This window comes from Culex quinquefasciatus, chromosome 1 (assembly GCF_015732765.1).
Source record: "Culex quinquefasciatus strain JHB chromosome 1, VPISU_Cqui_1.0_pri_paternal, whole genome shotgun sequence".
Classification (NCBI taxonomy): Eukaryota; Metazoa; Arthropoda; class Insecta; order Diptera; family Culicidae; genus Culex; species Culex quinquefasciatus.
In genome coordinates this window covers 35,103,013-35,153,545 of record NC_051861.1, presented here as the reverse complement: position 1 = coordinate 35,153,545, position 50,533 = coordinate 35,103,013, and the positions used below count along the sequence as shown (strand labels likewise).

At 36.8% G+C, this 50,533-nt stretch overlaps 1 protein-coding gene across 1 annotated transcript; it reads left to right on the top strand.

The window, feature by feature from the left end:
• Positions 1 to 1,429: 1,429 nt before the first annotated feature.
• Positions 1,430 to 50,209, top strand: LOC6039168 (SH3 domain-containing kinase-binding protein 1). Its single transcript, XM_038251469.1, is given in 10 exon segments — positions 1,430 to 1,890; positions 8,931 to 9,498; positions 39,281 to 39,482; positions 39,580 to 39,691; positions 44,977 to 45,448; positions 45,569 to 45,639; positions 45,642 to 45,913; positions 45,915 to 46,644; positions 46,646 to 47,207; positions 47,210 to 50,209. Coding segments are annotated over 9 exon segments (2,517 nt in total). The 5' UTR covers positions 1,430 to 1,890; positions 8,931 to 9,482; the 3' UTR covers positions 47,290 to 50,209.
• The last annotated feature ends 324 nt before the right edge of the window (positions 50,210 to 50,533 follow it).

Genomic DNA, 50,533 nt, shown 5'->3' with positions numbered 1-50,533 from the left:
TGTTTAGCTTTAAAAAAAGAAATACAAAGATTACTTACAAAAATGTGTTTATCTGATTTTTTTTGTATTACTTAAAATTATATTGTAATTATTTTTGTCAACTGCAATAAAATAATCTGATATATTATAAGTTTTTAAAAACATTCAAATTTTAATGTTTTTTTTTCAAATTTCTGACGAATTAATTTCTTGATAAATTGATTTGATCGAAATTTGAACTCAAATCTATTTTACAAAAAAAAACACTTTTGGCGTTGTTATGCACCTCCACTCATATATTTTATAAAATATTCGAAAATTATTTCAAAACACACCAAACTTGAACATTGTAAAAAAGGTATACTTTGAATAGTTTTCAATTCAATTTTTATAAATTTCTAAATACGAAGAATAAGTATTTAGAAATTTATAAAAAAAAATATATTTTTGCTCCCAAATTTCTTTACTTATTAAAATTGCTTTGAAAATATTTGCAGCAATCTTTATTTTAAGTATGATTAATTTCCTTTTTTAAGTTTTTTTAAATTAAACTTTGTTCAGAAAAATACATAATTTTAAGGCTACTCACTTTTTTATTTGAAAATCAATTTCAATCAAGTTGCTCAAAATAGAAAAAAGTCAATTGGAAGAACAAAGTAAAACTGATTAAATTTAATATTTAGTGTCTTTTTCAACATTAATAGACAATAATACAAGTTTTTCATATATTTCACATTCAATAATAAGATTTACATCAAAACATAATGTTTTTTTTTTTTTGAAAATGAAACAAAAACATTTTAATAATATAAATACTGAAGCATAATCAAAATAATACGTTGACTTCGAAATATGTAATTGCTAAAGCAAAAAAAAAACTTAATGTTCCTAATTAAAGATTTGATCTCAAGCCTATATTCTAAATTTCGATACTCAACTTATTTATCCAATTTTTCATGAACAGCATCAAGGGCCAGTCAAAGAACTATTTTGAAAAGCCTTCGCGGGCCGGATGAAATGGCTCCACGGGCCGGATCCGGCCCGCGGGCCGGACGTTGGGCAGGCCTGGTTAACGCGATGATCAACGTGTGCACGGTAACTTTAACGATTAACGGACGCGTTAATGTTAATAAACGTTTAACAGCACTGGTCATTGGCACGCTCGGGAGACTGGTCTAAGTTTGCTAAATTGATCTGGCAGTATATGTTTTGAGCTTGGCAACACTAATAAGTTTTTGGACGTAAAGGCAAATGCTCGTTTGGATACGTCAAACTCGTGTCTGTTTGCATATCGCACCAAAATGAGTAAAAATTACTCGAAATTTTAATACATAACAAAAATCACTCCCAAACTGTACCCCTCGGCCTGCTTATACCCAACCCACCCTCTCAGAGGGCCCCCACCGCACGCGTGGAACTGTCAAAACTACGCCACTGTTGGCGTGACTGCGGGTGTCATCGCCAGCCCAAGCAAGCAAGCAAAACGGGGAAGAAAAAGAAAATCCTCTTTCCAGCCAGCGCAGAGAGTTCGTTCGTCATCCGCCTTGCTCGGTGGCACCCGTCAGGATTTCTAGTGATATCATCATCATCAATTCGCTTTCGTCGTTTCGGGGTGAGGCCTGCTGTGTCCCGCAAAGTGTGCGGCATCCGGTCCGCGAAAGTGTCCTCACGCCGCGAGCGCTTGCGTCGTCGGTAATTGTGTTCCGGGGCGGCGGTGAAATTCGACTCCCGTTCCGAGTATACGGCGGTGAAAGTGCGTCCCCGTCAAGGGAAGAAAAAGTGGTTCCTCCCGGATTAATGGCGTGAACAAAGTAAACATTTTATTTTTTTGCTGGGTTGTCCTCGCACACACACACGGATTACGGATCTTGCGGGTTCATCGACGGCACGGAGTACGACAGAGAGAGAGTGGTTAGTATCGGGAAGAGGTGGACGGATTTCAGGAGGTCGTTGTCGTTTTGGTGTTGCTACAAAGGCCTACTGGGTCGGAGCAATTCATTTTCTCAATGGAGTTGTACCGTACGGGGTGCTGTTACCGGTAGCAAAGTGGTTATTCTGCAGATTTATTTTTGTCAAGATTTTTGTTTTTGTTTTTTTTTATTGCAAATTAAAATATTGTATGTTTGTAAATTTCTTACTTAAAATCGAAATAAAAAATCAAAAATTATCATTTAAAAACATGATTCACAGCTAAAAGTCACACCCCACGAAGGCTAAACTTGGTGGAGCACAAATCCAATCCGGAGAAGACTTTTGCACGTAGCAGCTGAGCTGGGTAACGGGGCTCACTATGTGTTTTGTATCTTTAGCTGTTATCAAATGTATACCAAGCCACATGATAAGAGAGTTGCTTCTTGGCGGTGGTGGTGTGTCACCAAGAGCAAATCGTTTGTGCGAGCAAACGGATATTTGATTTTTTTTTTTTTGCTATGAACAGATAAGCCTTTTCTCGGTCAGAAATTGTTAGAAAACCCAGCAATAGTTACAAAATTTATTATGCGGGTTACTACATTTAAAGTATACACTTAAAAAGTACAAAATCGAATTCAAGTCACTCTAAGAAAAAATAAAGATAAGAAAAAATCAAGCTCAAATTTAATGTAGCTGTTGCAATAGTTCCGAATGTCATCAAAACCCCATTCCTTATTGGAATTCAATTTAAGTGTATTTAATACCATGTGTTTAAATAGGAAGAAAGGCCGTAAGAGCAATGTCGTACTGCTCCCTTCAAATGTTACTACAGAATTGATACCTAGCCCTTGAGCTATCGAATTTATAAGGTTGCAGCAGCAGAATTTACTTTGCCAGATCTTAAATCTTAATTCGTTTTTAACCATAACTTTTGCAGTAGTGCTAAACTAAACTTAATTGTTAAAATGGCCTTTTACATCGGGGCATGAGTACATCTTCTATGTCAGAAAAAAAAGTGTAACTAGGGAAATTATACCCTTTCCAATCAAACACCTATCTTTGTCATATGAAGAGTTTGATGCTCGATTTAAGCTCCAAAAAAACTATTTAGGCTATAAACTTGCCAGCAACAGCACCGCCTCGCGTAAGCACGCAAATGTATGCCACTTACTGGCCAAAAAGATCAAATTTAATGCACTGCAAGAATTATAATTTCTATTTAGCGAGACCATTTCTCATCATTTTGTTGACACACACAGTGACACACGCGAGAAACACTCAAACGCTTAATAAATGAGAAGAAAACCAAGCGAGAAGCGAAGGCAAATAAAGAACAAAGGTGCCAGGAAATTTTCTCTATAAATGCTACTTTTCGTGAGTGTTCGCTTAAAATTTCATCAATTTTGGCAGCACTAAGCAGAGCGCTGGATGATAAAAGAACTAAGCTGAAAATAGGAAAATGGGTATGGCCCAATGCACTCGGCTGATTAGAATTCATTTTGCGAATATTTTTTTTAAATGCTTGTAAAAGGAATAGAACAACTTTTAGTAAAAGTGAAAATAACCAGAAATGTTCCCAAAAAGTTGCTCTACTCGTTGGTGTACTTGGTTTTAGTAAATTTCAAGGAACACTCCAGATTATCCAGCATCATTCAAACACGACCGCTTATTAGGCTTAAAATGGGTTTATTTTCCCTGCCCCTGAAAAAGTTTAAATTTACCACTTTTTTGTGTTTTGCCACTTTTTTAGTCTAAATTGCGATAATATTACAGTCATCCCTCATATTCGGAACAATTTACAGATCGGTCAATGTTCAACAAATCATGGAAAATCGATATTTGAACATAATGATTTGCTTTTATCTTCATGTGAAAGCTTTTCTTGCGATCTTTCGATTGATATATAGACCGGCTGTATATTTTTACGTTTTTGCCTTCCTCACCTTACTGAGGAAAGGCTATAAAATCACTCGAAAAATGAACTTCTCAACTAGACCTCCTAGACCCACCTTCATGTATACCTATCGACTCAGAATCAAATTCTGAGCAAATGTCTGTGTGTGTGGTGGGATGTTGATCAAAAAATTGTCACTCGATTATCTCGAGACTGGCTGAACCGATTTTGTCCGTTTTGGCCTCATTCGATCCGTCTTGGGGTCCCATAAGTCGCTATTAAAAATTATGCAGTTTAGTTAAGTACTTCAAAAGTTATGATAAAAAAACAATTTTGACTAAAGTTCGAAAGATTGTAAAAAGGGTGGTTTTTGTAAGAAAACCTGTCATGTTATACATTTTCAGAAAGATATTTGAAAGACCTTTCCAACGCGTCCAAGACATTGAAGATTTGACAACCCTATCAAAAGTTATAAGCACTTAAGTGTTATTTATGCACTTTTTGGAGGCCGGATCTCAGATATGTTGATGAAACCGTTGTCCAGATCTCTAATGCGACATATCGTTGGATAGATAATCAAAAGACCTTTCCAACGCGTCCAAGACATTGAAGATCTGACAGCCCTATCAAAAGTTATAAGCACTTAAGTGTCATTTATGCACTTTTCGGAGGCCGGATCTCAGATATTTTGATGAAAACGTTGTCCGGATCTCTCATGCGTCCTATCGTTGAATAGGTAATCAAAAGACCTTTCCAACGCGTCCAAAACATTGAAGATCTGACCACCCTATCAAAAGTTATAAGCACTTAAGTGTTATTCGTGCACTTTTTGGAGGCCGGATCTCAGATATGTTGATGAAAACGTTGTCCGGATCTCTCATTCGACATATCGTTGGATAGGTAATCAAAAGACCTTTTCAACAAGCACGAATTGGATTGGGGATCTGGCTACCCTATCATAAGGTGTAAGCATTTAAGTGCCCTGCAATATGAAGACTATCCAATCTAGTGGTATGAATAATGAGTCAAATTGATAAAACACTGAAAAACATCGCCCTTTTGTGTCTATTTTGGATAGCACCCTTGAAATGTGAGGAAGGCACCAACCACCCTAGGGTGGATTAAGTTACGTTTTTATCAAGTTTTTAAAGAAAAACATTGACCCTTGAAATCCACAAATTCGGAACACTTTTTTCTTACGATGTAAACAAACTTTTTTTTCTCTCCAGGAGAACTTATTTTTTACAAAATAATGACTTCACACTCTGAAACCAATAAAACTCATGCTTAGTAATGTTTTATGAATGGTCTGATAACTTTTTTGTGAAAATTTAAGTTAAATTCAGGTTTTCTACAATTGTGGGAGGCACAATAACATCCCACAATTACGGAACATGCAATTTGGAGGGAGTGTTTTGCTGCTCTGGACAACATAGTCTTGAAAGGCAGGTTTTTGTCTAAAAAGTACTACTTTATCTAGTGAAATAGCAAGAGAATGTCCAAATAAAGGTCCTAAAAATAGTAGGATCAACAGAAAAGTTGAATTTTGCATCCTATTGACAAATTACCACAAAAGTGTTCCAAATTTGTGGGTGTTCCGAATATGTGGGATAACTGTACATCATAAAATAGGTTAAATTTTAAATCTTCCAAATTTACGCAATTTTTAACTGTGCAGATAAAACCTCATTTTTCTGCTTACTCTTTCAGAGACTGTGTGTCAGCAGCCTTAAATGTCTAGGAAGCAAATTATAGGAAATTTTGTGATCTTTTCGGAAAAAAATCATATTTTCAGAGACATGGTTCTGACTTTTACAGGTAAAAAATGTCGCTTTAAAAAAACAAATTTGGGTGCACGACTTATTTCAACGTCTTTAAAAAATCATGATTTTTCCGAAAAATTGTCCACACTCCCAAATGAGTTTTGACCTTTTTGTGTCATAGCTCAACAAATTTATAAATTATAAAAATTGTTATTTTGCGCTATATTTGTTGTGTGTGCCGAAAGTTCAATTTGAAAATAAGTAATTTTTTAAGAGTGTTGCTCTTGCATAAACACCTGACTCGTGTATCAGAATATGACAAATTGATCAGGTTTTCGAAGTTTTAACTCTTGAAACTCAATCCTATGCTTTTGAAAGTGCCATTATATTTTTTTAATGAAAAATCCTCGCATTTCAGTTATCATTATCATTCTTAAGCAAAAATTACTGAACTTTCGATTGCATACGATTAGGTTTCAGGAGTTGCAACCTTCAAAAACTGGTCGAAATGGTCAAAGTCATCGCTTTTGTAAAAACAGCTTTTTCGTAAAATTTGATAACTCGCTAAAAATGCGTTCAAATCCCTTGTATTTGTACATCAAAATTTGCAACTCTGAGAGCATTGGTACAATTAAAAAAAAATCTTGCAAAGTTACGAAAAAAGCACGTAATTTTAAAATGAAAAACAATATCCTAAATGAAAAAATATATCTTTCTGGGTTACTGCAGATTTGAAAAGTACAATAAATTTCCCATAAAATGACATGCCAAGAATTTAAGAATTTTAGAATTTTAGAATTTTAGAATTTTAGAATTTTAGAATTTTAGAATTTAAGAATTTAAGAATTTAAGAATTTAAGAATTTAAGAATTTAAGAATTTAAGAATTTAAGAATTTAAGAATTTAAGAATTTAAGAATTTAAGAATTTAAGAATTTAAGAATTTAAGAATTTAAGAATTTAAGAATTTAAGAATTTAAGAATTTAAGAATTTAAGAATTTAAGAATTTAAGAATTTAAGAATTTAAGAATTTAAGAATTTAAGAATTTAAGAATTTAAGAATTTAAGAATTTAAGAATTTAAGAATTTAAGAATTTAAGAATTTAAGAATTTAAGAATTTAAGAATTTAAGAGTTTAAGAATTTAAGAATTTAAGAATTTAAGAATTCAAAAATTTAAGAATTTAGGAATTTAAGAATTTAAGAATGTAAGAATTTAAGAATTTAAGAATTTAAGAATTTAAGAATTTAAGAATTTAAGAATTTAAGAGAGGATCGAAGTAGCCATGGACGAGTTTGGACGTAAATTTTTTTCGGTGTCGTGAATTTGACGTTTTCTCCGGTTTTTTTTTTCAAGTTGTTTCTCGCATCTTTTGGCCATTTTTTACAAAATTCCACGACGTTTTCGGATTTTTTCTTCGGATGACTTTATTCTGCAAGAGAATTTTTATATGGCTGAAGACAAAAGTGAAGCTCTCCGTGAACTTTTTCGTATGGCGGAACGGTGAAGATTCCCTTCCGGCAAAGCCAGAAGCTGTTTGCATCCTGCAGAGCCTTTTCCTTCACTTAAACAGCCCCTAAATGGAAGCAGATTCTATTCGATTTGGTTCGTCGACGGAAAACTATCAAGAGCCTAGAGGAGGTGACGATCGCCACGCCGTCAGGCTGTGTCCAATTTCGGTTGCAGGAAAATGAAGATTGAAGCTGCTTATTTAAAATATCCAGATTTTGGTGAGATCTTTCCATAATTTTTTGCTGATTTTTTTTTACATACTTACCAAACCAATATAAATCATATACTATTGAATCAATGAAATACCCTTCCTACCCCTTCTCCATCTTCCATTTTCCCAATCCCCATTTCTCCATTTTCACGAACCCCATTTAAATATAATTATTTGTCAAATTTACACTTACACACCCAACCACTACTATTTCGGAGCGTTTGGTACGGTATGTCCACGCATCCTTCCTCCCCTGTAGATTCTGTGAAATGTGATCCGTTCACAGAATCCTCTTTGCGGTAAACACAACGCAGTAGGCCGTTTTAATTTTTGCAATTCATTTTCGGGTGTTCTCGGATGTACTGCAATTATTAATATTGACAAGAAAAGTGCTTGGGGCGTAATCTAATCACAAGACTTTCCAGCATGCTTTCATCGGACTGGCTGTGTTTGTGTTAGATTAGATTAGATTAGATTAGATTAAGAATTTAAGAATTTAAGAATTTAAGAATTTAAGAATTTAAGAATTTAAGAATTTAAGAGTTTAAGAATTTAAGAATTTAAGAATTTAAGAATTTAAGAATTTAAGAATTTAAGAATTTAAGAATTTAAGAATTTAAGAATTTAAGAATTTAAGAATTTAAGAATTTAAGAATTTAGGAATTTAAGAATTTTTGATTATAAGAATTTCAGAATTTCAGAATCTCAAAATTTCAAAATTTAAGAATTTAAGAATTTAAGAATTGAAGAATTGATGAATTTAAAAATTTAAGAATTTAAGAATTTAGAAATTTAAAAATTAAAAATTTAAAAATTTAAAAATTTAAAAATTTAAAATTTTAAGAATTTAAGAATTTAAGAGTTTAAGAATTTAAGAATTGATTTAATTTATTTAATTATTCATCAGGTTTATTTCAAATTGCTTAAAATAAAACTTTACAAACCCACCCACTATCGCTCCCCTACGGTACCAACTCCACCAACAACAACCAAGAGTGCAACAGCAGCAACAACAACGACGACGACCCAATATCTCTCTTTGCTATGTTCCATGTCGGTTTGCCGTACAGTTGCTGCTGTTGACTGCCAATAGCGCCTTTGTCATCACCGCGCAATCGACGATAATCCACGACCACAACACGAACCGACCTTATCCGCCTGTGTTAGATTCAAGTTAGTCGTCGTCGTCGACGTCGTCTGGTCTTAAGTTGGTACCTTCTTCTATCATCGAGTCGTCTGCGGGTGTAAAAGAGTACACTCACTTCTTGAGGGGGGACTTGTGGTCGTGGCGTGGCACACCGATCCAAAGACCTCGTCAAGACTTGCGCGAGAGAGAACGAGAGAGGTCGGTGGCCAGAAAGTTTAGCTTTTTCGGCAGTCAACGGCAGATCGACGACCACAGCAGAGAGAAAGGTGTCACAACACAACGGACTTTTTTTAATTTGTTTGGTGGAGATCGTGTTTGCGGCCACCGGACCAAAATAATGGGTGACTCTTTGTGCGACTACGCCAGGAAGTGACCTGTTCTCTTCTGATTTCCATTCTGCGTGCCGTTTTCCCCCAATCGCGTAACGTTACTGCATAAAAATCTACATAATTTCGACGAGTTCAACCAAAGCGAGTAATGTAATGATTGTTCCCTCTGCTACCTCTGTTTCAGGGTCTACCCGGTCTACCAGATACAGGTGACAACCGGGCTGGAACACAACAGGCAGGTCTCCGCATAAGTGCAGAAAAAAAAGCTAAGATTCGAAAATGTAAGCAAAGAGCCAAGTGTTCCCCGGTGTGATTCTCCTGGAAGAAACGAAGAAATTAAGTGAAGGCTCAACCCGACTCGACTCGGCACACGACAAACACAAGAAGCGATCGAGAGAGAGAGAGCGAATCCCCCCGAAACACAGAAAAAAGAAAGAATTAATTCACTCTCCGCGGGTGCTCCTCCTCGCAGGGCCAGGGCAGTTCCAGCAAAAGTGTGACACACAAAGAAGAAAACGAGAATTCCTCCGTGAGATGGTGGCGGCAGCGGCCTGAAGAAACAACACAGAAAGAAAGAAACAGTGAAGTTTACTACGCAAAACGTGGGGGGAAACGAACGAACGTGAGGAAGAGAAGGAAAACGCATCGTAGCCCCGACGATCACCTGGAGAAAGAGTACGGAGTGACGGAGACACGAGCAGCAGCACAGACGGTGACTGCAGACTAAAAAAAAAAGATGGAGAAAACTGGAGGTGAGATCTCTCAATTTCCGTAATGAAAAAAAAAGAGGCAGGGGTTGTTGATTGTTGTGACGATCGGGAGATCGAGTTGAGTGGGTGGACCAAAACAAAATCCTTTACCTAAGAAACTCCTTAACCTGACCTTAACAAATTGGAGTCATCAAAACATTCCGTCATTCAAATTCCCTTTCCTTGTTCAAGCGAAGCGTTGCATTCAGGTACTTGAATTGTGTTTGTTGTCTGAATATTGCCTAATTTGCAGTGCGAAACTAAGTTATATGTCTCTATATTGGGCCTACCACCTAAGTTGAGCCAGCCAATCAGGTAGGTCCAAATAGGGAAAAAACAGCTGAAGCTCAGTACATCCATACGGACGCTCAAATCAAGTACGTCCCATATGTAATTTCGTCAATTTTGAGTTAATAACGCAGTTTCAACTTTCAAAATTCATAAGGAATTCAAGTGTCATAAGCTGAAATCAATTGGAAATGCATTCCTCTGCGTTTAGAATCATTATTAGCATGTTTGGGTTTAAAAAATAGTAAACTCCGGATGTAAAAATACCGCGACAATTATTATTATTGTTTTTTTTTTGCTAAAATTGTCTAAATGGCCCGCGAGGTTCAGGACCACTATCCTACACCTTTTTTTTATAGGAAATATTGGCTTAAAATATTTTTATTAAAAAAAATCAAGTACTAACCAAAAGATTGCGGTGCTTAAAAAAAATACTAAATCTTCAGAACATTCACTTTAATTCTAAAAACAAAAACAAACAAAAAACACAAATCTATGATTTTGAAATAGATCAAAAATTTCAACAATTGTTTAAGGGGTTACGTACATGTAAATCGACAAAAAAAGTCAGATGTTGGTGTCAGCACACACTTAATTTTAATTAAAACCTGTTTTCAGGGCATTAAAGTATACATTTTCACCTATTATCAAAACAAATTTGAAGACAAATATCAATTCCGAGATATAGCTATTTGAAGATAGCAGTTTAAAAAAAACGGGTGCCACGATATCTCAACACTGCCTTGACCAAATCGTCTCAAATTTTTTGTGAAGACGCGTTAGAACGGTCCTGTGTGCATGACGAAGGCCGATTTAAAAAATAAAAAAGATAAAAATATTTTTGTGTTTTTCTGGTAAAAAATCGTCAGTTTTTGATTTTTGTATTTTTTAAAAAGCAAAATTTCAAAATCGGACTTCGTCAAGCACACGGGATATGTCTTGAGAGTCTTCACCCTGAATTTCAGCCAATTTGGTCCATATCATCTCGAGATATCGCGGCACCGGTAAATCAACGCGGTGTTTCGAGAAAAAACGCTCAGAAAGTTTAACAGTCCGCTTTGCTCACGGAAAAATGTTGAGCTTAACACAGTTTTATCATGTAATATCTTCATGAAACTTTCAGGAGTGATTGAAAATCATCTTTTTAGTGAATTCAATAAATTTTCTTTAATATGAAAATTTAAGATTTTCTACATGTATTTAACCCCTTAATGAAAAGGTTTAAAAATGCAAATAATTCAGTAGCAAATTGTCATATTTCCAACAAAAACGGACTTGGTTCCAACATTTTTGAGATGCACAAACTTTAAAAAAACGTCATCAAATTAATGTATAATGTTTATTTATGTTTAATAAAAATATCAACCGAAATTCATTTCGTCAGTCTTCAAATGCTTCAAACATTCATTATAACGCTCTTATGAAATGTTAGTTTTGATTTTTTTTTAATATTGTTTTCGAAAAGATTGGGAAATTTCACGATTGTTTCATATTTTAACATTGTAAATCGGGCCATTAGTTGGTAAGATATCGACGTTAGAAAATGGTGGGTTGTTTGGGTCAGACTTAGAAAACATCAATTTTCCTGTTTTTAACCTTTGCATGTCAATATCTCAGCAACTAAGGGTCGTTTCAACAAAGTTCAAAAAAGCAAAATATAAAGAATTTTCTCAGCTTTTCAAAAATATTTTTTTCAAAAGCGGGCAAACATGGGCACTAATTTTGAAAAATGAAAAACTGCGACTATTTTCATAAAAGTCACCTAAAAATGGGTTTAACTTGAAAACGGTGCAAATTTAGCTTAGGCACTATTTGATTGCAAATTCGATTTAAATCAAAAAATGAAATTGAAAATTTTTTGCGACCAATATTTCAATATTTTTTTAATTTTATATTGATTCATAAAATCATAACTCATCAAGTTTTTTAGTGACAAAAAGTGAAATAAAAAATCACAAAAAATTACCGAGTATCATTTTTTTCAGTGTAGTCCATATTCATACCTACAACTTTGCCGAAGACACCAAATCGATCAAAAAATTCCTTCAAAAGATACAGATTTTCGAATTTTTATGTATCTTTTTTGTATGGACAGCTGCCAAATTTGTATGGAATATTATATGAACGAACTAATGATGCAAAATGGCTTCTTTGGGCCGCCATCTTGGAAGTTAAGATAACAAACACTGAGAATCAGTATTATACATATTACTTTGGTAACACGAAGTGTGTTATCCTGGTTAAACTCAAAAGTCCCATGCAAATGCGTAATGCCGATTCTCAGTGTACGGGCGCACTGTTTGATCGACCAAAAGAAAAAAAAAAAGCAAAAAAAGGTAAACAGGAAAATCCAGGCCCCTGTGATGACGGCCATTTTCTTGAAACCAAAACTTCTGACGCTGAAGAGAAGATAAAGAAGAAAACAAAAAAAAACGCATCTGTCAAATTCCTCAAATTGTATCAACAAACCGAACCGCGTGTTTCGATCCACTCTGATTTTTGTTCAAATGACAACATAACAAGAATTTCGGCTAAAAAGAGGACAATTTCAAGTACTCAAAGCCAATCCGTCAGCGAATCTGGATCGAAACAACCGTCATCAGCCTCAGCCAGTGGTGCAGGTCGAGCAGGTTGAGGTTTTACATTTCGGCTTCAAAAAACCATTCAGAGTGCTCCATCTTGAACGAACCACCGTTTTCCGGACCACGACGGACATTTGGTGGTAGCTGCGACACTTCCGTCACCCAATGATTACGCAAGAACACATTTTTTTTCGCCACGCTGCTGCAAACAATTTTCCATTTTAAATAAAATTTGACCGTTTTGACGTTGCTAGATGTAAACAGTACACTCAGAAAAAAGTACTGGCAAAATCCATAAGAACGTCTTATGACCTTTCGACATCAGGATTTTATTCGGATTTCATAAGATTTTCTTATGACTGGGAGGAGAAATTTGACAAAGCCGTCAATTAAGATTTCCATTGAGTTATCGTATGACATTCATAGATGGAATTGTGTACAGAATATATGGCAATGCTCATGGAGATCATATTAACATACAGTGTTTTTTATACCATTTTTTCTGATTTTTAATTGAATGAAAACAAAAGTTTATTTAAATTTTAAATGTGTTTTATTTTTGAACTTCATTTCATTTTTGCTTCGAGGAGATGTTTTCTCCGATCTTGTTCGTGGTCGCCCCACTGTTCCTCCGCTGCTCGTCGTCCTGTTGGTTTCCGATGCCTCCGGTTTAATCGTCTCTTGCTGGTGATTCGGCATGTTCTGCCGGATGGCCAACACCTTCGACATGACCGCGTCATTCAAACTTAAACCCCTTCGACCGCTGCTCGGAACTGTCCTCACCGATGCTATTCTCCGGATCCTTCTGGAGGATGCTGAGGAGGCCGCCGGCGGAACCAACAGCCATTGATGTTACCTAAAATACCAAAACAAAATATTCAACTTCGAATCAAAACCCACGAAACACCCGCCACAGAACTTACCTGAGTCTTGGAGGTCGCGGTAAATAAGAAAATTTATTCGTCCGATCAGAAACTCATAGCAGCGGCGGCAGCTTTGTGATGTATTTACCGGAAAGAATTACGGGGCGATTTGGAGTCGCGAGCGTTCAAAATTGTCTGCTCGATCCGTCCTTTCGCCATCTTGAAATGTAAAAAAAATTCACACTAGCATCTTACGCGAAAACCATTGAAAATTACAGATGAATTCCATAAGAATTTCTTATGAAATCCATAGTCTATCAACAGTGGACCAAATACATAAGTAAAGTTTAGTTATAACCATATGAATTTATAATGACGGTCATAAGATTGTCTATGAAAATCGCGAGAGGCTAGTGGATACTCAAATCAGGCATCACATAAGATGTAGACTTATGAAAATCTTACATTCTTTTTCCTCAGTGTAGGCCTCACCTACTAATACATCAACAGGCGATTTCAGATAGGGGCTACTCACAAACACTAATGCGGGGGCTAGTTTTCAGACAGGGGCTACTCACTAATACTATTGCAAGATTATGGTGATGGGCGAGTAGAGTATCCCTTTACTCTGACACCACCCCCCTGGGAAAATCACTTTTTTCGATTGAGGTTTTGCAGCGCGACTGTGTTTCAAATGTAGGTGGCGCCAAAATGAGGTTACTTGCCTAAAATCGTATTCCTTTCTGCTGCATTGAAGAACAAAATCGCTTGTTTCTCATGATTCCCTGTATCAATCTTAATGAAACTGGTTGCAAAAGACGAGAAAAATTTTTTGCTTTAAAATAATAAACATAATTTTTTGGGCGCGCAAACATTTGTGAACTTTTTCTTTAAAAACATGTTTTGTAACACGAAAAAATTAGTTCCCCGGAATGGAATCAACAGTTATATAGTTGATAACAGATGTGTTAACGTATATTCAACAACTTTTATTGATTTTTTATAGACTTTCTTGCCAAATAGTCCAAATTACTATCTTTTTCTAAATTATCAGTTTTCTCATAGAAAAATCTAACAAATATTGGAAAGTTGTACACCAAATTGTTGGAAATAATTTTTCTCATCGGAATCTAGCATAAAATTTGTAAAAATATTGATTATGAAGGAAAAAATACATTTTTTCAAAAAATCATAGGTTTACGCTATTTGTTCATAGGTGGCGACATGTGTCTTTTAGCTTTGCTGCAAATTTTCTATACAAATTTTCAGCCAATTGGCATTCATAAGCTAAACGGCATGCGACATCTAGTGTTGAGTAGCAGAACAGAGCGAAGGATGTCGATTGAAATTTTTGCCCTTTGAGGTTATGTATGCGAATTCTGTTTTGTTAAATTCCAGCGTTCAAAACAACTTTTGAGCAAAAATTCGATCTGATACTTTGTTAACTTTTGATGCTCTATCATCTTAAACAATTTTTTTTTTCAAAAGTTATTTTTTTCAAAATCTTTTTTATTGCGTTAATTTATAGAGGGCAAAAAGTTTACACTCGTACTACTTGAGTTTTTTCTCAAAAGTTGTTCTAATTTTATGTTTGCATTCCTCCACCCAAAGTTAAAGAACGAGGGGATAGTCCTCACGAAAAGAAACGTGAGGAAAGTGCTATTTTGCGAGAGTAAAGTCCTCTCGCGTGTTCATTCCTTCATTGGAACAGTTCATCCTATTGAGTGGCTTATATGGACAAATGACCGTCACTGAACCATGGTGGCCGATACGGCAAAGGCACGGTCCAATATGCCGAAGGTCTTGGGTTCGAGTCTCGGTACCGGTACTTTTTTTTATAGATGAACTTTTTTTGAAGATGAACCCATGAGTAAAGTACTCTCGGTAATTTCGGGATTTATCCTCTCCGTCCGCACACAGTACCATTTTACTACCGAATCGTGCTCTTTATTCTCTCGTATGCCGATGCCCAGTTATAATATATAACCGAAGAGCGAAAATTTGAATCGTCATTCTTCGATGCTTTGCGCCATCTGACGGAATTATGGAGCTTTTAATCACGAATATTGGGATGGAATCTCCAAGGATATGATAGAACTTGCCATCAGCAACACAATTCACGTGTTTTTTTTTCAGGTATTTATCGTTTGAATTGCGGGAAATTTTAAAATCAAAAACCCAAACAATGATTTGTTATGGGCTACCATTTGACAGCTAGTGCTTTTGTTGTGGGCTCTCATTTGACAACCGTGCTAATGTTTGCTTTGGTCGGAATAGAGTGTTGCCATCCCCCCGGGGCATAACCAAAAATCGTCACGAATTTAACGAATATTTGCACAAAAATAAATCAGCTTGTGCCGATTTTGTCCGCCTTGAATGTTCTAAAGAAAGTTTGATTACATTTGTTTACAATGCAATACGGCCACAATACGGCACAGAGTCGGCCGCAGTGCGTTCCCTTAAGCAGGTATTAGGCTACGACAAACAAACAAACTCGCAAGGAGCGGCCGTGGCTGACTGGTTACGGTGTTCGCTTTGTAAGCGAATGATCCTGGGTTCGATTCCCATCTGCTCCCAACGAGAAAGTATAGGAAATATAAATCTTGAAACTCTGAACATGAACGAAAAACCAAAGTCGCTCGAGTCGGGGTTCGATCCCCCGTCCTTTGGATTGGTAAGCAAAAATGCTAACCACTAGGCCATCGCGACTTGGTGAGCTATGACTGGAATTAGGAATACTGTTACCACCATCAACTATATACGCGCTGGGTCCTTGTCCATTTGACAAGGGTTCGGAAGTTCTAAATAACGTTTGAATCCGATTGATCCAAACGTTCTTCAGGGCGGGGCTTGTCGACAAAGCTGAAGTACCTCGCGCTCGGCTAGCCAGCGTAGAAATGGGTCACCGAAGCTCGGCAGAGCTAACACCTTCCAAATGCCTATGCGAGTTATTTGCATGTATAGAATGTAGATCTAAAAATACATGGAAACAACTCAATTTGTAAGAAGCGACCGCGTGGTCCCGTTTGGTTGGTTGCACACACACACACACACACGACAAACAAACAAACTCGCACTTTTTGACAGTTTGCCTGCATTTGGTTGGAGGAAACGTCCGCCCTCATACGTTTTGTGTTGTTTGCGCGTTTGGCAAACTTTCAAACACGAAAATGTGCGTGTTAGTTTGTTTGCTTGTCATAATCTAATGTCTGTTTAATACCAGCATTGCTGTTCTGCAGGTAGGCTTTTCTGTAGCTCTTACTGGCAAGATTCTTGTAGGTATATATTGACCATTCGCTTTGTTGAGAGCTTGCAGAACTTTATAGTTGCAGAAAAGTTAAGGGATTAAAATGAGACGAAGACCTTGAATTCCGCACCAATATCAGTCAGTTTGGTCTGACAGTTAAATGCTGGATTTTGGTTTGGACCAAGCGGGGGATTGGCAGCCATACTACCGTAAGAGTAGTACGAAAGTGCTCTACTGCAATGTTTCTTCCGCGGAGGCTGCAGGATTCAGTATTTCTTACGAAAGATTTTAGAATACGCTTTTAAAGAAGTCTTGGAGACGTTCTATTTTTGATTGTCCATAGAACTTTATGAATTTTGATAAACAAATGTTTTCGGATTGTTCAGGATATACAAGACAGTAGTATGACTGACACATACCCAACCATTTTGGTGCTTGTAGTTATGCTCCAAATGAATCAAGAATACCGATAAACTGTTGCCCATTTTGTGCTGCCCTTTGTTATCACGTAGATCTTCGATAAGATAACTCTGAACACCCCTGCCTCAAATTCATCACAATTCGCGCACACCAGTATCGTACCCAAGTGTGCAAGTTTTTTTCTTATTTTCCATTAATTAAATCGTCGTTGCATTTTGGAGCATCCGCAGAAGAAATCGAACCTGACGAACCAAATCATTATCGCACATAGCTCAAACTCCTCAAGCTCATCAGCTGCAGATATGATGGAGCAAAAAAAAAACCGTCCGCGGATAATGAATAACCGGTCTCAAGGTGGGGTCCGGGAGGGGAGGTAGATTAAGCAATGAATCATCATTGGTCGCGCGGTGGCGCTGATAACTCCGGTTTTCGTCGCGGCGATGGTGTCATAACGCACGACATCGAATTCGGGGAATAACACCACACCGCGACTTCGCACAGAGTGTGTGTGTGTGACCTACCCTTAAGGGAGAGTTGTAGATCTCTGCGGTCCGCTTCTGAGTCATACCAAGTGTAACCATTTCATGAAGGAATTTTATGGCTCTGGCGTGTGTATGCAAAGGAGTTGGTTGGTTTGGTTTTGCGAAAATGTTTGCGGTTAGATGAGGCGGAACGTGATCGCCGGGGACCACTTTTGGGCGCGCGCGCACACACACACACAGTATAAAGCAAGCAAGTACCACACTCAACTGGTTGTAACTTGAAATCTGATAGCCTTAAGCCACAGTTGTTGCGGGATTGGTGAGGCAAGTCGCACTACCACACTTCAATGATCAGGCTTGAATGAATCATATGGTCATAAAAGTAATTATTTTTGCTCCCCTCAATCGTTGGGATTAGTTTTTAGTCTTCTCCAATAAACACAAGTTTTATTTGTTCAGAAAATGAAATTACCATTTTTAACTAAGCCTTATTATGAAAATGACGGCAGGATGGCCACTCAAGTCGGGAAATCGGGAAAGTCGGGAAAAGTCGGGAATTCGCCAAAATGCACGAAAAAGTCGGGAATTTGAGATTTTTTGTTAGAAAGTCGGGAATCCTTAGCATCCCTGCTTGAAAAATATTTTCTAACTCTTTAAGAATTTTGAAATATGATGTACAACCTTTGAAATTCATTTCACTCAATTCGTCTACAGAAAATTTCGGGTTCCTTTCACTGTTTCGATCTATAAGAGTATGAAATTGCTATTTAAGACCTAAGACAATAAAAAAAACTCAATAAACAGGGTGGCCACTCAAGTCGGGAAATCGGGAAAGTCGGGAAAAAGTCGGGAATTCGCCAAAATCCGCAAAAAATCGGGAAAAAGTCGGGAATTTATGATTTTTTGTCAAAAAGTCGGGAAAAGTCGGGAATTCTGAGCATACTTGTTTGAAAATTAGTTTTTAACTCTTGAATAATTTTGTAATATTTTGTACAATTTTCAAATTGAATTCACTCATTTCTGCTCTAGTAACATACTTTAAATTTAAAGTTCTTTTCACTATTTCAATATATTTGAGTATGGAAAAGCTAATTAAGACATTCAAAATCTTTATGAATATTGGAGTCTTTTTTATGAATCAAATGATCGCTATTAATTTTTGTTCGTAAAACAAGAGGTATTCACTGTATTCACAAGAGGTAAAGTTAATGAAAAACTAATATAAAAATCAGAGGCGACTCGTCCACCTGTTCAACCTGTTCTTTGAACAGGTAGCCGATTTCAAGCGGATATTTTTTTATTTATGTGCCGTGGTGCTTTTTAAATCAGCAACATACAATTACAATTTTTGTTTGAATATACGTTAACAAAATCAACGCCCTATGTTCAGCAGCGCTGCATGCACCGAAAAAGCTTTGGCCCGCCACCCTTTACTCTTTTACCTCTCTTTACAACCCACCAATACCAAAGCGAGCCAGCCTAGCGGGCCACGCGCAAATGCTCGTCGTCGTTTTCATTTTCATTGAAGGTAAAAACTCATTTTTTTTCGAAAAATCATAGGTTTACGCTATTTGTTCATAGATGGCGACATGTGTCTTTTAGCTTTGCTGCAAATTCTCTATCAAACGAAAGGTAACTTCTAACTTTAAACAACAACAAGCCGATAAAGCCAAAAAGAAAAAGAGTTTAGTTTTGACGATTACATAAGCCTATAGTTATGATTTCTTTTGTCACATTGCTTGAATATTAAATATTTAATCCAACTACAGATAGTTTTAGGCTATAGTTTTTTATTTTAAGTAAATATTTTTAAATTTAAACTTAATTCATTCAGTCATTTCAAACATTGTTTCCTAATGTTTGATTCCCTTAATCTTTTGTGTGATTATGGGTACCACTACTATAGATGAAACTTGATTTTCAGTTTTGCGGAAAACTTAACATCGAAAAAATCCAAACGTTTTTCGTTCTGAATGAAAAAAAAATGAAAAACTTTTTTACGCTCTGAATATATTTCTAAATCTTGAAATTGCAAACAAGGCAATTTTAATTAAGGTTTTTTACCCTCAGATATGTTCAGTTTATCAATGAATTTACGAAAATATTGTTTTGCTGAATTTTAACGTCTTTTTCCGTTTTGTGATCTCAAAATTCAAAACTCGTAAAAAATCAAAAAACCTTTATTCAATAATAAATTTATTAACAAACGTTATACAATGTTTTCTAAATAGCAAGTAAATGACTGCATGTTTTTCAAATGACGGAACAAATTAAATAAAAAAAAATTATTGGCTTGATGAAATTAAAAGAATTTCCTTGAGTTATTACAAATAAGTTTAAAGAACTTTTTTAGAAACATTCGTATAAAATTAGTGATGAAATATTTAATTGACAAAAAGTTTAAACATTTTAATTCTGACACTTCAATATATTTCAAAGGATACATGGTAAATAGTAGTTTATGCAACAAGTTGCAAAAAGAGGATCTTTTCAGCACGAGTAGTACATTTATCCAACGAGGTTCACCGAGTTGGATAAATACGAAGAGTGCTGAAAAAAACAAGTTTTGCAACGAGTTCCATACAACATTTTTTGCAATTCCGAAAAACACCCATTGAGTGAAATTTTAAGTTAAATTTTCATGTATTTTGTCAATAAATCGTTTTATTCAAAAAAAATTTGAAAAGTGTTACTTTTCGAAACAAGTGCTGAAAAGTTCAACTTTTCAGCACCTATTTCAGTGCTGAAAAGTAGAACTTTTCAGCATTTATTTTGAAAAGTGTTGCTATTCGATTCTTTTATTTTTGGTACATAAAAGTAGGCTATTTCTTCGTTCAAGAATGTCAGGAAAAGTAAGTAGTTTCACGACGGAATTGCAAAAAATATATTTCAAACTTATTCATAGATATTTATCAAATGTAAAGATATGTAAAGATTTGATTATAAATTTAATCATAATAATGGAATTTAAAATTTTGTTGTCTTTAATTGTTTCGTCATCATCATTTTCATTGCCAGTTGAAACGAAGTTTCAAACAACTTTATTTTTGATAATTTAAAAATAAACATTGAATTAATAGGTATTGTTAAGCTTTCGGTTATTTTTCAAAGACTAATTTGTTTATGTTTTTACCCTGAATCAAAATGATGGTTCCGTTTTTGAAGTGAAGTTTTATGGAATTTATAATTGAAATTCATGTTTTTTTCATTAAAAATGTCAATATTTTATTTTATTTTGTCCGATGGTTTATATTGAGTTTTTGTGAAATGTTTTTGATTTGAAATCATTCTTCAGATAAGAAATACATATTTTTTGAGGTTCTGGAAAAGTCGGGAAATTGAAAATGGGATTTGAGTGGTCACCCTGTGATGGAAAACTTGAGGAAAATAAATACCAGTACAATTTTGAAACATTTTTCAGCACTTTATTTAAAATATGCACGGCGTGGCTTTGTAAATCAGTTTTGATTGTCTAAAGATATTCCAATTGTGAAACAACCACATTTAGGCTGTTTGTTGGGTAACATACATGGATCCAAGGTTTAAGGTTAAATGAAGTTCGCAAAAAAAAATTGTGAAATATCTTTTGACAAGCAAACGGATTTAAAAATTTCAAAAAGGGGTTTAAAGGTAAGAGTTGTTGAAACAAATATTTCTTAAAGATCGATCCACCTACAAGTCCAGGTCAATTAAAAATCCGTACCAAAAATCATAAACATTAGAATTTTAATTTTGAAAAGCGCAATTTTCACCGATATATTATTTTGATTTAAACAGATTCTGATTCAGGCCGGTCAAACCTACTTTTTACTTATCTCAGTTTAAAATATTTTGTTCAAGCCACGCCGTGTATGGGTTCTTTTCACTTTTAAAGAAATATTTAATAATGAAAAGGCTTTTTCATGAAATTGAAAATTCTGTTAATTATTGGGTGATTATGATGGCACAAATTTAATATAGATCTGCAACATAATTCTTTAATATTATGTTTCATTTTGTCACAGAGCTTAAATTTCGAAAATTAGACATTTTCAATTTGAGTTTAGCAGTTGGTTCTTTTAATCCAAAATTTTTATGTTGAATTTAAGGGGTTAAATACATGTAGAAAATCACAAAATTTCATATTACAGAAAATTTATTAAATCCACTAAAAATGATGATTTCAAACACTCCTGAAAGTTTCTTGATGATATTTCATGATTAAACTGAGTAAGAAACGATTTAAGCTCAAAGTTTTGCCATGCGTAATGCGAAGTGTCAAACTTAGTGAGCGTTTTTTCTCGGAACAACGAGTTGATTTACGGGTGCCACGATATCTCGAGATTGGATGGACCAAATTGACTGAAATTTCGGGTAAAGACTCTCAAGACATATCCCATCAACTAACGATTTTTTATATGAAAAACAAATATTTTTATCTTTTTTAAAAATAAACTTTTTGAAAATCGGTCTTCGTCATGCACACGGAACCTGTGTAACGAGTCTTCACCGAAATTTTGAGCCGATTTGGTCAAAGCACTCGTTTTTAAAAGTGCAAATTTCAAATAGTTATATCTCGGCGAAGACACAACCAAATGTATTCAAATTTATTTCATTGATAGTTGAAAATGTATATTTTAATGCCCTGAAAACAGATTTAAACAAAAGTAACCCCTTAGTTAACCAGGTCATTTCTTATTTTTTGCAATTTTGAGTAAAAAGATTTAGCCTAACACGATTTTCATTCATCTGCGAATCTTATGCGTAAGGTTTTAAAAAAGACTAACCGGGAAATAACACAAATATTTTTAAGCATCAAAAATGGCATCCTTTTTTAGCAAAATTTATTTACATTTCGACTTAAGAAATATTTTATAAATGGGTAATTCTCTACCAACTCACACGAAATCGGGAAAAGTTGCCCCGACCCCTCTTCGATTTGCGTGAAACTTTGTCCTAAGGGGTAACTTTTGTCCCTGATCACGAATCCGAGGTCCGTTTTTTGATATCTCGTGACGGAGGGGCGGTACGATCCCTTCCATTTTTGAACATGCGAAAAAAGAGGTGTTTTTCAATAATTTGCAGCCTGAAACGGTGATGAGATAGAAATTTGGCATCAAAGGGACTTTTATGTAAAATTAGACGCCCGATTTGATGGCGTACTCAGAATTCCGAATAAACGTATTTTTCATCGAAAAAAACACTAAAAAGTTTTAAAAATTCTCCCATTTTCCGTTACTCGACTGTAAAATTTTTTTGAACATGTCATTTTATGGGAAATTTAATGTACTTTTCGAATCTACATTGTCCCAGAAGGGTCATTTTTTCATTTAGAACAAAATTTTTCATTTTAAAATTTCGTGTTTTTTCTAACTTTGCAGGGTTATTTTTTAGAGTGTAACAATGTTCTACAAACTTGTAGAGCAGACAATTACAAAAATTTTGATATATAGACATTAGGGGTTTGCTTATAAACATCACAAGTTATCGCGATTTTACGAAAAAAAGTTTTGAAAAAGTTACTTTTTGCGTTTCTCTTTGTTTCGTCGTCCGTGTCTGTCGCGGGTGACCATGAACGGCCATGATCGATGACGACCAACTTTTAAAACTTTTTTCGTAAAATCGTGATAACTTGTGATGTTTATAAGCAAACCCTTATGTATATATATCAAAATTTTTGTAATTGTCTGCTCTACAACTTTGTAGAACATTGTTACACTCTAAAAATAACCCTGCAAAGTTAGAAAACACGAAATTTTAAAATGAAAAATTTTGTTCTAAATGAAAAATGACCCTTCTGGGACAATGTAGATTCGAAAAGTACATTAAATTTCCCATAAAATGACATGTTCCAAAATTTTTACAGTCGAGTAACGGAAAATGGGAGAATTTTAAAACTTTTTAGTGTTTTTTCGATGAAAATACGTTTTTTCGGAATTTGATTACGCCATCAAATCGGGCGTCTAATTTTACATAAAAGTCCCTTTGACACCAAATTTCTATCTCATCACCGTTTCAGGCTGCAAATTATTGAAAAACACCTTTTTCGCATGTGCAAAAATGGAAGGGTCGTACCGCCCTCCGTCACGAGATATCAAAAACGGACCTCGGATTCGTGATCAGGGACAAAAGTTACCCCTTAGGACAAAGTTTCACGCAAATCGAAGAGGGGTCGGGGCAACTGCTGTGTGAGTTGGCGGAGAATTACCCAAATGTAAAAATGGATAAATACATACATTAATTTTATTTGGACAATAACTGTAAACCGTTTTTTCAATCAAATATAGTTAAATAAGAATAAAAAATGAAGAAAAATGGCCTAAATTTATTTTTGAAATTCCGTCGTGAAACTACTTACTTTTCCTGTCATTCTTGAACGACGAAATAGCCTACTTTTCTGTGCCAAAAATAACAGAATCGAAAAGCAACACTTTTCAGAATAAATGCTAAAAATTTCTACTTTTCAGCACTGAAATGGGTGCTGAAAAGTTGAACTTTTCAGCACTTGTTTCGAAAAGTAACACTTGATTTTTTTTATTTAAACGATTTATTGACAAAATACATGAAAATTTGACTTAAAACCAACTCGGTGAACCTCGTTGAATAAATGTACGTGCTAAAAAAATCCTCTTTTTGCAACTTGTTGCATTAAATTCTATTAAAACCAGTTCACAACTTTATGTATGTCTCTATTGTTATGTCATAACTTTTGCTTGTGAAATATCATAATGAGCAGTAAAATTCGATATTCGATGGCGTTCCTATTTCTAGATTTGTTTTATGGTTTAGTAAACAAAATATTTATTTTCTTTTGTTTTTTTTTTTTTGGTCGTTTTTAAAGCCGTCTTTAGTGAGGGGTTTTCAAAAAGTCCCAATCTTTGGAAAAGATTTAGAGAAAAGTTGGGAATAAAAAAATCGAATTTGAGTGGCCATCCTGTTTTGTTAACATGCTCAATTGGAGCCTAACATTTCAAAAGGGCACAAAACTTTTGTAAACAATAGTGTATCCCTTTCACTCGAATGACAGTTTACATACGGTGTGAGAGGGATACACTCTTGTTTACAAAAGTTTTGTGCCCTAATGAAATGGAAAGCACGAATTTTGGTGTTAATCTGAATGCTTTTAGTTTTTATATATTTCTCATTTATAAACATGTTCAAGTTTACATACATAAGTGATGTAACTTACAGATAATCAACAATTGGAATAAATAAGAAACATGTTACTTAAGGGGTCAAAATCCCGTTTAAGCTTTCAACTCATGCGAAAAGTTTATATTTTTTGGTGATAAGTTGACATAGCATATCATAATGCTCAAATCACCCTGTTCTAAGTCTAGACTTAACTGTTCGATTTTTGTCTGATTTTAAAACCTGTCATTATTACATTCACTTGAATAAATCTTAAGTTCTACCTACCTTGTGTAATCTGTAAGCAAACAGTTATAAAGATTATTCGAATAAAGTTACTAGTCTGCGACATTGTCAGTTACGTCATATCAAATCAAGCGAGGAGGATACCCTTCAGAATCATATGAACACAAGTATCAGTACTTCACACTGAATCACAACACCAGTAAACAGAAAAAGATCCCCAATGAAATATCTCCTCTGTTGCACACGCCAGTAATGCACTGGTGAGCACTGGTCGCGAATACAATATCATCGCTGATTAACCAGCAGCGCCACTACAACATGCAACAATGCTCGAACACATTTCCAGCCTGTCTGTGTTCAAAAGAAGCAACACATTTTGCCGTTATCAAGTTTCCACGGGCGGCGTTTGATAACAGTGTGCTGAACTTATCAGCAGCCAGCGCCAGTGAAGCTGGTTGGTCCCTCGGGGCCCAACGAGATATCTACCAAGTTCGTCGTCATCGTACTCGTACTTGGCGTGGCAACTTCCCATCAACCCTTCCGAGTAGAGAGTAAGTGTCCCATAAGTCGGAATAGTAGCTGTGGAAAGTCGCCTCGGTATTCAGCGTGTGTTGGTTCGTTGACTGTCCGTCCATACGGAAAGCAATAGAAGAGTGGCTCAGAAGATGAGATTTTTCTACACTTGAGATACCTCTATTGAAACGTTAAAGCTTGATCAGTGTTGCCAAGTTTGCATTTTTACAGTGTTAGCCTATTTTGTCAGTCAGACTTTCCGAAATTAACAAAAAAGAATCAGAATTTTTCCAACACATTAAATTTCGACAAACTTCTCCAGCAGATCTGACAACCCTGTTCAATCGTTAGGTGGGAAAGAGTCGCCCTTGCACTATGGTATATTGGGTGGCCAAGTTTCAAAAAAGTGACCTTCTCCAAATATTTTTTGGTATTTTTTTCTCGAAAGTAAACATTCTAACTAAGAAAAGTCCAAATTTTCAAAGCTCTAAGTTTGTTCATTACGGAGATACGCAAGCTGAAAGTCAAAAAATGGAGTAAAAAACTAGCGTTTTTCGAAAAAAGGCTGATTGTTTAATTTTAACATAGCTCAGCCATTTTAAATATTTTATTAGGACAACTATACATCGTTGGAAAGGTAATGAGATAAGCTTTGAAACTATTAATAGATAAAATGTTGTTTGCAAACCAAAAACTGAAGTTTTCATCGAATAACTGGAGCATTTTTTTGTCAAAACTTATTTGTTTGTGTTTGTTAATCGAGTACTTTTTTTGCTAACCGATGCTAAACATGAAACTAAGATCACTTGAAAGATTGAATCATAATCTAACATTGCTGAAATTTCCAGCCTGCGATTTTTTGCGTTTTCGGAGATATGCCATTTTGAACATTGAACAAAGAGGAGGGAGGGGTTGTGTCCTTAAAGTGGCGATGTATTAGCTTATCCATAATTTAATAATATAAACTTGCAATACAATGTATACGCAATTTTGTCGTACTTGCAAATATATGAAAAGACTATTTATTATAAACAATCAACTATTGAAAAACATGAAAAGTAATAAAAATCGACGTATATCATTTCAATACCATACAATTACCCAAATTTGTATGAAAAAAACATTAAAAAATCAAAAAAATAATTTGGCCGTCTGTTTGTATCGAGATGGCCCATAGTGCCTTGGCCGCTAGAAATTACCACCTTGAGCTGTCTACATGTCTGCGCTATAACCGAAGCTACCCGTTTTGCATGTCAACTTTTAATTAGAAAATGATGGCGTAGTGCTGTTTTTCCCAAGAAAACTAAAAAAAGTGACCTCAACCCGTTTTGACCATTCGGATGCAGCCCAAGAAATAGGTGGGAAGCACGTGCACGATGATTAAACATGAATTTCCCCCCCTCTGTAAAAGACCGTCGACTGATGTGTGTTAAACTTCGTTCCGAAAGCATACCTGATGTTTAACGAAGAAAAAAACCCCAACAAGTTGTAAATATTTAACCAATGTTTTGACTAGCAGTCGTGGAAGCCGGTTGGTTGATGTTAATCAAACGAACAAGTGGCGTGCACGTAGGAACAGAAATTTGGCGGTTGTGAAGCAGTTTGTCAACAGCTTGCGGTGATTATGGTTTGCTAACTGATGCTAAACGGAGGCTTGATACAGCTTGCCACACGTTGTGTACAAAAAGCTTTTGCGTTGATATAAGCAAAGGTGTCATTACGAAATAACACCCGATATGCCAGGTGTAAGATGAAGTCATCTCAATGAGAATCTGAGAAAATATTGATGGCATCTTGTCGTTGTTGTGCTTTGCTGTCGCACGTGTATTTTAGAATTGAATATAGTTCAATGCTTCGCCTTGTGTTATTCACAGATCCTCATAACTCTATTTTCAATCTGAGATATTCAACAATAACCATTTGGTCTGGTGGTCTGGTGCGTATCTTGAATAGATTTTTTTTTTTGAATCACGGAAAGAATTGAAACAATTATCAGAATTTCTTGGAATTTATTAGAACCAAATACTGCTCATGTTCGAAACAATGCAAAATTTGACAAAAACTTTTATGCAATGCTGGAGCATATTCTAGACCTTTACCAAACCCGTCCAACTCCAAGCGAAACTTTTTTGGGGATACCGTGGAGATTTTGCCTTGTCCCCTTAAAAAAAGGGTGCCGCATCAACACTTTCCGCCTTCCAAAACCAGGAGATGCGAGCGGCTGGCAATGGAGGGCTGTCACAGTGTTGATAATCTGATTCAGGTGGAATTGGTTTTGTTCCCAATTATCAAATCCTAGGCAACCTAATCTAAACAATAATCATATATGTACATGGCGAAATCTAGTCTGCAATCCGCTAAAATCACCGTCTACTAGCGAAGCATACTGTACCGTTTAGAATTAGGGCAACAATTTAAAAAAAAAATGGGAAGTGTTTATTCTCGCCCATCTCTGAAAAAAAAAATACATTTGAAAAGCTGAGAAAATTGAGTCGAAATATTTTAGTCGTAATTTGAAAAATCAGATTTTTTTCAAGTGGTTGATAACATTTTACACGAGTTTCCTTTTGACCGTAAAAAACGACGGATTAAGGGGTTACATACATATAGAAAATTCAAAAATTTCATATTGCAGAAAATTCACTAAATTCACTAAAAAGCTGATTTTCTGAACACTCCTGAAAGTTTCATGAAGATATTTCGTGATTGAACTGAGTAAGAGACGATTCAAGTTCACAACTTTGCCATGTGCAAAGCGAACTGTCAAACTTTGTGAACGTTTTTTTAAATACACAAATCAAAAAGTGACGATTTTTTTAACTGAAAAACATAAAAATATTTTTATCTTTTTTTAAAATTAAGTGTTTGAAAATTGGCCTTCGTCATGCACACAGGACCAGTTTAACGAGTCTTCACCAAAATTTTGAGCCGATTTGGTCAAAGCAGTGTTGAGATATCGTGGCACCCGTTTTTTGAATCTTCTAAGTTAAAATAGTAATATCTCGGCAATGGTACATCCAAATGTCTTCATATTTATTTTGTTGATAGATGAAAATGTATATTTTAATGCCTTGCAAAAAAAATTAAAAAAAAAGTTTAAGTGAGTGTTCATACCAACCTCTGACATTTTTGACGAATTACATGTATGTAACCCCTTCATAGTTTCCACGATATCATCGATTGAAGATTGAGGGTGGCACTTACAAAAACTCATTTTTAGTAATTTTAACTCTTTGCAAGGTCTCAGCAACGAAAGATTGGATCAACTAAGTCCATGACAGAGAAAATTTAAGATCATTTTCTCAGGTTTTCAAATAAACTGGGCAAAGAGCACGGTTCGGTAGTAAAAAGGTACTATGAAGGGACGGAGAGGATAAATCCCGAAATGGCCGAGAGCATTATCCTCATGATGGGATACATTTTCAAAAAAGTTCACCCTTTGAAAAAAAAAAACTTTACTTAATCCACCTTTAGGTGATTGGTGCCTTCCTCTCATTTATAGAGTGATTCCAACCCCCCTAAATGTCCACATGAATCTCCCGTAACGTGATCGCAGCACCTAAGAGGTCCTAATAAAAATAAGTGATGAGTAAAAAAACAGACTACCTACAGACTTTCTGTCAAGACTATACAGACACCGGATTTGAGGAAAATGGCATCCCTCTACACGGAAATTTGTAGCGATCAGACCCGACCATTTGAGGTTATGTAAATTCGGACCATTTTTTAAACTGCTTGTAATTTTAGATAGATAAGTCAGATCTTGAAAATTCTTAATCCACAAGAAAGGTCATTTCATAACCTTTCCAAAAATATATAATACGGCAGGTTCCCATGCAAAAACCACCCTTTTTTGCAAATTGTGAAATGTAGTAGTTTTTTAAACATAACATTTGACGTGCTTTACTAAATTTTATAAATTTCAATAGGGACTTATGGGACCCCAAGACGAATCGAATGAGGCCAATACGATCAAAATCGGTTCAGCCAGTGACTGCTAGAGAGGTCTATACTCTCGCAAAATAGTACTTTCCTATTTCTCCTTTCAATTCGAAAGGACTAGCCACGCGGTGTGGTTTTGATTCCTCCTTTCGAATGCAATTTGGCGCTTAATGTTGGCTTGCGCTTTTTTAAGATATTTGGGTTTTAAAATATCGCATTTTTTTCTCCTTCAAATATCTGTTACTTTTGATCAATTTGTTTTGCAAAGCTCTAGAAGCGCTCTGACCATCACTTTTCTCTTAAACTTATCCCTCACCCAACTGGCAGTCGCATGATTGTGATGCATGGCGGCATGAAAATATATCAGAATCTGCATGAAATCTGTCCTCATGCATTTTTTTGCGATATAGGGGTATGGCATTTTTGCCCGTTACCGACAATTATCGACATTACCGACGGCTGATTGATTGTATTGGAGAAAAAAAATCTAAACAGAACGAGGATTGAGCCATCAACTTCTTGGTTATTGGTCCGACACGCTACCACCGCGTCATGGACGCTTGCTGAATAGAGAGGGACAGAGCACCAACATAATCTTCTCTCTGGAGTGTTGCTCGGAGACGCACCAGCATTATATGTGTTGGTGAGAACTGCAGATCGCTGACATGTTTACACGCGGGCAAAAATGAGCTTAGAGCTTGCTGCAAAAACTGTTAGAAAATGTAACATTTTCTGCAGCAAATCCACTGTTGCAGATTTTGATACATATTTTTCCTTTGGGTGTAGAGGGAAAAAATTAATATCGATGAATATTACGAAAATCTAAATAAAATAAAATAAAAAACATCACTTTTTAAAATTTTCCAAAAACAATTTAAACGATCAAAACTCAAGAAATCAAACCAAGTAGACATTATTACGACAGCTTTATTTTGATTTTTGTTTTTGGACAAACAACATGTAAAGGAAATTATTGTATGCTTGGTAGGTTAAAGATTTTGTTCTATTTTCTTACAATTTATTTTGCAAATCTGTCGATGAACTTGATTGCTCACTTTTAACTGAGCTATTTATTTCTTTATTTCAGCTAAAAACGCTTTTTGGAAGCAACATGCCGTTCTACTATTTATAACAATTAAAAAAGCTTTACAAAAATATTTGAGCGAACACGCCAAATCGTCTTGGAATCATAGAACAGCCAAGCGAATGAAAATCTAACGCGCACTGAAAATTCTCCCAAGCAGCCGCCAACCTGTTCGTATTTCTCCATGCACGAGTTCCCATACAACGTACCCCAGAATATCCATGGTGGTTCACTGAAGCTACCTAAAGCTACACCGATGGTTAATACACTAGCCTGTCCCATTTTGAGGTCATGTCGAGGAATTTCAGGTTAAATGATAGTTTATGATGTTAGGAACAATGTTGTCTTAGACAAGAAAAAATAATAAAATACTTTCTCGCAACCCCTAGTCAATTTACCAAAAAAGTCACTTTTTTGCACAAATTTTCTAAAATCGCTTGGAATCAATACAAAAACTATTTCGATCAGGTGTGTCTTATCTTCAAACGATAGGTTTTTGTCCATAGATTAAGATGCACTATCAATATTTGACCAAAACTGAAAAAATGGGTGTAGCACACTGCTCGTGAGTGTCCGGATTTTTTTTTTACTCCGCGTCTTTTTGTATTTTTTTCTTGTTTCGGTCCATAAAACATGTATAAAAGTGACGATAATGATAAATAATAACGCGTTGTAGTGGAAGAATATCGAGTTCTAAGGATTTCCCTTGAATTTCGTCGAAAAAAGACAGTTTTGTGTACCGGTTCAGCAATGGTTTTGTTTTTGTTTTTTTTTCATCTACGGGAGCTTTCGCGCGGTCCCACCTAGCGACGTTCGTTTTCTTTTGTTCCCACGGGAGCTGTCAAAAGCTCGCGCTCGGGCGGTTGTTGCAGGAGAGCTTTTAAGCTGGGTTGCCAAATAAACGGTAGAGGAATCTGTAAATCAGATTTGACAATCGGTTACGTTTTGTCACAGACTTTTCCAACGGTTTGTGCGTGTCGCGATAATTTTGTTTTAAGGTGAAATTTGTATGTTTTGTGGTCGACCCAGTCTTTGTTTGTGGTCTTTTTTACCACAAGATGACTAAGACGAGAGGATGTGTACCGAAGCAGCATGAAGAAGCTCAAACTGCTCGTGATTGAGGACCCGCAGCTGGAAGACCGACGCTGCAAAATGGAGTAAAGGACGGTTCAGAAAATTGGTGAGATCTATCCAAACTAAATCTTTCAATTGTTGCATACTTTCTGATCATTATTAAATACGCGCTAATCCCTGTTTTACATTATGGGATTGGAAGTTTAAAGATAGATCGAGAGTCCTTCTGATTCTTGCTTCTATGTTTAGGCGGGGCCAGACAATGCCCAATGACCTCGGAATTGGACCGCAAGGAGCTCTGTCATTCTGAAATGGGTCATTGGAAGCAGCGCGAGGGCTATCACCACCTAATACCCGGGACTGAGATCAGCTGTATCAGCATAAACAAAGTCTGATACAAATTATACTTTCCCATAATTTCGCTGCCGGCCAGCGGGTATTGGATTGGACCACACACACACACACACACACTATCAATATTTGACCAAAACTTAAGTTTTTGGATTCTTCCAAGCGGATTTATGTAAAAAAATCGCATTTTTTCGAAACTTTTTTTCAGAAATGCTCATTTAATTAAGGGTAGCCTATTTTTCCCAGTAAAACCAATACATGCAGCTTGTAGGAAATTTCATGGCGAACATTTTTCCCTCTGAGAAAATGCAATTTCGACACTCCAGAGCCGAGATATTTGAGTTTTAGTGAGAAAAAAAAAGTGCCAATTTTCAAAATTTCTCAGAATTCAGAAGCAAGGCCTACTAATTACACGATGTTGCAAGCATGTGTCGCAAAGGCCAGGGTATGCTTTCTTATAATAATTTTGGCCGCTGAATCCGAATCTGAAATCAAATTTCGTGTAAACAGTGATGTTTTGTAGCTACACCCCTTTGCAATGTTATTTGCGTGTTTAAATCGCTGCAATTTAAATAGCTTGCAAGTTCGGTCATACTTTTTCCTCGGTTTTCGTACCACTTTGATTGAACCTATCGTTTGAAGATAATACACACCTGATCGAAACAGTTTTTGTATTGATTCCAAGCGATTTTAGAAAATTTATTCAAAAAAGTGACTTTTTTCAGTAAATCGACTAGAGAGTGCGAGAAAGTATTTTATTATTTTTTCTTGTCTATGAAAACATTGTTCCTAACATCATAATCTATCATTTAAGAAGTGAGCACCTGAAATTCCTCGACATGACCTCAAAATGGGACAGGCTATTAACCCTCTCCCGCCCATGGTTACTCCAGAGCACCAAAACTTTGAACTCAAATATCTCGGAACTGACACAACTTTTCATGGTGCTTTAAGTTGTAGGTGTTCATGTAGAATGTATACTAACATATCCCCAAATTTCATCAAATTTGGTTGAGCACAAGCAAAGTTACAATGTGAAATGTAAACAAAAATGGGCCAATTTTAGGGAAATAAATAAGACCTGTTTTCGAAAGTCCGTCAAAATTACCAAACACAAAATTTTATGAAACAAAAAATGTTTTGCTATCATTTGAACCTTGGACAAGAACACCTGTGAATAACATTGTGAGTTTGGACCGATTTCAATTGTTTTTCAACCTTTTTCATTTGGTGCACCAGAGCACCACCTAGGCATATGAGCAACTAAATATTCAGGAGCACTTTTTTTCTAAATTACAGAAAAAGCTTATTTTTATCAAAACAAAAGTTAATAAACGTTTTGACTATTCATAAACAAGACAAAACATTGTTATTAGACCGATAGTTTTATTATTTTCCTCATTTTTCATGAAAATGGTTGTTTGTGGGTTTTGAATGAGCCAATCAAAGAAACCTGAAAATGCAGAGATTTTAGAATTTGTAGTTAATACTTCAGAAATATGGTCTCACAGCAAAGAATAAGTAGTTTTTAACACATTTCGAAGCGTTTTCAAACAAATGAACCAATAGATTTTAAGAAAACGAGATTTTGTGGTTTAAAAAAAGTTGCTCATCTTCCTGATGGTGCTCTGGTGCACCACTTCAAATTCTACTTTTTTGCCCCAATTCGATGTTTGTGGGTCAAAGTAAAGTATTTCCTGCATTATTGTACCAAAATCAAGCCATTTACTATTTTTACGATAAGCAAACAGCCCTGGGCGTTAGAGGGTTAATACACACATATAGACCCCCGTTGATCGAGTAGATATCTCGGGCATGACTTCCGGGAGTTCTTGGATACCCAGATTTGTGGATGGCCCCTTATCTGTATTTCAAATATTTCATTTATGTGTAAATAAAGTACATTTAAAAAGAAAACCACATTTTTCGCCAAAACCCCGCAAAAACGCTCCCCCGATTTGCGCCAATTAGAGCGTATTTAGGGTATTTAGTGTAATAATGAGCATTTGAACGTTTATTTTATGCTATCTAAAGCTAGAATGTGGTCCGAGCCTAGTGGTAACGCTTCCGCCTCGTAAGCGGTAGATCGAGGTTCAAATCCACGAGCTTAAAAAACTGGTGATCGTTTCCCTTCTGGATTCTCGATTGCTTAGTAAAGGGAAGGTAGTGTCATCATGATGGAATGTTATAACATTCACACTAAAACATGTTAACATTAATCATGCCAGTGCTCTCTTATGCTAACTAGATAGGAATCATAGCAAGCTTAGCACAAGAGAGCACAGAGGCATCGATTAGTTGATTAGATTAGAAGTATAATTCGTTTCATCGAAAATAAGGCAAATAATGGCATCATACCGATATTAAAGGCACATCACCCAAAGTACATCTGTTGAATTTGTAAACAGCCCTGCTGGTATTGATCGAGCGTGTGAGAACTCACCAGCAGTATACAAATGCCTTAGCTGGAACTCATCAGTGCCGACGGACAAAACCGGTTGTCCCTGCTGCAGGGACGACACCTCGCCACAAAGATCACAAACTCTCAACGCAAACAAACAAATAAAAATAATCGCGACAACACAAAAAAAACTTCAGCGCTATAGAAGAAGTGCATCGCCAGCAAATATTGCAAACAACGACGACGATTGAAGTGCGAATTAGATGTTTCTGTAGACTTACAAAGCGATTCGAACTTGTTGATCGATGTGTCATTTTCCGCGTTAGGCAAGTTGATGCCTAAATAAGCCAATGTAAGGCAGCGATAAATTTCCATCATCATCAGCGCAGTTCAGTTCCGAGTTGTTGGCGGACGTTTCATCATCGATAGAAGCCGTATCGCAGTCGTATCGAACATATATGGATAGATGAGAAGAGTTCTACCTATTCGATTGGAACGTGGAACGATGCAACCACCACAAACGCTCTGCCAGACCTGACCTATATATTGTTTACCTTTATGTAACTGACACTCTCCTTCGCCGCGAATCTCGTCCCGGTCGTGATACCACTCTCGGAGGGCTTTGCGAATGGGCTGTCTTTTACTTAAGGGGAAGGGGATGTAATTTGGTCTCAGAATCTATGAAATGTGTGTTTTTGTTATTTAAAATATTTAGCACTTTAAAGTTATGATTTTGAGTTGGTTGAAATAAGAGCAATTCCATGTTAAATAGGGAATCGGTTGTACCGGACCCTTTCCGATTTCAATAAAAAATTTGTAGACATGGTATCCTACGCTTAGGTAAGCCATTTTGGTGTATATGGAGCCAGTTTCACTCGATAATGACATTTGAGAAGGGCGTGAGTGTTTTAAATATTTTTGCATTTCGTAATTTTATTATCGCTGTATCTCGAAGCCGTTGCACTGTATCAAAAAGTGGTCAGAGACAAACTTGTAGAAAATTTGACGGGCTTTTCGATAAAAATACACTAAAAATACACGGAAAACTCGTCCGACCACTTTTCAAAATAACTCGTTTTTTAATGATTTCAGCTAATTGAATATCCAGATTCCTACAATGTACTGAACTACATACACTGAAAAAAAGTATTCTATTTTCAGTTATGAGCAATGTTATTAGCTTATATCTGTAAGCCCATATTTTCAGATTTCTAGAACAAACTACTGAATATTTTTGGTTTTTTTTAAAGCATACGATTTTGAACCAGGCAACTGAATAGTGACGAAAATGTATATGGGACATTAATGCGAACAGGAGCAGTGATTTTCTTTAACAAAAAAGTCATCAAACTATAAAGATGAATGAGGTAATTTTAAAATGGGAGGATCAAGTTCCAAGTATTCTTTAGGCAATTTTCCTCTAGGAAAAGGTACAATTAGTCTCAATAATAAATTTATAATTACGCATTTTCAGCACAACAAATCTAACACAAATTTTTGAAACTTTTGTTTCGTGCTTCAAATTTAGTTTAAAATGCAACATGAATCGATAATTTCACTTACAAAACTAATTTTAATGAATTTTAGACAATTTTCTGTCATTTAACAATTTGACCTAACATTTAGATGGATTTAGTTAAAAAGCTTAATTTAACATGAACAATGATATGGTTTTCTTAACAATTATATCAGCAACTTTAGTGATGATACATTTGACGTAAAAAATAAAATTTCGACACTTTAAATCTGGGTTTAACAAGAATAATTATGCCTACCAACTTCACTCCAAAATTCAAAATATTAATTTTCAACGCAACTATTTAAAAAAAAACCATTGACATTTTTTTCTCAAAATAGTTCACGAACCTTGTGTGGCCAACCCCTGTACATGTTTTAAAAATAACAATCTTGAGAAAAACCTTACCACTTGGAAAATATCCCAAAAATAAATTGAAATCCTATCAAAGTCAACCCGGTTTACGGTAGATCCGAAAACCCCCGAAAATGTATTTTAAAAAATAAAGTGGCCAGCCCAACTGCGTTGTATTAACCGCAGAAAAGATTCTGCGAACGGATCACATTTCACAGAATCTACAGGGGAGGGCGGATACGTGGTCATTAGGGTGCCCAGAAAAAAAAATGATCCCCTGCTCCACAAGCGGAAAACGGTTTTTTGGGTTATTTCAAGCAACTGTGCAAATTTTGAGCGAAATTAGTTGCGATTAACCCATTGATACCCGAGACTAAAGTTTGTGAAAAAAAATGTTTTTCATACAAAATCAAATCAAACCATCCACATTAACGACCCCCGGGTCTTTTGTGGTCTCTATTGCAAGTTTCTGCTCGAACCTAGGAGTCCGAAGGCTTGAATGGGGAGAGCACCCAAACCTTTTTCTACTCCAAGGAACCTTCCACCCCAGTGTTTGAACTGACAACCTTTGGATTGTGAGTCCAACCGCCGCCAGCGATTCCACCGGAGTAGGCTTGGTTTGGTGTGTTGTTTGTACTTATGGCATGGAGACGACACTCCTACACCTGGAATGACTTAACGGCCTAACAACCAAGGCCGGGACCGACCGTGATCATTTAATAAAATTCCTCCACCTATTTATCGAAATACTATTTTACTTTACAAAAATCAATCTCCTAAAAACCGTAGTTTTTGTTTTATTTTGTTTTTACTTTATATGTTTAAAAGGACAAAAGCCGCCATTAGAGTACGGTCAAAACCCCGATTTAATCCCACCTGGGGTGAGATAGAGCCTTTCTTACTAAAGAATATAACAATGGTAGAACTTCTTTCAATTCAAAACATCGACTTTGTTTATTTATAACGTCAGCACAAAAGAAAGTCTGATGAAAGCAAAGTATTTTAAATGATATGTTTACCAAAAGAAATAAAAATCGCAATTTTCACCAAAAGAATATTTTGAGTCGTACATATTCTTAATCAAAAAAGCGTTTATGACAAACGCGGGCATAGCAAGCTTCCCATGCGCCAGTGACAACGCACACCGCGGTTTTGGTTTTTCTAGCTTCGGTACGAGCCCTTTTGTGTGTTGGTATGTTGGTTCATCGCACCATCGTACCGAACAAAGCAGGCGCAAAGAAAAACCGAGGTACAAGTGAACCGCGTGTGCCGCACAGCGTAGGGAAGCTTGCCATTCAGCTTCTACGAAAGTGACAGAGTCAGAGATAGCTATTTTTACAACCGCACCACTGCACACTAAATCGCGAGTACCATAGGTAGAAAGCCATTGGCGTCGCTAGCATTGGATACATTGAAAACGATATAAACGATGAAAAGCTTAGAAAGCTCCTAATGGAATCCAACAAAACCTGTAAAATACACTTACGAAATCACGAAAAAATGAAGTATACTTTTAGGCGATTTTAGGAGCACACGGGAAACAAATTGATTGTAGCCGGATGAATGTCCTATGTCATAAAAGTTTTTGCATAAACATTGGACAGTTATGCAAAAAATGGACAGGGCAAAAGAAACTGAAAAGCTACGATATCTTACATGTTGTGGGAAACATCAGTAGACAAGCTACTACAAAACGAGTATAAGTCGAGCCACAAAATATATGCGCCAGCATTCTCGCGCCAGTATTCAAAGCTCAACTTGACAACTTGTCGACTTGGCGACGAAGCGTCGAAAATCGATGCAGTGTGATTTTTTGGCGATTTTTCCGATGAAAATTCATGCTGGAATTTGTTTCAGATGCTCACTCATGGTCTGTGCTATGAATGTAGAAAGAAATTTCAAATGAAATTAGAAACGAAAAATGTTGGCGAAGGTCACCAGGTGGGCTTTTACCTTTTTTAGGGATTTTTTTTTCTTATGGTAGGTTAATCAAACGGCTCTTATTAATCTTGATGAAAATTTGGGAGGTTGTAGAGCTCGAAAAATGCAATTTTGGAGATAAATAAAAGATATGAAAATGAAAATAATTTACCATATTTTCATTTGAAAACTGTGTAATTTGTTAAAAAGTCTGCCGAGGACTTCGTGACATAAAATTTTGCAAAAAAATTACCACACACGTCCAGCCATAAAGTCAAAACCTATACCATTTTTTAGTAAGAAAGGCAAACACTTTTTTTTTTTGTAAAAAAAGAAAAGAGAAAGTATTTAATGTTTCAACTGACTTGCAATCGAAACGTAATTCACAAAGAAAATGATAAACTGCACCTTTTCAAGATATTACCACTTAAAGTTTAATTTTAACTAAAAAAATGCATTTTTTTAATTTTTAAAAATAGTGCCTATGTGCGGCCATTTCTAAAAGATTTATTTTTCGAAAGGTTCAGAAAATTTTCTGAAAAAATTCTAGTCGAGGTCGTAAGGGCGAGGTAAAACAAAAAATATTTCAGCTTTTCAAAACTTTAAAGCAAATGCTGTATACATTACAGTTATACCCCATTCGCACAGGCTCCTTATTGGTCTTATAGGCCTATAGCCGGTTATATCCGTTTTTAAGCTTTATCTGTCAAAGTTTTATGAGATAAAACTTTGTTTACATTTTAAAACCGGCTGTAAGGAGCCCTTACGAATGGGGTATTATGCCGAGAAATTTAAATTTCGTAGAGATTTTCCCTTACTATAAATTAACTGAGGTTTGAAATGTTATACATTGTTGAATCGATCAACAATCAAGTCGACACCGTTTGCCCCATTGTCTGGACTACAATGATAGAGGTGGGCACTGGTTTTCGTCACCAGATATCGATTCTAACAATGTGGTGGACGCGGAGCTGCCCTTTGCTCAACTTCATCCTCCTCCTCCACAGTGGTGGTATCAAAAAGGGGTAGTGCAAAAAGCAGCATATATGCAATACATGCCTTCTCCTAATCCATCCCAACCCAACCCAACTCACCACCTTCAACCCGGTTGCATTTTTTGGGATCGGCTTGGGGTTCACTCACGTTGCCACAGACCAAGGCAAGGCAAGTCTTCGTCATTCCCCGAGGGGCCACTATACTCAAGCCGGTTTCGTTGCGGCAAAGCCTCATTCACTGCATTTCAGTCAGCATTCTCGTCAGGTTTGATTGTCTTAACTGCCGCCGCTCTGCCATTTGCTCTAGAATGAAAGCAACAAAAAACACTCAAACTTTCTGTTCTACATAAATGTTCTGACTTCAACTTTCTTTCTCTTTCTTTCTCTCTCTTTCCAGTGAGCGCCATCGTCGAGTACGACTACGCCGCGAAGGAAGCAGACGAGCTGACGCTGAAGAAAGGTGCCATCATAACCAACATCAAGATCCAGCCGGGCGGCTGGTGGGAGGGCACACTGACGGCAACCGGCCGGACCGGTATGTTTCCGGACAACTTTGTCCGCGTGCTCGAGCCCGACGACAAGAACCCGGTCGTGCTGAGGTGAGTGAGAGAGTGGTGCCAGGGACCTCGGAGGGATCGTTATTTATTCAAACTTTTACTTTTTCGTTGTTTTTTTTTTTTTTGCTACTTCTCGTAGGGACAAAACTGCCACCCAGAACCGACGATGTAAAGTCATTTACAGCTACCGGGAGAACAAACCGGACGAGCTGTCGCTGGCGGTCGGTGATGTAATCGAGATTTTCGAAGAGGTAAGTGTTATGATTTTTTGGGTTCATAAAGAAGCATTCATTTCCGTTTTTTGCCCACTGGAAAAAAATATTGAGCAATTCCAGCTCAAATCAAGAATCAAGAATCGCTCCGATTTTTATGAAACTTTGTTGTCATGTTATCCTAGGCCTATATAAGCCATTTTTGTGTATATGGAGCCAAAAAATCAAAAATGGAGCCAATTGTACTCGAAAGTAACATTTGAGAAGGGCGTAAGTTATTTAAATATTTTTCTATTTTGTAATTTAAAAATCGCATCAAAAAGTGGTCGAGCACAAACTTGTAGGAAATTGGACGAGCTTTCTGAAAAAATACACTGAAACAAAAATACACATCACTTCTATGGCATTTTTTGATTGTGATGTTTAAAAGTTAAATTTTAAGGTGATGTCACGATTTTTTTCGTTCAAAATTTTTAAGGAAGAGCCTAAGATGTTGCAAAAAGACTCACAAAAAATGCAGGATGGTATGTCTCTCCTAAAAAAAAATCGAATCATTCACTAAAACCTTTTTTTTTTTGAAAAGTTGTCTAAACGTCAATTTTTTTAATGAGAGTGAGAATCGATTTCAGACAATTTTACACGAAAGTCTCCATATTGACCATTGTCCTATGTGCAATCCTTGCTAAGATTCAGTGGTTTTAAAAATAAAAATGTTGAAAAAATAGCTCTTGTCGTGGTTTTTGAACATTTCTATATGACAGATTTGATTTTTCAGTCTCGTAAGGCTGGTACAAATATTTTTTAAAGTTTTTGTCACCCCCCCTTCAAAATCGTCACGAAAAATCAGGGAGCAAAAAAAATATTTTTACAATAAACTTCAAAATTTCAATGAAAATTCAAGTGCAACCAGCTGAAATCAAATAAAAATACATTCTTCTGCGTTTAAAATCATTTTTAGCATGTTTGGGTTTATTGAAAAATCTCAAGATTTTTTGAAAATTTTCGATGCAAAATCTTTTTTTTTTCGATACAATTTTTGTTTTTGTCAGATCTTAGATTTTTTGAAAACTAATGATTGCAAAACAACTGAACTAGTGTAAAATGCATTTTTAAACACTTTTTTCATTTAAATGTGAAGACTGTGGCTTGTTATTTAAATTTTTATATTTTTTTATTTTTTTAAATCTCAAAAAAATATTCCTGAAAAGTTAAATTTTCAAATTCACCATAATCGTGAACCACCCTAACTTTGAACCGAACCAAAAGTTGCCCCTTTTTATCTGCAACAACTCTTCTGAAGACACCACAGTTCCAAAACTTCATTTTTTTTTTTCAGAAAATCAATTTTCCACTTAATTTTGCGATCTGGACCACTGTGCAAAGACTCAAGAAACAGTCATGGCTCACGAAAAAATCTGGAGATTTTTTTTAAAGGTTTATTGGGTCAAAAAATTTTCAACTTCAAAAAAGCAAAATATTTTCAACTTCATTTTTCGATGTAAAATCATATTTGCAAACAAAAAGTACTTCAGTGAAATTTTGATAAAGTGCACCGTTTTCAGGTTAAAGTTCATTTTTTTTTAAATAGTGCACATGTTTGCCCATTTTTGAAAAAAATATTGTTGAAAAGCTGAGAAAATTCTCTATATTTTGCTTTTTTGAACTTTGTTGATACGACCCTTAGTTGCTGAGATATTGCCATGCAAATGTTTAAAAACATGAAAATTAATGTTTTCCAAGTCTCACCCAAACAACCCACCATTTTCTTACGTCGATATCTCAGCAACTAATGGTCCGACTAACAATGTTAAAACATGAAACATTCGTGAAATTTTCCAATCTTTTAGAAAAAATATTTTAATTTTTTTTTAATCAAGGCTAACATTTTAAAAGGGCCAAACATTCAATATTACGCCCCAACGTGATCGCAGCACCCAAGAGGTCCTAATAAAAATAAGTGATGAGTAAAAAAACATACTACCTACAGACTTTTTGTCAAGATTATACAGACACCGCCTTTGAGGAAAATGGCATCTCTCTTCACGGCTTTTTCATGGCGATCAGACCCGACCATTTGAGGTTATGTAAATTCAGACCTTTTTTTAAACTGCTTGTGATTTTAGATAGGTAAGTCAGATCTTGAAAATTTTTAATCCACAAGAAAAGTCATTTCAGAACCTTTCTAAAAATATATAATATGGCAGGTTTTCATGCAAAAACCACCCTTTTTTGCAAACTGTGAAATTTATATGCAGCAGTTTTTTAAGCATAACTTTTGATGTGCTTTACTAAATCTTATAAATTTCAATGGGAGCTTATGGTACACAAAGACGAATCGAATGAGACCAATACGGACAAAATCGGCTCAGCCAGTGACGAGATATTCCAGTGACATTGATTCGGTACACATGTCTACATACAGCCAAACCCACACAGACATTTGCTCAGTTGGTGATTCTGAGTCGAATGTACAAATAAAGGTAGGTCTAGGAGGTCTAAATAAAAAGTTCATTTTTCGAGTGATTTTATAGCCTTCCCTCAGTAAGGTGAGGAAGGCAAAACGTCACGAAAAGAATGCGCAACTTTTCTTGACCGAGTTCCCTTCCAAGCTGCGTACTTAGCTTTACCGAGATACTGGGATTTGAAACTTTGGTGCTACATATACTAACTTCAGAGTTTTTAAATCAAATTAATAAGAAGTTTGGAACTTTTTGAAAAATTATTGCAACTAAACAATAGGTAATCCATTTTTGGAAACTGATGCATTTAATTAAAATTTATGTAGGGTCCTTTTCGGTTCAAAATTCAATGGACTCAATAAGATGTTTTTGAATAATCACGATTAAAAATTTCCTTGTTGTACATCTGTACAATTACACCTTTGCTGTAAAAATCACGTCAAAACTGTATTTGTGTAAAAATAGAGAATAATGAATTAAGCCTTCAAAAGAAATTGAGCATGAGCATGAGCAGCATGAGCATGGTTGACTGCCAATGAGCTGCTACTCCGTTATTGACAGATCAGCTGTAGTTAAACAATGAATCAAAAATGATCAGTGGGAGCCAACCATCCGTTCACTGTTTAACCCCTGAAGACCCCGACTTTATTAGTCAATACCGGCGCCCTCCCAAGAAGCCTGCAGTTCAACAAAAGGGAGGAATGTTAGTCCGATAGTTGAAGTTGCAGACTCATCAAGCACATAGTTTTTCGCTATATACTTGTTGATACCGCTTGAGACCGTTGAATCCACAGCATCTCCTTCAAGCATCACGTGATTATTTTTTTGGGTTAGTAGGATAAGGTATTGGCTTTTCGATGCCTCCCGAGCTACGATGCTATGGAGAGGACTTTCATAACAAACCCGTCGGCGAGCCTTCCGAGCAACGATGCTATGGGAAGGTCTTTCTAATTAGCACACCAAAACACTCGCGCACAGGTATTTAAATACTGAATAAAAGTAATTTTTCATCACGATTACCCAGACGACATTGATGATAAAGGAAGGACTTTTTTACAGTCATTTACAGTAATACTTAAACTTATTTTAATGCAACAATTCACACGACGTCGTGCCTCCCGATCAACGATGATGTAGGAAGGACTTGAGCAAGCCAATCAGGATGAAACACGAAATAAAATTCTTTTCTTTTCACACACAATGCCACATAATTGACCGCGCGTCACCACCCAACAAATTGAACTGATTTTCTTCTGCTTGTGGGCAAGCCAACCAGGATGAAACACGAAATTCTTTTCTTTCCACACACAATGCCACATAATTGACCGCGCGTCACCACCCAACTAATTGAACTCGAATTAAGCCTTCAAAAGAAATTGATTAAAAACTAACTGGCTTATTTTTTCTACATAAGTTTTTGATAATTAAAAGGCATCTCTCAAATAAAACAAAAAAAAAGAATAGTATAGGATTTCCCTTTTCAAAACATGATCTACTCAAAACTTTCAAGAGATCCGTTCTCGTACTCGAGCTACCGTGGACCAATAACTCCTCTTTTCACAACATTTTTCTGAAAATCGAAAGATCGACAAGTCGTCAAGTCTAAGTTTAAACGCCAGCGCTTTACGCTCGCGCGATTGACCTTCATGAATGACATGATTTTCTTGAAAAAATATGTATTTACTAAAAGTTAAATTACGGGCCATGGAATAACATTTGGATGAAAAAAAAACGTTCGAAAATGCATTGTACACCAGCTCAGTTGTTTTGCATTGTTTGCATTTTTTAAATAAATTTTATGGTCACAATGGCACCTTATGTGTATGATCTTGGAGGTGATCAATTTTTTGACATTGTTTGACATAATGACGAATAACGCTGGGTTATCAGTATCTCGTGTCCCCACTTTATAAATGGTTTAAAATAGTGTTGATAAAATATTGTGAAAAGACATTTAAGGTTTTTTGTAAGGTTTCTATTACTGCCCCTGTTCGCATTAATGTCCCATATGCATTTGGTTCAACCGTGTGCTCTTTCAGAAAAAAAACCAAATAAAATCGCGAAAAACCAACACGTAGCTTTACTGCCGTTCTACGCATAACTGTCCCATGTTCAAAAAAGTGCAACTCTGGAGTTTTTTTTGAAAAGGAACCTATAAACCAAATTTTGAATTTTTGCTTTTTGGGTGTTTTTAGAACCGCCTTGAGTCAGGGGTATTCAAAAACACCCAAAAAGCAAAAAATGAAAATGAGAACTGAGACCTATTCGCCCTATGTGTCCCTAATCGCCCCAGTTAGTAGTTTATCGCTCTTATTAGATATCCTCTTGATAAACAACAGGTAAACAAGACACAATACTTCGTAAAACTAATGATTTTGTGATAGAAAATACTTGGTGGGACAATTATGCGTAGAAGTTTAACGATGGGACAAACAGACATGGTGTTGTTTTGAATGAGTTTCTGAACAAAGTACCAGATTTTATGTGTTTTTCTTAAAGTACACGTAAAACTAAACATAAAAATGTCATAAAGTCAAAATCGTCCAAAAATGTCATGGGACAATTATGCGTAGAACGGCAGTTTATGTGTTGGACAAACTTGCCTTGCGTTTTTCTCAGCTTGCTGTTTTTTGCATATGAGACATTTATGTGATTCTTCTTGTATTTATGAGAAAACAAAAAAAGAATGGTTCGATTTTTTTTTTCGAATATTCGAAATTCGGATATTCGAGTCTGAACTGTATTCGTACTAAAGCCAACATCTTTTTAACCCACTTTTTAACCGTTGTACGCATAATAGTCCCATGTCACGTTTAACGCAACGAATCCATTAAATTCACCATATATTTACATCCCATTTTCTAGGTCGAGGAAGGCTGGTGGCGCGGCAAACTGAACGGCAAAGTGGGCGTCTTCCCGTCCAACTTTGTCGAACCGATCGAGTCCGTTTCACCCACCTCCGCCAACCGACGGAGCAGCACCGGCGGCGCGGCCGTTGGCAAACCACACCCCGGCGTCATCGTCGATGGCGCCACCACTGGCAGCCTAACGAAAACCAACAGTCTCAACAAGAGCCGAACCAGCCTGAGCAGCTCGCGGGAAGATTTGGACGCACCTCCTCATGATGCGCCCTCGTTGCCACCGAAGCCGGTGCGGGAACTGTGCCGGGTGTTGTTTGCGTACGCGCCAGCGAATGACGACGAGTTGAAGCTGGGGGAAGGGGACATTATTACCATTTTGAGCAAGGACCTGCCGGATAAGGGCTGGTGGAAGGGCGAGCTGCGGGGAAAGGTTGGGGTGTTTCCGGACAACTTTGTCGTGCTGCTCCCGCCGGAAGGTTAGTGTTATCTTATCGCGCGTGTTGACCGTTTCAGTTGTTATCTCTGAGTGGTTGCACGGTTTTGAAATCGATTTCGTTTGCTCGCTGATAACAATCTCGTTTCTTTCTTTTCTCTAGTGTCTCCCGTGAAGGAGCCATCGTTCCACCCGAAGCCGGACCGTCCGCCGCCGGCGAGCAAGATTCTGGTTGGGGGAAGCCTAGCAGCAACAGCCGGAAGGAGAGCTTTGGGTCGAAGGATTCGCTGAACGAAACAGGGCCGGCGACGGGATCGCCCACGTTTGGCAACGTGGCCGCCCATCGGAAGTCGCTGGAGAGTCGGAGTGTCGTTTCGACGGAGTCGTCGCCTGCGGCGGCAGTTACCGAGAAGCCCCCGCGGAAGAGTTTGGACAGCAAGACGTCGGAGATTCGGAAGAGTTTGGAGAGTTTGGACGAGAAGAAGTCAACGCCGCCGCCGGTGCTGGGCAAAGCCGCAGGTGCCGATCAAGAAGAGTCCGTCGATTACGAGCGTGACGGGGAATTTGTTCTCTGGGCTGAAGCAGAAGGTCAAGGGGGAGAGCAAGACGTCGGCGGGACCGGTTAGTCAGGACAGCATGGATGGTGTTGGTGGTAGCAAGGTCAAGTCGGAGGTTGCGGACAACAACGAGAAGAACGTCGAGAGGCTTTCGGGCAGGACGGAGGAGTCCGAGTTTGGTCACGTCGAGCGGGGTTCGGTGTTGAAGGACATGCGCGCAAATCGGGCCAAGGCACCGAAGAGAAGACCGCCGACTTCGGCGGGAAGTTTGATCATTGAGTCGGCATCGCCGGCGGGAAGTAACGGCATGAGCAATGGAAATTCGGGGTTGTTCCACCAGCTGTCGCAGAACTCGGAGCCGGAGTCGCCCAAGCCAGACCTGCTGAACGTTAGTCATCACAGCGGGAACGCCGCCAATAACAACAACGAGGACGAGTTCATCGCCAAGCCAAAGGCCCGTGAGTGGGAGAAGCACAAGGTGCCCTGGATGGACGAGCTGAAGGCCAGCCAGGCCAAGAAGACTACCACCTCGCCGAACGTCAACGAGTCCAAGTCGCCGGAGCACAGTTCGGTGTCGTCAAGCACCAGCACGAATCACAACCACGAAGAAAGCAAGTTCGAGACCATTTCCAAGTCGTTCCACTCGGGGTCGGTTTCGTCCTCGTCGACGACGACGGCCCTCGTCGGTGTCCGCGTCCGGACGAACCCGCCTCTCGGAACGAGCTGCCACAGCCGACGTCACGTCCAGCACTACCAACAATCACCACATCAACAGTTCCTTCGACTTGATTGCGTCCAGTAGGAAGGAAACTAGCACAACCAGCAGCACGAGCAGCAGCCATCAGCAACATTCCCTAGCCGCCGTCAGCAACGACAGCATGACCAAGTCGATGTCTGCCCTTTCAACCAAGATTGCCATCTCGTCGGACGCCGCCAATGCCACCACCAACGAAAGTCCTGCCCCCGCGACCGCCCCTCCCGTGGCCAACGCCCGCCCCATCAGTGTCAACCTGCGGAACCGCAGCATATCGCCAACGCCCATCACGCGCAACACCAAGACAATCCACATCGCCGGCACATCGGAAGCCAACGGAACGACCAGCAGCGGTTCGACGACGACCACCGCGATCGGAGGCGCGGTCACGTCCGACAACGTGTGCACCCGCGTGCAGGACCTGGAGGCGAAAGTGAACTGTATGGAGCGGGCGCTCAACGCCCAGAATGGCCTCATCGAGGAGCTAAAGCGGCGCTCCGCGACGAGTCGGACAAGGTGCGGACGCTGCAGAAGGAGCTGGAAAAGTACGCCCAGTGCGTCACGCAGGTATGATAAGAGCGTTTTGTATTTCTTCTTTCAAGCCGTAGACGACGCGCGTTGAACGCGTAAACATTCCCCGAACTCGTCGCCGTTCACAAACTTTTGCATTTCCGTAGACGCAAACAAAACTTACCGAATTCCAATTCTAGAGAGGCGAAACCGCAAGTAGTATTATTAAGTAAAGCCGAGCGACGAAACAAAAAAGAAAGTACTTCGTTGTAGAGTATTTTAGTCGCTGCTGTAAAAAGGTAACGCGGGAAAACGTTCAAAATTACGCCGCAAGCATGTGTATAAAGCAAACAAAATAACGCGAAATCGATGATAGTTTAAAGCATTGTGAAAAGTCAGAAACTAGTAAACTATCAAACAGCAAAATAAAGTCGTCCTTTCTTTGAAAACAAAACAAAATTCAGCAAAAACACAACGTAATACTGCACAAATATTCTTGCGAAGAAAAAAAACATTCATGCAACACATCTACACAAAAGACACACAACTTAAGCCTAAATTGATAACCACCCCCTCTTATTGATTCGGCTGTGAAAAGAGTTAAGAAACTGCTTTAAAAAGGTTCTGCGACTGATTGATCGGTAATATTTGAGTTTAAATTTTTACCATATAAAAAGATTTTTCTTTTTCATATTAATTTCGTATAATTTGATGTTTTGCACAGAAATAAAAAAAAAATCTTAGGATTTCCGCAAAATTCCAATTTAATTGGATTTTCTATTTGCAGAAATTTAAGTTTTTTTATTTTATCCAACATATTTAAAAAAAACCGTTATTTATGAAAAGTGAACTTTCTACCGATTTTTTTAACCTAAATCGGTAACTTACAGCAAGGCTCAAAAGAAACGACCTTTGAGTGTGCTTTCATCGACAACAGCGATATTGAAATACTGACACATCGTCATTACGAAGCAACCGTCAGTGAACGCACACGAAGTTGATTACGAACGAATGAAAAGCTCCTGCAGCCACCCGACAAAAATCCGCATGCTCTCTTCTCTCTCTTTTTTTCGCTCTTGCTCGCTCGTGCGGTGCTGCGTGCTGACTGACAGCAATCAATTGAATGCAGTCATGGGGAAGGTGATCGGAATTTTGATTAGATTTTTTTTCTGGCGAGAGTTTAGTCACTGCGCGAATAACTATGCGGTGCACTCATTCGTTTGTGTGTGAACGGAAGAAAGCAGAATGTCGAATGGCCCTGAGATTTCAGAGTTCAGTAGCTGAAATAGCGGTGACATGCTACCAATAAAAAAATATAATTGTGAACAGTTTATAAACAAAAGAATCACGGCACGGCGCGCACGGCCAATGTGGTGTAAAGGACATATTAGACTATGACAAATAAACAACAAACATACTCGCACTTTTTGACAGTTTGCCTTTTGTTGCTGAAATGTCAGTCTGCATACATACAAACACTAAAAAGTGCGAGTTCGTTTGTTTGTTTGTCATAGTCTAATACCTCCTTAATTAAGGTGCTAACTGGTTAGCTAGCGCAGTGTTGTCAGGATATTACATACACATTTTAAATTTGTAAACCAAATTTGGTAGTTAAAATCATTTTTTGTGGGTTAAACTATGTTTCAAAATTAAAAAAAAATCTGGAAAAAATCTGAAAATCTATTTTGGGCATTGTCCCTATTTTCAGCATAAGCTGAAGAAATACTTAGAATCTGACTAGTTGAAGCAGAATGAAAGTTTTGTACGCTGTTTTTGGGCCCACAGATTGCTGCAAACAAATGTGAAATTAAACATAATTAAATTTTTAAACGATTACAGTTTTATCATATTTTTTGGAAACAACATTGTAATTTTCTTTTCCTGGACTTACTTTTTAGGTCGTTCCCTACACATATCTCTAGTAAATGATTAGAAGTTTGCACTTAAAACTTGGAATGTGGAATGTTATTTCATCAACTGTACCTACTTAGTTCATTGTTGTTGACATCATTTTTAAACATTTTCTTGAATATTTCTTGTTTTTTTTATTATTTGAATTATTTTACGAATACTATTTATTTGAGTTACCTTGCAATTAAACTAATTAAAACAATTCCGATTCAAACAGTCTAAACCAATTTAAAGCGAAATCCCTTTATAAAAAAAAACTTATCGAAACAAAATCCATTCCACAGCAAACAATTTCAGTATTGATCGCGAATTTAAATCAAGTTCCAAAAACTAAAGTAATTTGGGTACGTTTCGTTCCTCTCGCGCGTCCGGAAATGAGTATTTGTTGCATTTATGAGAGATTTATTTTTTTACTTGCATAAAAAAAGACACTGTAATGTACGAAGTTAAATTAGCAAACAAACACACACATTATTATATTCATATAAAAAAAACTAGAATTGGAATAAACGAAATTTTCCATTCGCACACACACACTCGTGACGTCGATAAAAAAAAATACATACACATAAACAAAATACATAGAAGCGAAACTATAAACTACTACTACTACACAACTACTAATTCTAACTAACTAAAGAAAAGCGCTGAAATTCAAGGCATGTGAAGAGAATAGTTACTGAAAGCAACAATAAGTGGGAAATCACTGACGGATAGAAAAGAGAGGTGGCTTATACTTGTTTAGTTCTTACAATCGCGGATCAATGATAAAAAACAAACAAAAAAATATTAGAATTGTAGTGGTGGTAAACCAGCGTCAAAAACCCCAAAATTCCAGCACTCATTTTGAGCCAGCCACACGAGCAGCAACTTTTTTTTTGTACATAGTTGATAGAACGTAATTCATTATACATACAATATTTTATTTAGCGTTTAAAAGAATTGAAGAAAAAAAATCCATAAGTGAAAGCATGCAATCGCTTTATACATATATACAACATTGGAATGAATTCATGATACATGATCAATTTATGTAATACTATTCTAATAAAATTCGCTTTTGCAAATAGAATAATAAAAGGTAATAAAACAAACCGGCTAAAGGTGACTTATCCGAACGTTCCCTTAGATTTTTGTTTAGCCGATGCCTACCGAGCGGAAATGCTACGGAGAGGACCTATTAAATCGAGTTTCACCTTTGTTTACTAACGTAAGGTGACGTGCCTTCCGAGCTGCGTTGATGATGCTAACAATCAATAATCTTTGAAACTCGTGTATCTGCTTCCAATACAAAAACTGCTGGTGTCAAAATGCTTATACGCTGTTTTCAAAAGTTGCTCCAGATGACCATACACGAATATCTCTATGCCTTTTATTTGCCGAATGTTACGTCCTA